The sequence below is a fragment of the Poromitra crassiceps genome, assembly GCF_964638095.1.
Source record: "Poromitra crassiceps genome assembly, chromosome: 15".
NCBI lineage: Eukaryota > Metazoa > Chordata > Actinopteri > Beryciformes > Melamphaidae > Poromitra > Poromitra crassiceps.
The window spans coordinates 30,871,776-30,943,864 of NC_139634.1; the positions used below are offsets into that span (position 1 = coordinate 30,871,776).

At 44.2% G+C, this 72,089-nt stretch overlaps 2 protein-coding genes across 2 annotated transcripts in view; one reads left to right on the forward strand and one right to left on the reverse strand.

Moving 5' to 3' along the window:
- Positions 1-1,987, reverse strand: part of tex11 (testis expressed 11) — a gene marked incomplete at both ends in the record, with an annotated part of 21,811 nt that extends 19,824 nt beyond the window's left edge. Inside the window, 3 exons of the mRNA XM_083651850.1 lie at positions 1,681-1,743; positions 1,892-1,894; positions 1,982-1,987. Of these exons, the coding sequence (XP_083507976.1) occupies positions 1,681-1,743; positions 1,892-1,894; positions 1,982-1,987 (72 nt within the window). The remainder of the gene's footprint in view (positions 1-1,680; positions 1,744-1,891; positions 1,895-1,981) is intronic.
- Positions 1,988-5,660: 3,673 nt separating this feature from the next.
- kdrl (kinase insert domain receptor like) lies at positions 5,661-52,737 on the forward strand (the record flags this gene model as incomplete). The annotated part of the gene is made up of 30 exons (XM_083651851.1): positions 5,661-5,676; positions 6,672-6,768; positions 9,521-9,735; positions 12,173-12,255; positions 13,034-13,196; positions 13,291-13,427; positions 13,570-13,747; positions 14,091-14,217; positions 15,987-16,153; positions 17,641-17,797; positions 20,239-20,341; positions 25,093-25,201; positions 26,388-26,690; positions 26,912-27,058; positions 27,393-27,521; positions 29,421-29,527; positions 30,024-30,150; positions 30,629-30,733; positions 33,057-33,170; positions 33,845-33,933; positions 34,113-34,266; positions 35,029-35,126; positions 35,629-35,751; positions 36,203-36,314; positions 41,056-41,155; positions 45,127-45,232; positions 47,439-47,563; positions 48,990-49,068; positions 49,428-49,531; positions 52,554-52,737. 30 exons carry the CDS (start codon positions 5,661-5,663, stop codon positions 52,735-52,737), a joined length of 3,858 nt encoding a protein of 1,285 aa, XP_083507977.1.
- Positions 52,738-72,089: the final 19,352 nt, after the last annotated feature.

The window sequence follows — 72,089 nt, forward strand, 5'->3', positions numbered from 1 at the left end:
CTGCATGAGATTTCAATTTCAAGGAGCTTCTGTCTGCCTATTGGCTTAATCACACATGTTATGGAGCAAGAATCTTCTGGGTTTATGCAGTAGACCACCACTTGGGAATCTGATGCAGGAGATTCCTATTGTTGGCTCTATTCAACTCTATATAACCTGAAATGACCACCCATCATGGCCAGATGTTCCTGTATTTTGCTTTTTTAAGGGGAGTCCAGGGCATTTTGTCTCCGAATCTCCAAAGGCTAATATACGGCTAGTAAAAAAGGCACACTCCCCAACTGTTGTCTTAACCTTGCAGTTGGCAAAATGGAGGAGTTTCAGTAGGACCCCATGTGAGAGAATCTCCCAGGACATGGAGGCCGTATAGCACAGCTAGAGCAGTAGTAGCAAGTTCTAGCAACTTCTTATTTTGGCAGGTGGTCCCAACTCTTGTCAAGGGTTTCAACTCTGTGCTGTAAATCTGCCACCAGGGTGTAGAGCCTCCTGTGAATGTGTCTCACTGTTTGTCTGCCGTGACAGTCTCAGTCCTGAAGGCAACGTACCATGAAATGCCAGCAGCACCTTTGCTGCATTGTCATTCCAAAATGGTGAGAGATCAACGTATAATGGAATATTGCATTAGTTCTTTTTGCTCCCTCAACTCGGAGATAGGGGGCTTCAAAGATGATACAGTTCGCTTTTTGCATTTAACGTTACTATTTCAGTCCTACTGCTTCTGTTGTTTCATTAACAGATAGTGGAGTAGACTCTCCTGAAACCGCTTGTGTCATTTGTGATAATCGTATCCCTGTTTTATTTCTTTTTATATTTTATTTTGCAATTTTCAAAACGTAAAACAGAAACAACAACAAAAGGCTCAGACAGAGAAAGAAAAAACAAACAAACATAATTCACATTCCAATACTACAGCTTGGCACTACCAGCCACGTAATGTCCCCATGTGCCTGCAAGGGATGTGCGTGGGATCCCACGCAAGGGTCCATGAGAAGTCAGTTATGCGAGTCACGTATCGCTATTAACCTCATCCAAATAGGCCAGAAACGGGTCCCAGATAACCAAGAACTTCCCAAGAGAATTTGTCCTCAAAAATCGGAGCCTCTCCATACGTATAACCGAGATCATGTCCGTCAGCCAGAGCTGAAAAGAAGGTGTAGAGGGAGACTTCCACTCCCTCAGAATGAGTCTCTTGGCGACAGTCGTTCCCTGCGTCAGAGACAGTTGAACAGCCGTAGGGAGGAGCAGAGAGGATTCCGAGCAGCCAAAGATGGCGAGTTCCGCCTCCGGCTGAAGGGTTGTTCTATAGGCCTTAGAGTACCAGTCAAATATTTTGGCCCAAAAACCAGATAATGAAGCACAAAACCAAAAAGCATGGGACAATGTACCCTCTAACACCTGACACCTATCACATAGTGGTGAGACAGAAGGGTAGATCTTGTGCAATCTAGACTTGGAATAATGGAGACGGTGCATCCCTGTTTTAAATGATTAGTTTGGACTTTTGAAATCAATTATAGAGCATTGTCTTGTTTCACATTGTCAGGATGTTATCAGGCTAAACTGAATGTGTGCTTTGCTCCTGGGCCGCGGACAGGAAAGTCCTTGTGGTGGCCACAGACTGGCTACCAGCTACTGTTGTGCTCCTGTAGCCATGGACACATTCTAGCCAAGATGACTCACCATCCTCTGACCCCCGCTGTCTTTTACGAAGCGGGTAGCCGCCTCCCTGTCCCCTTTCTCTATCTTTTGTTGTCGCAGTTAGAACGACAAAGACTCAAGTGGCAAGGTTAAACCAGGCAGTCATCGTGCCGTATTGTTTGCTTTTGCCTTGAAACGCCAAAAAAAGACCCTGTCCCGTTGCTCCCAAGACAGTCTCCTTGTTGAAGTGTACCCTCTGCAAAAGAGAAGGGAATTCCGCACATTATTCGCCGCACTTCAAGGGTTGTGACTGGGGCTTTCCTGTTCAAGTCAGCGATAGTACAGTCATTGCGTACACAGTAATAGTGGCTAATATTAGATAATAATATCACCCATGCCCTACTGGCAACATGCTGCAACAACAAGGCTGCTAACATTTTGCCTACAGCCTATGCCAATTCTCTCACAGTCTCTCCCTGCTGCTTTTTATCTGTTTGTTTGTTTTATTTTCATTGCACACTCGAAATCTGTTGGATCATCAAGCTTGTTTGTGTGTGTGTGTGTGTGCGCGTGTGCGTGCGTGCGTGCGTGCGTATGTGTGTGTGTTTTAGTTTGTGTGTGTGTGTGTGTGTGTTTTTGTTTAGTGTTTTATGATATACCATACTAAAAGCCTAACTCCATGCGAAAGCTGTGGGCTACAAAACAGCCGGACATAAGTCATTCATACATTTAATACTCTGTGTACAATTAGAAGTCTAAAATGACTGTATCTAATATGAGTGTATCTCATTTAAGGAGTCGTTCTTCTCAATCCCTCCCCACCACATCTTATTATAGTTATAATAGCGTCTCACATTAAAAAGCCATGCTGTTTTTCTTTTAATGAATTCAAATGGTTTTGATTTCTCCATAGCCTCTCACATTGAAAAACAACCTTTGATTACTTATAAATTGTTGTATTTTGTCGTTGTTCTTGGATGCTAAATATTTGAATTGCATTTTCTGGACCGCAAACATTTCAGAGTAGTACAGAGTACATATTGAAATCCGAAACTGTGAAGCAAAAATGTAAGTCTTAATCTCCTGGCTAGTAGTGAACCTACCACAAATGTTTTCAATGTCCTGTGCCACTGGCCTTCCTCTATATGCCATGTGAGGACAAGGACATGTGGATGGGATCTAATCTTAGTCAAGTTGGCCATGTGTCAATTATCTGTTTGATGCACTGTAACTGGTCCAAGACCCCACCGTCAGTTGACTGAGCCATAGAAACTCAGTCAGAAGTCAGTCTCTCTCTCCCCCTCTCCCCTCTCTGTCTCCCTCACTTTCTCTCCCCCCATCTTTCTTTCTCTCTCCCTCTCCCTCTCTCTCTGTCTCCCTCTCTATCTGTCTCCCCTCTCTCTGTCCCTCTCCCTCTCTCTGTCTCCCTCACTCTCCCCCCTCTCTCTCCCCCTCTCTCTGTCTCCCTCACTCCCCCCCCCCCCTCTCTGTCTCCCTCTCTGTCTCCCCTCTCTCTGTCTCTCTCCCTCTCTCTGTCTCCCTCACTCTCCCCCCTTTCTCTCCCCCCTTTCTCTCCCCCTCTCTCTGTCTCCCTCTCTGTCTCCCCTCTCTCTGTCTCTCTCCCTCTCTCTGTCTCCCTCACTCTCCCCCCCTCTCTCTGTCTCCCTCACTCTCCCCCCTTTCTCTCCCCCTCTCTCTGTCTCCCTCTCTGTCTCCCCTCTCTCTGTCTCTCTCCCTCTCTCTGTCTCCCTCACTCTCCCCCCCTCTCTCTCCCCCTCTCTCTGTCTCCCTCACTCTCCCCCCTTTCTCTCCCCCTCTTTCTGTCTCCCTCTCTCTGTCTCCCTCACTCTCCCCCCTTTCTCTCCCCCTCTCTATGTCTCCCTCTCTGTCTCCCCTCTCTCTGTCTCTCTCCCTCTCTCTGTCTCCCTCACTCTCCCCCCTCTCTCTCCCCCTCTCTCTGTCTCCCTCACTCTCCCCCCTCTCTCTCCCCCTCTCTCTGTCTCCCTCACTCTCCCCCCTCTCTCTCCCCCTCTCTCTCCCCCCTCTCTCTCCCCCTCTCTCTGTCTCCCTCTCTCTCTGTCTCTCTCCCCTCTTTTTGCTCTCTGTTTGTTCCATGCCTGTCCTCTTCTTAATGGCTCCTAATGAGAACCAGCTTCAGGGTCCTTTGAACCGCCACAATAAGCACCATTTCTGGCATTTTTTCGCTGATCTGCTGGAGGAATGCAGCACACAGCTGTCTTTCGGGGGCGGTGGTGGTGGGGGTGTTCGGACGCTTGCTGAGGTCAGCGTTGGGCAGGCACTGGGGCAGGTGGGGGTTTGGGTTAGGGTGTGGGTGTAAAGGGCCAGCGAAGGGATATGGGGGTCCTTTTAAGTGAGCTGCTGGGGGCCCCTGCTGATTCATCCATCTGTAGTGTGTTACTGAGGAGAAGACAGGCTGGTTTTAAGAGATGAGCTGCCTGCTAGTGCACCACAAGGTCAGTTGATGTTGAAAATGCACCCCTCACTAGCGCCTCCTCTGGTCGGTCGGGGCGCCTGGTCGGGGTGGAAGGAAACTGGTGGGAATAGCGTGATCCTCCCACGTGCTACGTCCTGCCGGTGAAGCTCCCCACTGTCAGGTGAAAAGAAGCGGCTGGCAACTGCACATCTGTCAGAGGAAGCGTGGTGCTAGTCTCGGCTCTCCCCAGATCGGCAGAGGGTGGAGCAGCGACCGGGGGAGCAGGGGGGGATAATTGGCCAAGTACAATTGGGGAGAAAATGGGGGGAAAAGCAGGGGGGGGGGATGCACCCCTAACCCTGCAGACAGTATATGACGGTACTTTTTCATTCTTGGGATTCAACAAATCTCAGGGGTCAAATTCAATTTGATATATTGTTGTAAAGTTTTCATTTACAGCAATTCAATATCAACTTGAGGTCAACTTGAGGTCAACTTGAGGTTGCCGATCTTTCGGAAAAGACTAAAGACACACCTTTTCAGGCTCCATCTGGGCCCTTCTTGATCTAACTTCGTCTCTCTCTTTCCTTATTAAAAAAAAAAAAAAAAAACCTAACCAACCTTGTACCACTAACCTAAACTTGTACCACTGTTCCTTCAGAAGTTGTAGTTGTCATAGACTGTGCTCCATAGTTGATTGTTCTATTGCTGACAAAAAATGTGTTATTGTAAGTCGCTTTGGATAAAAGCGTCTGCCAAATGACGTAATGTAATGTAATGTAACTTGCTGCCAATTTCCAGATATGAAGCAAGGCAAATGCATATTTATGAAAACATTCTCCCGGAAACATGTTTTGACAAATGAGAGGAAATCGAGAATAGATAGCTAACTTATTTCTCTAATCATGCATTTGGATGGAGAAGCTTTATTTTGATTAATCCAACATCCAGCTGAGAGCAGAATGTGGCGTCCTAATGGGATTTGAGGAACATGAAAGAGCCTGAGCCACATCCCTTCCCCTCCGTATAACCTTGGACAATAAAACAATGATGTTATAATGTTTTGGGAGGAAGTCGATATTGAGTGCCACTGCCAACACTGGCACCGTCAGCTCATTCTTTTGGCAACAGCTGTTCAGAATATGAGACAAATACTAGGCTATAGTGTGTGTGTGCATGTGTGCGCATGTACTGTATATGAGTAGTGTGTGTGTGTGTGTGTGTGTGTGTGTGTGTGTGTGTGTGTGTGTGTCTGTGTGAGCACGCGCACACAGGTGCCAGCCAGTGTCAGCAGGTCCGCCAGAGAGTATGCTGTTGTGTAACTCCATTGTTTTTCTGGATTCTATGATACAAATAAAAGGTTCCCTGAAGGCATCATACACGGAGGGTCGACTTAATAAACAATTGCGACCACTGTGACGAGCTGTCTGGGGATCTGAGTGAAAAGGAGGAGGTCACACATGGGACTGTGACACCTCCTGGACAGCGGAGAGAATCACAGTGGTTCTGGTTCCTATGTTGAGCCGGGCCTATCAGCAGATCCAGCTGTCTGTAAACCAGATAGTGGCCACTTCTGAATATATCTAGCATGAGCAAGGTCAGTGGTAAATGAAAGAATGAACTGGCCCAAACACAGAGGGTTTGTGCATGTTTGTGGTAGACAATGGAGGAATAGCAGAAGGGAGCACCCACCCACAAAAGCAGCTTGACTGGTTGAATTTGGGAGATATTTTGGCAGATAGTCATCTGGGTCTTCCCCGGTTCTGACTGGCTTGACCTCTGTGGCTAAGGGGCACAGCTGCTCCCCCATGTCCTCCCCCTTTCCTCCCTCTTCTCTCTCTCACTCAGACACACACACACACACACACACACACACACACACACACACACACACACACACACACACACACACACACACCACACACACACAGCTCATCACTACCAGACCACTATCTATTCAACAACCTGTCCTCCCTGGTGTGTACCGGAAACACCCCCAGTCCTCCTCGCACAGTGGTAGAGTCTCACTTGCATAAGAGGCAGGAGCAGCTCAGCGCTAAGTGAACACATATGCACAGTGTCGTTGAGTCAAGGGAAGGCTCCATCTGGGCCCTTCTTGATCTAACTTCTTTCTCTCTCTTTCTAAAAAAAACAAAAAAACAAAAAACTACTAACCTAAACTAAACTGACTAGACTGTGCTAGACTGACTAGACTGTGCTCCATAGTTGATTGCTCTATTGCTGACAAAAATGTGTTATTGTAAGTCGATTTGGATAAAAGCGTCTGCCAAATGACGTCATGTAATGTAATGTAATGTCCAAAAGTCTTTTTCAAACCATTGTTTAATGTAATGTAATAGTGGTCGAAGAATTCCATGAAAGTGATGCTGCCGATGTGTGTTGTGGTGATTTTACTTAAGTACTGTGTTTGTGCATGTGTCTGTGTGTGTGTGTGTGTGTGTGTGTGTGTGTGTGTGTGTGTGTGTGTGTGTGTGTGTGTGTGTGTGTGTGTGTGTGTGTGTGTGTGTGTGTGTGTGTGTGCGCGTGCGTGCGTGCGTGTGTGTGCTTATGCATGTGTGCATTTGTGTGTATTCTGCAGGACATTTGGAGAGAGTGAACTTGCCATCACCTTTGATTCTGCCCTCTGGGAATCCCCTGGTCCATGACAGTGGGGGTTCGCTCACCCTCATGTGCAGGTATGTGACACACCTTCCTCGCTGTCATGTGCAGGTACTGTATGTGACACACTCCCACTAGAGTCCACAAGTCAAGTATAAGCTAGATAAATTGCAACATCTTGGGAGATGAGGTAAAGATGGAGGATTTGTTATTTAGGGTATCAAATTTTATTTGGAAAGCGTGGGAGATTGAGAAGGGATAAGCGGAATGTTTGAATCTGTGACTTCAATTTGTTTTCACTATAATTCCAACCACCAAGTAATGCTCACAATGACAGAATGTAGGCTATGACTATTTTGGTCATGGGTTTTACTTTCTCTAATAAAACATCTAAAAGCAAACATCTTATCAGATGTGGGACCCTGGGACGAAATCCTATCAACGGGGGTCCATGGTCTAATTTGTGTCAGTTTAGGGGTCCTCGATATGAAAAGGTTTCAGAACCATTGGCATAAATAACATACAAATCAAATCATAGGCAGTATTGAATAATTTAACTCAATTAATGCGACAAAGGTAAGTAACCGTCATTGGGTGGGCGTCCGGGTAGTGTAGCGGGAGATTCCCTGCCTACCAAGTTGCAGGTTCGCGCCCCCATGTTACCTCAGGCTCGGTCGGGTGTCCATACAGGCACGATTGGCTGTGTCTGCGGGTGGGAAGCCGGAATGAGGGTATGTGTCCCTCGCTGCACTAGCACCTCCTCTGGTTGGCCTGTTCGCCTGTTCTGGTGGATGTTGAAAAAATGGTGGATGTTGAAAATGCACCCCTCACTAGCGCCTCCTCTGGTCGGTCGGGGCGCCTGGTCGGGGTGGAAGGGAACTGGTGGGAATAGCGTGATCCTCCCACGTGCTACGTCCTGCCGGTGAAGCTCCCCGCTGTCAGGTGAAAAGAAGCGGCTGGCAACTGCGCATGTGTCAGAGGAAGCATGGTGCTAGTCTATGGCTCTCCCCAGATCGGCAGAGGGGGTGGAGCAGCGACCAGGGCAGCAGGGGGAAATTGGCCAAGTACAATTAGGGAGAAAGTGGGGGGAAATCAGAAAAAAAAAAAAAAAAAAAAATGGGGGTGCATGCGTGGTCTAATTTGTGTCAGTTTAGGGGTCCTTGATGTGAAAAAGTTTGAGAACCATTTGCATAAATGACATAAAAATCAAATCATGTAGGCAGTATTGAGTAATTTCACTCCTCAATTAATGCGACAAAGGTGAGTAACCGTCATCGCAATCCAACAGGTTAATGGCCTCTTGCCCTCTTCCTGGTCATATATCAGAGGAGAGGTCAGTCAGGAGGTCAGGAGGAGAGGAGCAGTCCAGCTCCAGGCCTTGCTCTGTTTCTGAACTCCGTCACAACAGTCATAAAGTTGAGACCCGGGTCTCATTACGTGACAGACAGGCCGGGTGGGGTTGCGGGGGTTGACATGACTGGGCCCCAGGACGCTCACAGGCCACAAGAAGTCTGGGACACTGCTAGACAGGAACCAGTGTGGTGGTGGTCCACATTCATCAATCTGTTGCAATTTCCTTGAGGGATGCTGGGACCCAAGAGTGCTTCATACACATTTGTTAAGCATTTAGAGGGGCCTTGCATCAGTTTGTAGACCCACCAGGGATGCCAAGCAACACATCATCTATCCAATGTCATGCTTCCCTATAAGGCCGTGCGCTAAGAAGCCCCGCCCACGCTGTCTGGGTTTCTGTCACTGGATGAGAGCTTGAGGTTGCTTGACCCACAGGGCTGCAGGCAAAGGCAATGGTATGTGAGACATGTTTGAAGTTCCTCTGGGATCTCTTTAATGAGAGCTTCAAAATGGACACTGTGTGGAAATATTTGTTAGTTGAGCACATCATTCCAGAGAAGCATGTTCCCACGTGAAAGTCAAAGTTCAAGATGATAGATAGCGGTCTAAAATTAGGTTAGAATAAAGTAAACTTCAGAATGATCATCAAGCAAGACGTCCTGAGGGGGTAGGAGAAGCCGCCGTCCTCAACTAACCAGATGGCCACTGGGCGGAATGGTGTGACACTGGGAAAAATAAATTCCTCAAATAGACACAAGCTATTTAACACGTTTCTTCATAAAATGTCTATTGGTGTGCAATTTTGATCTGTCAAATCCAAAATAACACACTGAATAGCAATTATGGTTTACAGCCACATACATCAAGCCTTAAACTGACTGGAGTGATTACTTTCAGTGTTGTTGACTCTAGTGGTTTGTGCTTGTGTGTGTCCTAGGTAATAATGCAAGAAACCCCTATTCAATTTCTGTGAACAAAACATTATAACAGCATTTTCTGTGGCTGCTTTTTGTGTGTTCTGAGATATGCATATGTATGTAAATGTATGTAATGGTAGTCAGCGAGTAGTGCTGTGCAGTCAGTGGGTAAACCTCACTTCCCAAGACCTCAAGAGACGCTCTAGCGATACACGCTAGAGCCGCTAGAGTGTCCGTCTCCCATGCTGGAGGTTCCTGGTTCGATCCCCAGCTGCAGGGGGACTACACAACACGGGTTACATGTATACATGGTGTAAATAATTTGTTGTGACCTTTTCACAGTTGTCAAACTACAGCAAATGATGATGATGATGATGATGATGATGATGATGATGATGATGATGATGATGAAGATGATTATGCAGTTGTTTGACGGCCGTGAAAAGGTTATGGACATTGAGCGGGACGTATCTCTGGTACAGTACCTCACTTTGTGGCTGCACGATTATTATCGATGCGCAGTGGACCATCTCACCCTTGCCCTGTTTGTGTCTCTCAGGGGCTCTGCCCAGCTGCACTGGAGCCTCCCCTGGAGATCTGTGTCGTCAGAGGTGGTGCAGGTGGAGGAGTGTGAGCCCACCAGAGTCCACTCGCACTGCAGCAGGCTGACAGTCAAACACCTGAGTGCCAACGACACAGGCACCTACAGCTGCAGATACTCCCACGACCACACAGACCACATCAGAGCTGCCTCTGTCTATGTCTATGTCAAAGGTGAGACCCTAGCTAACTGCTCCTCACATGGGATATAATGCGTTGCTGGTAAAGGTCCTTTCACTAAATGCAGTCAATTAACCAATCAGGTGAACATCATGAGAGCATAGAAGCCAATACCATCTTATCTTAGATTTATAGCAGTGATATTTTCCCCTCCAGTTCATTGAGTGTAAAAAAAAAAGAAAGAAAAAAGGCCAGCGTGAGACAAATTGAACGTGAGGAATAACCGCTGGTTCTCTAAACTGTGACGCCGATAAGGACTCTTTCTTTTTGGAGTTGTCTTTTATCCACATATTTAGTTGTTCTGTTCTTGTTTGTTTACATGAAAGTGTCATAAGGTCACTGCAGTCTCCTGATCAAAGGGAGGTTTCCACAGCGTGACGGTAACGGGCCGACACCAACAGTGAGGTCTGGTGCTGAACTGAGCCAACAAATGGAACGGCAGTTAGTGTCTCCTATAACGGCCCAGGCCCAGAAACGCTCAATGAGCCGCCTGACATTTTCCTGCACGATCCAAGAACTGGAAGGCATCCAGTCCTGCAGTGGGTTAGTCAGCGAGAGAATGAAAGAAATAGCAAAAGAAAGAGAGTGCGAAAAACAAAGGGAAGAATTTTGAAATTTGGCAATTGAAACGCGTGTGATGACAGTTATAAGTTACACACAGGATGTTGAGTTTAACGTGCAGGCTTTCAAACTAGCTCAGCTCTCCTTCTGAGAGAGAGAGAGAGAGAGAGAGAGAGAGAGAGAGATAGGAAGGGGTTCCTCTGGTGCTATGGCTTCTCCTGGAGGTGGAAGGGACAGGAGAGCTTGATTGCACGGGAAGCCCTGGTCATTGACTATGATTTCCTGCTCCGGCTACTGTTTTTACAAGTCTGCCCTGAAGCATCACACTTACAGTTAGGTTATTATTATGACTCTGGCTCCACTTGAGATTGTGCAAAGGCGACGACGTGAGAACAAATTTGACCTAGATGTTTTTGGCGTGTAAATGACTTGACAGAATTGTTACGGTTTCAATATAAACAAATTGGATATAGGTAAACCTTGTGCAATATCAGTTGAAGGGATTTGGAATAGTTGTAGACATTGCACTCCAAACTAAACATTTGATGCACTCCTTTCTCCCGTGGCTTTGTGAGTATGGCTCCCAAGTCGCCTGCTTCCCCTGGCTATCTAGCAGCCTGCTGCCCCTGTGTTTAGTCTAACTCGCTCTCTGGAAAAGCCCTTCAACTGTTTATTAGATCATTTTCCATGTTTGTTTTTCAAATAACAGCCCCTTTATCGCACCAATACTGCCTGACCTCACACAAATCACTCACTATTTGTCTAGCTGTGAAGTTCCCACAGCAGCCATGTGATGCCTGGCTGCCCAGTAGGAGCAGACCACGAGTCTGACTGCTCTATCTGCTCTCTGTTGCTCTGCTCAGTTAGAATGATCTGCTCTGCGAGATTGTATTTGATCCCAGTGTGGGATGGCCTGACGCTGCCTTGATTCAATTGCACCGAAATCAGCTTTGGTGTAAACAAAACAAACAAAACCAAACCAAAAATCACCCGCTTACTTTTGAGTAACTGCTGTAAATTCACTACAAAACCTGGTTATAAAATATCTGGAAAAGAATATCTGGGGGCACATCTGACTGACCTAATTTGTATCTTATTTATCTGTTTACTTGTTTATTTTTTCAATTTAAAATGTGTTCCTCAGATGCCCTGCACCCATTTGTGGAGCTCCGTCATCCTACACCCTACATCCTGGGTATATACAGGCATGAGACCACCCTTGTCATACCCTGCAGGACTACCTCTCCTGACACTGTCGTAACACTGAAAGCGGTAAGCCATTAGCATATAATATGAACGTCAATCATGATACATTAACCTACCGTATACCTGTAAGCTTGTTACTGTATAATATGCTTTCCGGTCGTTTTGATATATGTGTATTAACGGGATCATGTCTATGTTCCCCGGGTTCTATGTTCCCCGGGTTCTATACTCCCCGTTTTTCACTAACCCTAAACCTAACCTCCCCCAGACCGTAACCCAAAACCTAACCTCTCCCACCCCCCACGCCTAAACCTAACCTCCCCCAGACCCTAACCCAAAACCTAACCTCTCCCAGGGAACATAGGACCCTATTTGGGAAAAGCGGGGAACATAGGACCCGGGGAACATAGGACCCGGGGAACATAGGGATGACCCCGTATTAACAAGCCGATTAACTTGTTGGATGGAATTTGAGTAAATCACATTGGAGAATGTTCTTGCCGCCACAGTCTGTGGGAGCGATCGCCCATTGATCAGTCACAGTGGTGTCAAGGCAACTTGTGACGTTTGTAAAGGAAGACAAGAAAATCATAATAAACACAGGGACTCTGTACGTAAGGCAGCTCATTGGTTCTCACACCCTCTGTGTGTTAAATGACCCAAGCGTACGGAAACAGACAGGGGACAGTGGCTGCTCAGGGGGCAGCGAACGGAGTCATCCTGTCTGCTTCCTGTGACGGCAGGAAGGTGCTCCAAGAGTGTTTTCTCAGAATAGATTGTCACTCTATATTTAGTTCCCTTTCTTTAATTTAACAAACATCATACTCAGGAAATGCACCAAAAAAAATAGTACCCAATCAGAGGAAACAATAGGTCAATGACGCTCCTGAGGATAATAACGTTTGATTCTAGATATCAGTAGAAGATATGAGTGGAGAACCACGCCCTCCACCACAATGTTGTTTGCATCTTTCACTCTTGGTCCTTTACCAGCTTGAAGTTGACAAAGTTTTCATTCCAACAACAAAGGTGTGTGCTCCTTTCTAGTCCTATTCATGGTGTTGATGTATGACCATGTGTCACAACGCCTATTAGGGACAAACATGTCCGATTCAGATGGCACAGATAGTGTGACCTTCCAGCCATTGGGAAAGCTATGGCATTCCTCCTTCCTGCTTCCTTCCCGTGCCTCCTCTCTCTTCCCACCTCAATGTTTGGCACGAGAACAAACAGCGGCGGTAGAACTTACGCCGTACACGTACATCCCTTTCCGAGTCAACGGTGCTCCACGCTTTATTTGAATGGATGATTGCTGAGGTTACACTCCACAAAACTGTCAAAACCAATTAGACCTCCACTCTAGTTAGACGGTTGTCCCCAGCTGAGCCCAGCAGAGCATACGAAGCTGGCTGCGTTATACTTCAATCTGTCTGGCTCAGTGGTCTTCATCATCATCATCATCATAAGCATCATAAGCATCAGCAAATATGCATGGGTACTGACAGACACCTTTCTCCACTTGCAGTTCCCCCCATTACCAAAGACCATTATTGAGAACAAGAAATGGGATCCTACGGTGGGTTTTAGGATTCCCTATGGCCCCTACACCATGTACAGTCTCCTCACCTGTGTCACCACCAAGGGCAACGGCGATGAGGTTGAGTCCATATACATCCCTCAGAGACACAGTGAGTCTGCTGTCTTCCTGAAGTAAAGAGATCCCTCTCGTTGTCTCGATGTTTCACAGAGTCGCCTTATATTTCTCTTGTGTCCATTTCACAGCTAGTACTCTTAAGAATGTAAGGATCACCCCGCCACGTGTCCAAGTGCTGGTGGGAGATACCCTCTTCCTCAACTGTACTGGAGATACCACCTATAATGGAAGGATCAACTTTACCTGGGAGTTTCCGAAGAGGACTGTAAGTTCGGGATCCCTCCCAATGGCAACGAAAGACTGTCACACAGTTCTGCATGTTGTTCTCCTGTACATGTCAAAGTCTCTCATGAGGGGAAGATGTGCGTAGAGATGAGTGCTCAGGCAGTCCCATTCTGTGTCTCCAGGAGAATCGCATTCATACCGAGGGAAATAAGACCCGCAGCCGCGCAGATAAGGTTATGGTGATGAGCAAATCTTTAGTGGTGCCAAACATCACTACAGAGGACACGGGGGTCTACCACTGCATCGCTGAGATCGAACCCCTGAAACAGAAGAATGCCTCGGTCAGAGTCACTGTCTTTGGTGAGTGTGTTTTGGTTGAATTAAAGTTCAGGCAGTATTTTTAAAATAACCACCCCAAAAATATTTTAAGTTCAAGAATTGCATCACAAATATCCTAACTAGCTTCCCCTCCCTTGTCATTTTATGATCTCTAATGTTTTATTGTTTTATGATTATCGTTATGCACTTTTTCAACGTGCTTCCTACTCCCTCACTGTGCCTATCCATACCGGTAGTTAAAATAAAAGAAGAAGCTGAATGACTGTATGAACTTTAATATTCTCAATGCATAATTTCGGTATTATTGAAAGCTACCTTAACCATACTAATGTTCTTTTCTTATTGATCTGCTGTGTTGTTTCAGAACATCCATTCCTCAATATTTCCTATAAGAATGAGCGCTCTCATAGGGTGGCTGTCAACGTGGGTAAGAAGAGGCTAAAGTTTGAACCCCAGGTCGCTGCTCTGCCACCACCAGATGCAATAACATGGTATGGGACCCTTTACAATAACAAGTACAGTATGTTGTCCGAGCATCTCCCCCCTCTCAATAAGCAAAGAAGACTGTGGGCGTTGTGTGAAAATCCTGAGGTGTGGGTTATTGCCACACTAGAGTTGCTGGGCTTATTCTCTGTATACTCAGCAGAAGTCCGCTATGGCTGTTATAGGACTAGACATGGAAATTAGGTTCTTGCTAAATCTGGTGCACCTATCTCTTTGTTTCCTGCAAATGTGTGTGCACTAGGCCTGCACGATATGAGGAAAATCTGTGATGTGCGATAACATTGTTCATGATATGACTTGCGATAAATAAACAAATATTAAAGTATGCATATTATCTATATCTATCTATCTATCTATCTATCTATCTATCTATCTATCTATCTATCTATCTATCTATCTATCTATCTATATGTTATCATTTCTCCCCACCTCCTCCCTCTCCCTGCCTTCTCCTCCCCCACATCCCCCCGCTCTCCCTCCCTCCTCCCCTCTCCTGCTCTCTCCTCTTCCCCCCTTCCCCCACTACTCTAAAGCATAGTACCCATTCTACTCCAAAGCATGGCACCCATTCTATCCCCTCCCACTATTCCACCACTATTTAAAGCATGGCACCCATTCTACCCTAAAGCGAGGCACCCATAAGCTCTATATGTGAACATGTGTTTATTTGGCAAAGGGACTCACTACTAAAGGCTTGCAGCCAATTAAATTAAGCATAGTTTGGTTGCTAAGAAATCGACATATGTCCGTTTGCAAAATGTGTGTCTATATTTCTGTATCATATAACTGTTCGATGTGTTATTATTACTACTGTATTTTGTTACTGTTGGGTCAGCTAGCCCTCCCTTCCCTGTTCTCTCCATATAGTCTCCCATACTCTCTCTATACTCCCATACTCTTCCATACGCTCTCTCCTCTCCCACATTTACCATTCTCTCCCCACCTCCAACCTCCCCCACATCCCCCCGCCCCCCCCTTCCCCTCTCCTGCTCTCTCCTCTTGCTTCTTCCCCACCTCCTATACTCTCCAACATTTCCCATTCCCTCCCCACCCCATCACTCTCTCACATTCCCCCTGCTCTCCTCCCTTCTCCTGCTCTCTCCTCTGCTCTCTCCTATATTTCTATATTTTCTATATCAATTGTTCAAAGTGTTATCTTTATTCTGTAATTTGCTACTGTTGTGTCAGCTAGAATTAGCTAGACATATTCTCTGTGAAGCCCTCTGAGACGTGCTTGTGAATTAGGGCTATATAAATAAACTTGACTTGACTTGACTTGACTTGACTATACAGTTCCTATGTTTTTCTGCTTTAATAATGCTAACATAGACCCCAAACATAGCCTATGCCCACTGAATAAAGAAATTAAATGCACACTGACTCTAGCTGAAAATACACACAGCGTGTTTGGGCTTTGGCAGAGGGGCCCGAGCGCACTGTTGCAAGGGAAAGGTGTATGCTGGATTTACAACACAAGACAAAATGATCAGATGCTGAGTGGGAATGCATGATGCATGTAAATAAAACCACTTTTGTTATTCATTGCGTTTCAGGCAGTTTTTGCGATGTGTTTATTGCGCATGTTCATATTGCGATGACGATGAAAATACGATTAATTGTGCAGCCCCACTGTGCACACTGTCCTTTATAAACGAAATAAACTATAAACTAAACATAAACTAAACATAACATTTCTTTTCATTGGTTATCATTGTTTACGTGTGATAAATTTGTCTGCTATCTCTTAAATTGTCAGGTATAAGGATGGAGTACGTATCACGAAGAATTCCACCTGTTACCTGACGCCTGATTTCAAACTGATCATCAACCATGTGCAGCAGAAGGACGCGGGGGTCTTCACCGTAAACCTGCGCAACCACAAGGGCCTGTCCAGCAATCTGAGCTACACTCTGGTAGTCCGCGGTAAGCCCTTGCCATAGTCCCGGTAATGACTGCTGATCCTAAGGAAATTAAGCAATGCCCAGGGCTTTTTTACACTGAGGCTGCCCCAAGTCAACGCTGTAGCCTCCAGCCGCTTCAGTCCAGCGCGCTGGACGGCAGGTAGCAGCTCCAGTATGAGAGGAATTTGGGGGCTTGTTGATTCCAGAGCTGCATTGACGTAGCAGGGGCAGCTGTTGTTGATTATTGGGGCTCTTTTGAAGGGGCTTGGCGCAGTGTGTAAACGGCCCGGCCTCTCCGTTCTGCACGCAGACTCCAGCCGCTCGAGACCCCCCCCTAGTCCCCAGCATTTATTTGCATCCTCACCATGTGTATATACAGTACAGCTCATATAAACAACGTGTCCTGTACATTATGTATTACAGCTTGAGGAAAACAAGGAGTGTGCAGATAATGCATTGTAATGCATTGTTATGATGGCTATGTCAAGAATACTGATAACTGTTAACACTGGGGGTCCTAAATCTGGTGGGCTTTGATAGTGTTTCAGTGCGCTGGGTGGAAACCTTGTCGCAGTCTGCTGGCTGTTAGAACTCAGCAGAGTAACACATATGTCAGTTACTTCAAGCTACGCTATGGGGGAGCAAAAGCTATTTTCACGGCATTCTTTTCACATTATCTAGGAATCCCAATAGCGTGCCAGAAGTGTAAAAATCTGCCCCCTCCTGGCTTATATAAGATTTATTTATGGTCCTTGACTGTCCCACTTCACAAAACATTTATATATTGGATTGACAAAAAAAAAAGAAAAAAAGCACAGACACAAACAAACAAGCCGAAGAGATTCCTGGTATCAATTAGGGAACTATTTTAAACATGTTCATCAGTTGTTTGAAGTTGGCACAGTGCTCCAGTTGATGTTCTGCGTGATGGATGTGTGTGTGTGCGTGCATGCGTGTGCGTGTGTGTGTGTGTGTGTGTGTGTGTGTGTGTGGGGGCGGGGGGGTGATCAGTCGAGCCATATCAATCAAGCCATATCAGTGTGTAGCTTCGACTACTGCGACCACTCAGACCGGAGATAATTTTTTAGGAAATGTGGAACACCTCCTGCTGCTGAGGTGGCAAAAGGGGTCTTGGTCTGTTGTTGATTACAGCGCTGCTCCGCTCTCGTACCCGGGCTGATCCACTGACCCGGGCATGGGCCACATCTGGGCCCGAGGCAGGGTCACTGTTTGACCCACAGCCCCCGGCTAGCCAATGCTCTCCAACATGGTGTCTAAAGGACAACTGGTGTCAATGGCAAATGGCACCTTTTTCATGGTTATCCATCATGACTGTCATCCCTCATTATAAAGACATTATCAGATTCCACAGTGAGGTGGGCTGGAATGGACGATGGTTGATCTAACAGCTCTCTCTCTCTCTCTCTGTCTGTCTTTCTCCTCTGTGTGTGTCTATGTCTGTCCGTGTTTACTTGTGTCTACCCCCCCCCCCCCTCTTTCCCCCCACAGTGAAGCCAACTATTTCAGAGTGGCAGCTTGCCACTGTGGACGTGCAGCCCTACATGTATGGCAAGAAGCACAAGCTAACCTGCACTGCCTTCGGAGTGCCCATGCCTCACTTCACCTGGCTCTGGCAGCCCTGTCATCCAAACCTCACACTTACTGAGTGAGTCACCGTCCGCCTCAATTCAAAACAAGATTTTCTGCATTTTGCTAAACGGGCTATTGTGTGTTGTGTAACCTGAGTCTAGTCCCTCTTTTCAAGATCTAAAATCTAAAATTCAATTGGACCACTTTAGTTCCTTATTGCCTCGCATAATATGCTGCAAAATGACTCATATAGCACCGGCTTCCACGTAGTGAAACTCCACTGAACAGAGTTTCTCCTTAGTCATCTACTCACTGCATATGGCAGTAATTCAGTTTCAGCTGTTGTCCAAAACTGGAAGTTACATCAGGAAGAGAGAAAAAGCTGATCATGGTTATTCTTTAATTTCCAAAGTCGTTTTTTCCCGTAAAGGAAACTGTTGATACTGTGTTTTCTTGTCTGTCTGGCTGAACAAAATACTAAATCAGGCAAACTGTGTCTCTACCACTGTACATTTTATGTCATGTCTTTGATCAGTGTGTGGCTATTTCACTAAACACTGAAATACTGCTAAAATACTGGAGTCGCAGAGACAGACACACGCACGCGCACACGCACGCACGCACACACACACACACACACACACACACACACACACACACACACACACACATGCACACACACACACAAATACACACAATATTAATTGTATATATCCGGTACTGTGAACAGACCCACACTCACACCCACACTCATGTAATCTGTCAGACGTATGTGGGATCCGGCAAATATAGAACGGGTACATAATTTTTCCGTACCACATGTATCGCCCATCTATTAACATGGGCGAGAGTTGATCCGGCAGTTTTACCGGATCCGCAACGCAGCCGTAAACAGGTGTACATTGCCTACATAAGTGTAGGGTCCAGAGTCACCAGTCCGGCCCAGGGAGCCCAATGCTCAAACAGACCTACACCCAAAAGATTGACTGGGGCCCAGAATATGGCATATTAATCACAGAAGCACAGCCCCAGAGAGCTGCCCTCTCAGTCGTGGTCAGTGGCTCTTCAGGCTGAAGTGGAGACAGGGGGGAGATATATTAATCTCACACTCCCTAAGCTGTTATAGGGCCCTGCAGTGCAGAACTGAGTGACTGTGCATGAATACCGGCCTGTTAGTGAACCCGCAAACAAGATGGACACTCGCCGAGATCCTGGCTCGTCCAGTGACAGCAGGAGACCTGCGAGTCGTAAGATCAGGAAAACAATGGGCCATTACCCTTGGGTTATCAGGACCCGACACCGCTCGCAAAAACAACACGGCCGACCACAGCACAATGAACGGACTAAGAGTACGTTGCGTGTTAGATGGTGCGGCTCGACAAGTGCCTCTGTTCATTATTCATAAGAGTGGCGTTTAAAAAAGCACTTGTAAGCGCCAAATCTGTGGTAGGAATAATAGCGGGGAGGGGGCGGGGGGTTAGTCGGGTCAACGTGACTCTTTCTGCGGGCCTAAAGATAATCAGGCCTGGCACTCGGAACAGTGGCCCGTAAACGCTCGGGCTGGGGCGGACTGTTTTTTCACCAGCTAATGAGACAGAGCAGCAGTCGCAGCCTGGTGGGAGGCCAATTGTGCAAAATGTTTGTTTTATCCAGCGCCGACCCCTTAAAGTACCTGTCAGTGTAAATCCAACATGTCGCCCTTCAAGATCACATCTCGTCTAAATCTTAGTGACTTGGGAGGGGAGGGGAAACACTGAAGGTTTAGAGGTGAGGGATACTAGTGATGGGGGAGGTGACAGAAGGGGTGGGGGGCCTAAATCAGGGGGTCCGTCTTTATCAGCAGGTTGAGAAGTTATCAGCTGTCCCTTGTCGACCTGCCAAGGTTTAGGGATCGGGCTTATCTCCTCTGGCCAGAGCGCGGGGGGGGGGGGGGTTTCCTGTACGAGGTGACGCACAGCACAGCCCTTTCCTGTCACGCCGCCGTTTCCTCCGCTGCCTCTCCTCTCATCAGGCTGATTGTTCGGCCGCCACAGGCAGCAAACGCAGGGTCAAAGCAAGGCTTTCTCTATGGCTTTTACAACTCAGACAGCCTGGCCCAGACCTGGACTCCACCCAGGAGAGCCTGGCCCAGACCTGGACTCTACCCAGGAGAGCCTGGCCCAGACCTGGACTCTACCCAGGAGAGCCTGGCCCAGACCTGGACTCTACCCAGGACTGTCGTAATGGGCACTTAAACCCGTCACAGCCTCTCAAGATCAGGGCTACTATTACAAAAAGGTCTTGAGTTGGTATATCGTAGTCATGCTATCTGACCACAATACATTGTTGTGGTTACAGAGTTCCACCCATTGCAAAGCTTACCAAATAAAACAACCTGTCTGTTTTCTTCTGGCGTGCTTTATCGTTTATGGTCCAACACATACACACACACACTTTCTCAGTTTACAGTAAATTACTCATGTACTGTCTGTAAATGACTTTGATTGCTCAATTTTGCTGTATTTCTCTGTCCTGCAGTTGTAAATTAGACACTCCACCAATCCCAGTTCAGATTGATGACTCCCACAACGGGATTAAGAGCATACACGACAAGACTGAACTTGTCAAAGGAAAGAACAAGGTATGTGTGGTCTAACTGTAACTGTTTGCTTTTGGCTTTTTAAACAGGCCACTTGTAGCTTTTCTTGTTCATTGTGAAATGTGTGTTCCAAATAGCATTGTCCAACTTCACAGTAAGATTTATATGAGAAGTGAATCAAGAAAATATCTCAAGAGATAGAGAGAAGCCAATTAGATAGTTCAAACTGGAGCAGAACTCGTCCATGACCAGCCTCTGAAAGTCAGATTCAACATCTGAAACCCATAAACCCACTCCACTTTCCTCCTATTGGCAGTGATCGTTACTACACTGCATTTAAAATGATTCATTTTGTCTGCATCAATTTAGACTTATGTAACTGTGACCAAAACCCATGAAAAGGCCCTTGGGATTCGCTTTTGAAGAAATTACTTTTGCTCTTCATTTCTATATCCAAAACAAGTAACTGCCTAAATATGGGGAAATCATTTTGTTTCATGTCTATGATGTGCTAATCTGGAAAGGAATTACAGTATACTGATAGATATATCATTTTTTTTTTTAAGAAATTCCCATTTTTTGTTTATACAGGGAGAATAATGACTAGCAGACATCAACTGCACAACATAGCCTATAGAACTAACGCACCATTATATCTGAACAATTTATTTTTTGGTACAACGGTGCCCCTATAGAGAGCAAAACCTCTGCCAAGAAGAGTGTTTCGACGGCCCCGTAACTGACAGACACAGTTGATTTCCCCTGCTGGAGAGGAGGCCTGTAAATGAAGCAGCTGCAGCGTCAGTGTGGCCTTGCCATAGAAACAGCTTTTATTTTGCGTGACATCAGTGAATCTTTTCCACTGTTGGTACTCCTAACCTTCATAAACAGCACAATAGCTATACGAGGGATCAGCCGATCAGCATTTTGGTAAACAAACCAAACCATGTCACTGGGTGGAAACGGGTAACTTTATAATGGGACCCTATGGAGCCAGTAACAGAGGTAGGCAACAGCACTCGAATTAGAGTAAATCTTGAGTTCTTTTTATTAAGGGCTAAACAGACGCGTTTCAGCCTTAGGCCATCATCAGTGTACATCAGAACAGATGACAATGGGTAATATATATAGGTGTGGTCAAACAAATCACCTTGAAAAAACATTACAGCAGATGGAGTGCATCTGTGGAAGCTGCAATGCAGCCAATCACAGAGAAGGAGGTGAGGCCACAGCTCAAACAGGCAATCAACATCATTTCCAAGGACTATCATAGTAGTGACAGCCCTTGTTAAATACATAGAATTACGAATTATAAACAATACAAAATACAAAATAGAAAGTTAAATAGAAAGTTAAAAAGAGGGTTTTTACCAATCAATGGGACAAATTTCTCAGGGAGTTGAGACGTAACATTACAAGAAGCAACCTAATAGCAATTCTTCATTAAGGCCTCTAGGGCTCTCAGTTTGTAATGTGTGGATGTAATAAGCTTCCCTTTGGAGTAAGAGTTTATCTCTGTCTCCACCTCTTCTGAGAGGCTGAATCATTTCTATACCTTGAAATTTAAGAGAGCTGACATCGTGTCCTACAGAGTTAAAGTGACGAGCGACTGGGGATTTCTCGTCCCTGTTCCTTATGCTGGACTTGTGTTCAGATATCCTGATTTTTAACTCTCTTTTAGTTTTCCCAATGTATATGAGCCCACAGACACATCTTAAAAGGTAGACAACAAATTTAGTTCTACATGAAATTCTATTCTTGATGTAGAATTGTTTTCCAGTATGAGGATGTGAAAAAGTGTCTCCTTTGATCATTGCGTTACATTGGGCACAGTTTAAACATGGAAAATTACCTGCTGGGAGGTTACAATTAGAAAGAAAATGCTGTGGAGGAACATACATACCCATACAACCCTATGGAGCCAGCCTTGAGTGTCTCACTCTAGCCGGCTGTGCTGTTTGCAAAATTCACTTCATTTTAAAAACTGCGACAGTTCACAAAACTTTAACACGACATGCATATATTATACATCAGACTCTTGAGCTACTTTAACATTTATTAACGTTGGTTTGACACAACTCATACAGTACTCGTTAACTGCTGCGGGGTTTCGCATTTCTGGGTGGTTGTGATGTCACGCTGATCCCTCGTATAGAATTTAAGCTACGCTCTTCCAGCTGAGAACAAACCTTTATAGATTCTCCCCCGGCGACATTGAGCTGTGAAGATGAGCCATTATATGAGCCATCATAATTTATACACATGGGAAAACAATTGTAATTGTGCTATATTATACTATATATGTTGATATAAGAACTATTTCACTATAACTGTAATTACTGAAGCAAGGAGATGGAAGTTTCAGTCACGCCTGTGTATTGTTGCAGACTTTCTTATTAAGCTCGCACCTCAAACGGTTGCTTTCTGCTAAATCAACGCTAATATAAAGAAGCAAATTTGAAATTGAACAGTCAATCTCCTTGTCTTACGAAACATGCGTTACAATGAGGAGAAAGTGCAGGCATTACCAGCAAATGTCCTGTGGGAGCTTGTTACTAAAACCACTCACCCCAAACTCCAGCACAAGAGTTCGGCCTGCTCCTGATTAAGTCTATCTATAGTAATAAGTAAGAAAGTCATGTGTACCATGTGCTATGGTGCACTGTGCTATTCTAATAAATCTTACTGTCTGCTGCATCACTATAAAGGTGATTTATTATGATTCCTTCAGTACAGTTGATGGAATCCAGAATCGTTTGTATGCACACCTATGTAATTGTAACTCTGGCCATATTCACAAGGCATCAGCTCTAATATGTGACTGACATAAATCCTTATTTACAAGCACTTGTGGCCAAGAAACTGGTGCTTTATGAGGGTGAGGAGTAAGGGTCAATGATAACAAGCAACAGTTTGAAAGAAGAGGGACTTGTTGGGGGTGAATTCCTCTCTGTCACCCCGCATAAATCGCTGCGACCCATGAAGAAGAAAGTGGTCGGGGCCGCGCCTCCGAGGGGCTCCCCAGAAGGCCCGGTAGAGAGGGGAACTGGCCCGGGTCAGAAGGCCCGGTAGAGAGGGGGACTGGCCCGGGTCATAGTAAAAAGCCAAATTCAGGGAAGGGGGGTGGGGGGGGGGGTGGGGGTGGAGGCATGGGCACAGAGGTCACAGTGTGTCTGGTCAGGTCACCACTAAGGGACTGCGCGCACTTGTTGAAATGACTGTTTTCAAGCTCAGGTTACATCGTGGTGAGTAATAGCCGTAACGTGACACTCTTGCGGCCACGCCATCAGCGTTTTGACAAATGTCATAACAGCCTGAAGTGGACATTGTGATGTAAGGTTTAACACCTGCGTGAAACGCGTTTGCACGGTGGACATTGTGAATACAGGGACACTGAAAATGTGACAGTTTCATGGCCGAAGCTGAGTCTCAAAGAGTTAGCACAATAGCCCCCAGAAGCCCAGGAAGTTTAGACCAGCGTATACAGTACACCCAGCAGCCAATACACCCACATCATACACTCCTTTTGATGTCGCTGACCGATGACCGCCCCAAAAAACAGAACCCTCTGGACACAAACCAGAACCCCATGCAATCTGGCCCTCATCCAAGTTTCTCTTATTATTATGTCGATTTAAGCCATTAAAATGTGTTCTACTGGTGCAATGACCAAATCAAGTGTGGCATTGAAAGTGCTCTCCAGGAAATGACTTGGAAACCTGCCTCTGGGTCTGAAGGAGACACAGTGGGCTTTAAAACTCCAGATGTCTCCTTCCATGAATGTGAAGCACTGGAGAGTGTAAAGCAGGCCAGTCCCCTCACCCACCTGTTAACATCAACCAACCCCTCTGATCTTGATAGAAATCCTCAGAGACATCAGCATCGAGTTGATTTAAATACCCGCTCACTCCAAAGAGAGTTTTTACATATTTACTCTCCAGACTCTCACACCTAGAGGTCTGAACCAAGAGTATGTGATCAAACATTTTCTCTAAAACAAAAGATAAAAATTGTGTTAACTCTCCCTATTTTATAGGGTTTATTTTTTCTTCTTCTAGACCCTGGATATGTTTAATTATAGCCTACAGCAGATGTGCCGTTTTGCTTATTGTCTCTTTTTTCTCTCCTTGTGATGTGATCTGGTTTCTTTTTAAAAAGGTCTAACACCCAATTTCATCCATTTTATATGCTCTATCTTTACATAATACACATTTTGAAACAGAGTTGATGTAGATTTCAATTGGTTGTTGTATCTGATATTAGGTTTGCTTACTAGATATAGGCTACATGTATGCTGGATATTTTTAAGTATGACTTTTGTATTACCATACTCTTTTTCTCTATGTCGGCCTACCCACTTCTATGTACTTCGGGCTATTGATTTTCTAATTAGGTTCTCATTATGTTTGGATTTCTATCACCCTGTGAGGTGTTGATGGTTAACTACACCTGCCAACATAGAGCCGGCCAGCCTATGAATGTGCTTGATGTTATAAATATGTGCGTGTTTTTCATCTTGCAAACACGAAGACCCAAGTAGGATACAAAACTAGTCTATTTAACCATTTGTATGGAGTAAGTGTGCAGGCGTTACCATTTCTATATTGACACAGTTTTTCTGATAGCCTTGCTACTATGTGATGTGCAGCTCAGATAGAGATCCTCCTGACGTATCACACAGAAAAACACTAAATCACAGTGGAAGCCTGAGTTGTGTGCATTTGTCGCGTGTCTTCACATCCGGTATTCTGCTTTGAACAATCACTAACACTTGCCATATTCATCCCTATTAGACTGTGAGCAACCTGGTGGTAGAGGCAGCAAACGTGACGGGGTTTTACTTCTGCGTGGCCCACAATGATATTGGCAACAGCACAATGAGGATCCCTTTCTACGTGGATGGTAAGTGGGTCAACATTATGCAACATGGAAAGACAGCTGAAATATCAACATTTAACACAAACGACGAGGAGAGAAATCCTCTCTGCTGGGATTTATTTGAAGAGCCAGGCGCACTGTACCGTGCGTTTAGATTGCGTCAAATGATCTACACATATGCACTGTAATGAATCGCGAGAGCAGAGAAAGAATGTGCAGATCGTATTGTGCAATAAAGAGCCCAGAGGGGGGCATTAATTGAAACCATCTTCCACTGTAGCAGAACGGCTTCAGGACGTTAAGAGAGGCAAACATGTCCTGAACCATATGGCAGAGTCTTAATGGCACACGTTTAAAAACAGCTACGGATAAACGCACTCCAACTCGGGTGCCAGCGGGTCGTTCCTCTCTCTGTATGAGCCTGCTGCTATCTGAATCACTTTTTATGTGCATCTGAGAATTTCCTAATTTCCCCCAAATGAATAGCCATCGAGGCAGTTGTGTAACGGTAGGGATGAGGTGTTAGTCACTGCACACAAGGGTTCACGTTGCAAACAAAATCACATCTCCTGAGTGGATGGAGGAGTGGGTGACGGCGTGACATGACTGAGGGCATGAGAGGATGCCATGCGACAAACATCTCTCTCACAGAACGGGAAGAATTCCCACGGAGAACGTGGCACCATTCCAGAGGCGGGGATGACTGAGAACGATGGAATGCTGCTAAAAAAGAGGACAGAATTGTAATAACAGCTGTCTTCTCTTACGGAACACAGAATGCTTTCCAGCGTTCTGAATAAACAAGCACAGTCTGCTTCCCCTGGGGCGCAGCCTCAGCTTGACTCCCATTGGACGACTGCAAGAGCGCCATTAGCGATGCCGTCCACCGGCAACGTGCTTCCAATTAACAGTGATGAAACAGGAAATAACTGCAAGTTTGACATTCTTGGCCTCCTCGCGACGTGCAGCTTTCTGTTCAGAACTAAACGTCCAACATAGGATCATGCTCGCGGCCAGCAGGATACGTGTCTGTCTCCACGAAAGCGTGTTCTCTTAGTAAAACAGATGAGCATAGACTCCTGCATGACCAAGTATATTCGTATTCAATAGCAACTCCCACATGTAGAGATAATCTTTGCATCTCCTGAACGGAAGACGTTTCCGCGTCTCTTTTTAGGAATCCTGATTTATCTCTTTCCTCTCACTGTAGATCAATCTGAGCAGATCGCCATCAAGCCTCAGAAGGCCATAGAGGGGGATGACGTCACTCTGACCTGCCGGGCGACTCGCTACCTCTACACGGACCTGCAGTGGTTCGATCTCCAGAACCACACCATCACCTCCAATGTCTCTAGCCTGCAGCTCAGCCGCTACTCCGTCTCTCTCTCTCTCACTCTGCGCAACGTGTCCAGAAACCGCACTACAGGCTACCAGTGCCGCGCAACACCCACCACCATGAACAACCACCTCAACAAGAAGGCTGTGCTCAAAACCTCTGCACTTACTGTGGATGGTAAGTAAAAGGAGGCCATGAGAAGCTAGTGGCGATGCTACTGTAGAGAATCAAGTTATGGACTTGTCAATGATTGCAACACCATTTCCAAGAATAGCCTACTCATGTGAAATGAAAATGAAATCGGACGAATTCTCCTTTACGAGTTGATCATCATTCAGAAGTTTAGTCATACGCCAATCGGGGAAACAGTCTTACGTGTCTCTCTCTGCTTGGTGCAGCGAGAAGACGGCCCTGGCTGAGTCAAAATCTGACCAATCAGGACGTGAACAGCAGCAGCACCCTGAAGCTGACCTGCTTCGCCCTGGGAGTTCCCCCTCCCTTCATCACCTGGTACAAGAACGACGTTGAAGTGGAGGAGGGCCCAGGTAACACTGACACTTCTTCATTAGTACTGCATGTGCCATGATGATCATGATCAGCATGACGACGAGGAGAAGGAAACAGATTGGGGATGATGTTTATATGCCATTTTGCAGGTTTTTATCCAAAGCATCTTTCATTACAATGCACATGAGTTGAATAATGAATATCGGACATAGTAATCTTTTAAGATACATTAGTGTAAATAAAGTATTTTGCAACCTGCGCCTAACCCTGGCGGTATTAGTGTCTGTGTCACACTGCTTTGAACTGCACATGCCACTATACTGATATGAATGATCTATCACATCAGTCACAATGGGAGCTTGTGTGTTGCAGGTATCACACTGAGAGGCGACGGGGTTCTGCTCATTGAGAGGGTGAAGAAAGATGACGAGGGTTTGTACGAGTGTAAGGCCAGCAATGCCGAAGGAACCGTGACAACCAGTGCTGTCGTCACCGTGGTCGGTAAGTCGCTCAGAACTCTTCACTGCAACTTAAGGTGTTACTTCTGTCAGGACCACTATAGTCAAAAATAAACTTTATTAGCTATCATATGCAATATTTATATTTGGTGGTATTATGGCTCTGTTCTGGGAGCTCCCTGCACTTACATGGAAAGCCTAAGGCAGGGAGAGCAGCAGCAGCTTCTGGGAGCTTCCTGCCCATTCCATGTGTTACATGGAATGGGCAGCAGCAAAGACCCCCAGGTACAGAACAGAGCAAGCAACAATGACAACAGAAATGCCATTGTTGTTTAAGTCAGACACGGCATGAGAGGAGGAGCTGGGGTGGAGGTGGGTTTGCAAACGGCTTGCAGGGAAAGCCGGGGGAAAAGAAGGCGAAAATGAAGCAGCTTGAAACAGGGCGTTCTGTATGAGATTTGCCGATTGAATGCCTAGAAGGAAATCAGCTGATGTGGGCGGGGTTTGTGCGCTGAGCTTGACTCCGTGGCCTGCCAGAACTAACACTAATGCTCAATATCTGCATGGCTACCAATGCAAAACATCAGCAAAATCCTTACCCCACTGATACCTCAGTGTATACACTGTATATACTGAGTTCAGTGTATACACTGTATATACTGAGTTCAGTGTATAGACTGTATATACTGAGTTCAGTGGTCAGTTTGAACTCTTAAAACAGGTCCTGGTGTGTACTACAGTCCATCTGACCACAGTTCATTGAGCACATCAAGCATCAGTCCAGGCAGCAGAGCCAGAGCATTTACTGCATGAGCGATCAAAAGCCCTCTGAGGCCCTCTTGGCCAGAATGCGCCATGTTTCCTCGTCACCACTACAAATAGCCCTGGCCTGACTTCAGTATGAAAAGTCTCCCCTGAGAGGGAAACTGCGGCTGTCAGGAATGCCAAGTGAATTCTTTCGTGGGGTTTTATGATGGAGGCTCTGGCTGAGGGTCTTTACGCAGAGGAGGCTCTGGCTGCTGAGGGTCTTTAGGCAGAGGACATGACCTCTGCAGAGTGTTAAGAGCTTCACTAATGACTGTAGTGGGGTGAGAGATCCACTGCCTTCACAGCCAAGGGACTGGAAACATGACAGTCTAGAAGAGAGTCTCTCTCTCTCCCTCCCTCCCTCCCTCCCTCCCTCTCTCCCTCCCTCCCTCTCTCTCTCTCCCTCTCTCTCTCTCCCTCTCCCCCCTCTCTCTCGCTCCCTTTCGGTGTCCTCCACCATTACACAAATATAATATTACAAAAACGAAGGTGTATGTTCATGGAACCATTTTCAACCAAGTCCTGGCACCTAAATAGATTCGGGTTATGCTGAAGTTCACATAACCTCAGTGTTCAAAACCTCAGAGTCAATATTATCCATTCCATCATTACAAAGACATTCAAGCAGTGGGAACTGTCTACGTTCTGGCATGGCTGTTTAGACAGGGGTCACATGAAACGAGAGACATGAGAAAATTAATATACAGTAGATTCAGGAGATATGAGCTTACAGTGAATGTCATCATGGATGGTTAGGAAAACAGCGTTTGGAAGAAAACACTGTAGGAAAAAGTGCGGCATGCATGTCCCAAACAAACCAGGGATAAACACTGAAGTGTGTTTCCGCTTGCAGCGTGTATACAGTCTGTCACAGACAATTTAGGAGGACACAAGTAAACCAAAGGAAGATGTGAAATCGGAACCTCAGCATCTTCAATCGACAGTCAAGGACCCTTTTGAACTACGTTTGCAAATATAGTGTAACTCGGGGACAGATTATTTGAGCTTGGCTGCTACACTGCTAAATAACTTCCTGGCAATATACAGTTATAAGGCACTTCCTGAAAGCATGAAAAGTATACAAAGATAGTCAACCGAAACGGTCTGGTGGTTGATGGCGGTTGTCTCTTTTCAGGGGACGAAGGGAAAGCCAACATTGAGGTGATCATCCCGCTGTGCACATTAGCTGCAGCCACCTTCCTCTGGCTCATGTTCATCGTCTTCATCCGCAAGCTGAGGAAGGTAAGACCTCTGCGTACTTCTTTTTTCTCAGTCACAGCATGGGATCAGTGTTTCTCGAGCCGGGAGAGGTTAACAGAAAGACTGACATGGCAAATGTGAGATTTTTGTGTGCAGCCTGTTTCAGGAACTCAACGCCACCTCATTAGGTTTTCATGATTCTACGGAACGCAGGGACTGAGTCACGCCTGCTTTGAAAATGCAGTTTAATGGGAGGGTACATTTAAGCCATGTTTATGATTTCCACATTTTCCTGACAACTGAGAAGGGCTGACCTCATGTTTGTGTGTATGTGCCTCCGAGGAGAACATAATGCACTCATGCAATAAACGCTGAAGAGAACATTTTAGCCTTCAACCCGTGCAAGTAAACAAATTCGAATTTGAACAGCCTTTGTAACGCTGTCAGTAGTTACTGATCAGTTAAAGCCAAATTTGCGTTAGATGATATTTTGTTGATCATAATCAAATTCATATTTTTCCTCCTCCCCCTGCAGCAGCCAGCACACTACAAGATGGGCCCATCCATCATCATTGACCCGGATGAGTGTCCCCTGGATGAGCAGAATGAACTTCTTCAGTATGATAGCAGCAAGTGGGAGTTTCCCCGTGACCGCCTGCGACTAGGTGAACACTGCACAACACTGTCCTGAAAAATCTGTTTTATATGAGCAGGGTCAGTATAGCACAAGCAATGATCAGGCACCAGCTTGCAGTCTACGCAGTTAGTCGCTCGCCTAATGTGTATACTACACATTATAGGTTAATTTGCTTTTAATGAGTTTGCCTTGTAATCCAGGCTCCTCTTTAAGCGTGGGACCTGGTCCATGGCAATAACATGCACAGCCGCATGATGGTGTCACCCCTCTCTGTAGCTGGTGTGTAGGGCCATTACTTATCAGCGACCTGCCGCTGTCATCCAGTCTTAACTGAACCATAAATTCCCGGGAGAAATGGCAGAGTGGTCAGAGCCCCAGCAGGTTGTTTTAATTACGCAGACTCGTAGCCTGACTGAGAGGGGGATCTAGTCTGATTTACTGCCCCCAGGGGCAGGGAGGGCACTCTCATGCCGGCCCACTTACCAAACGCCTGCTTCCTCCGCCAGGCAAAACTCTCGGCCACGGAGCCTTCGGGAAAGTGGTGGAGGCTTCCGCATTTGGGATTGACAAGCTCTCAACCTGCAAGACCGTCGCTGTCAAAATGCTGAAAGGTACTGTGTCCACATTGTTAACACCATCATGAGAGTTTCCACAAATTACTCCGATGAACAACATGTTGTTGGAGAATAATAGACAGGTTCTTTTTCACATAACCTCAGTTTGCCCCCATGATTTCTCTGATTCATCCTGGACAGAAGGGTCCACCTTTCCGAGACAGACCAGCATGAAAAACACAACATGGATGGTTATCTGGGTGTGATGAATAACAGCTATCTGTCATTTCAGCAGAGGATGGATTTCTTGCACAGTCATGAGCTCGAGCAGCACATGTGCCTGCAATTAATGTTTGTGAGAGAGTGTTGGTTCAAAGCAAGGCATGCAATGTCTGTTCCTTCCAAAGTACATTTAGAGGTAGAGGCTAAGACCTCGCTAACCCGCTCCCTGATGACCAGATTGAGTGTATGCAGATATGACAGCCTAGTCCTTCACACTGTCCAAGATCTGCAGGTGATGCCGGGTTCAAAAGTGCACAAAATGAGCGATAAGAAATATGTTCAAATTGTCCTTATTTTCCCCTGCATCCGGACTTGATTTTAGGAGGAATTATTTACAGCCCCATTCCAAAAATTCTCAAAATATTCCTAGCGAGGTGTCTGGTAGAGGTAAAAGCACTCGCCTATCACCCGCGGAGACCCGGGTTCAATATTTCCAGGCAGCTGTACTTACACCTTCGTCAAACGTTCCTACAGACACAATGGTCTGTGTGTGTGTGGGTGGGAAGCCCGTGGGGTCTGTGTCCTGGTCGCTGCACTAGCGCCTCCTCTGATTGGTCGGGGTGCCTGTTCGGGGGGGAGGGGAACTGGGGGGAATAGAGTGATCCTCCCACGCGCTACGTCCTGCCGGTGAAATTCCTCGCTGTCAGGTGAAAAGAAGCAGTTGGTGACTGCACATGTATCGGAGAAAGCATGTGCTAGTCTACAATTCTTCTCAGATCGGCTGAGAGGGTGGAGCAACAACCAGGACAGCAGGGGAATTGGCCAAGTACAATTGGGGAGAAAATTAGTGTGGAAGAAAGACTGATGAGTTACTAGAAAGACTAGTGACTCATCATTACTTTCACTTTCATTATGTTCATTGTGGTCAGACTAACTTAGCTTTCTGCACTGTCGGAGAAGCAAACTGTAGAGCTAATGACTTCTCAGTGGTTGGTTGTGTGGGGATGATGTATCTCAGTGTGGATGAGAAATAGATCTATTGGTCACTGTCATAGGAGTGATCATGCCTCAGCATGAATCACAGGCTGTCAGAGAGAGACAGGCTGATCTTGGTCTTAGGTCATACGTAATGGAAAGCAGCAGGCCTCCTCAAAATGACCGCGCTGTGGTTAGAGACTCCCTGCCTGCTTTTGATTTTGCCTTCTAAATAGTAGGATAGTCAAAACAACATCAAGCGCTAAATATTGATTTTCAACATGGGATTAAATGTGAGTAACACTATTTCCCACCCGGTTGTGTTGATATTTATCTTTGAGAATGCCCACCATGAAAAACGGACTATCCGTGTTGTATCATACTTGTTATATGTGTACATAAATAAATGTGTATTTTATGTGTTATATGTGTGGGGGGGGGAGGTTTAGTCGTATGACGTTTTGATAGTTGGAGTACTTAAAATGAAAGTAAACAAGTGAAATCAACACAAATACCCAGGGAACCAAAATGGGGGATTTACTTCACTGCACACAAACCCATGTGGGTTATGCATGGTGCAAAATGTTTCACTCAAGTTAAATATTGATTTAATTGCTTTAAACAGCAGCCACTGCAACGTGCAAAGAGAAGGAAAACAGGCATCTCTCTGATCTCATCATCTTGTGGTGTTCCAAAACCCCCATACAATTGAAAAGAAAACTCAATGTTCTGTTCTGGGGAAGGAAAATGCTCGCCACTATCGAAATATTAACTCCATGTGTGCAGATGTTCAATATATTGAATGTGTAATATGAAGCCTGTGTATGAAAATATCTTGGAATATGGGAACAGACCTGTGTTTCCGATGGTGACTTGATCGTTTTCATGGGATTATCTTTGTATGCAATCTTCACTGAATGTTCTTGTGAGATGTACTTCTTCGGTTAAATGGGAAAGTCTTGCTATCTTACATCTGTACTTTATGCAAGTGAAAATCTGTTTCTTATTATTCGTCTATGCAGCTTGGATTCCAAACTTACATGAACGTAAAGCTGCCAGAGTGATCGTTAAACAAGACTAAAGGGCTTAAATGAAAATCTAATTTGATCTAACCGATGCTGAACGCGTTTTGTGTATTTTTCCATCATCTTTATACGTATGGGGTGTATTTATGTTGTAACAGGAGGAGCTACGACAAATGAGCGGAAAGCTCTGATGTCGGAGCTGAAGATCCTGATCCACATTGGCCATCACCTGAACGTGGTCAACCTGCTCGGAGCTTGCACCAAGCCTGGAGGTAAGCCAAGAGGGAGCTTAACAATTCAGGAAGCTTTGATATTTAATTCACTGATATTGATATTCAGGTATGGTTAATTAATTTCAGTATAATCAAAGGATATCGCTCGTCAATTTTTTAACTCTATACTGGGCATCTCTCTTCACTGATCTAATAAAGCTCTCTCCTCCCCCACATCCCCCCCGTTCTCCCTCCCTTGCTCCCTCCCCACCTCCTCCCTTTCCCTGCTCTCCCCTCCCCCACATCCCCCCCGCTCTCCTTCCCCACCTCCTCCCTTTCCCTGTTCTCTCATCCCCCACATTCCCTCCCGCTTTCACTCTGTCTCTCTCTATGCTTGTTCAATCATGTTGTTATTATTACTACTGTAATAGACCCTTATCACGGGGGCCATTTTGTGTCGAAAAGGCAGGATAAACACAGGTGCAAGCAAAACACTAATGAGGGTTTCCAACTTCCAATCATGGATGTTGGAAACCCTCATTAGTGTTTTGCTTGCACCTGTGTTTATCCTGCCTTTTCGACACAAAATGGCCCCCGTGAGAAGGGTCTATTGTTACTGTTGTGTCAGCTAGACGTAGCTAGACATATTCTCTGTGAAGTCCTCTGAGACATGCTTGTGAATTAGGGCTATACAAATAAACTTGACTTGACTTGACTTGAGAAATCGTTCACAGGTCAATTGATGATGATAGTGGAGTTCTGCAAGTATGGCAACTTGTCCAACTACTTGAGAAGCAAGAGAGCTGATTTCCTTGTCTACAAGGTGAGTCACAGCTCACAAGCGCCATGCTTCTTGCTTTCTCATCAGATTAGTCATGCACTTGTCAGCAGTGTGAGTGGGGACAGAATATTTGGACAGCCATACAGTGAGAATCCCTCGCATGTCAGCAGTAGCATTTAAGGCCGTCTCATTGAACATGATGTCTGTGCGCCCCGGGTCAGAACCAGGACGGCAAGGCGGTGTCGTCGGGCTCGGGCTGCGAGCTGAGCGAGCTCATGAAGCGCCGCCTGGAGAGCGTGGCCAGCACCGGAAGCTCCGCCAGCTCCGGCTTCATCGAAGATAAGAGCTACTGCGACTCGGAGGAAGAGGAGGAAGGTGAGAGCCAAACAAGTCTTCCTTCCCTTCACCCCTCCCCCTCTCACCTCTGCTCCACCCGGGAACGAAGCCCCCCTCCTCCCCGGATTGTTTTCTTGCCTTAGTCTAATGGGACGTTTCCTCCTCCTGTTCGGCAGTACAATCACTGCAGCAGGAGCCACTGTCACCCCACTGAGTCTGGAGAGGTCTCTGTTTATTTCCTGTCCTGAGCTGGGTGTTTGTCCGCTCTTGGGCTCGAGCCCGGGCGCGGCGCGTTGTTCTCCATGTGTTATTTCTGGTTTGATTAGCTGTTTACTCAGGTGGGACCGGTGGAAGGACTCCTTTCGAGTTCCTCCTCTTGGACCCCCGACCGGCGCGCCCGGGCCCATAATCGCACGTCTCACGTCTCACATCTGAAAAATAGGAGTTATCGGAATTTGTTTCATCTCGCGTGTGTAAAGGATGTTTTTAAGACAGAGCGTGTGGGAGGAGGTGTGGGAGGAGGGACATACGTGACAGGACGGATTACTGTGATGGCGTATTGTACATTCAGGGCCTCTCAATTTCCAGTTTCCCCACAGGGATCATGAAGGTTTCATCTAATCTGATTTATCCGACAGGCCTACAGAGATGTTAGGAGCTGCTGCTCATACTGACGGCTCTGGCATTAACAAATGCATTAGGATGTGCAAGGATTATTGTCCTTACTTTAAATCCCATATAAGTCATGCATGAAAAATCTGTCTTACTGAGAAGAGTTCCTGTTTTCTTTTTGTTTCGCAGAGCCCGAGGATTTATACAAGAGAGTTCTGACATTGGAAGATTTAATTTGCTACAGTTTTCAAGTTGCAAAAGGCATGGAGTTCTTGGCTTCACGCAAGGTATGCTGTTCCCTAAGCAAACTACTATGAAAAAAAATCTATTTGTTTATAAAAACCAAACAATAAATTTTGTATGGATTTATTGTGTTTTGATTTATATTTGGATGTTATTTTGAGTTAAACTCAAACTCGTTTTATTCAGTTATGCATTTGGTCGTTGTTTTTGTCCACGTCTACTTTGTAAAGACAACATTTAGCCATATCAGTTGTAGAGCTTATTCATTTTTCAGCTCATTCATAAAGTTTGGGGAAAGCGGATGGGGCTAATTAATGAATGAAGCCATTGTTGTAACAAGCCTGTTATAGACCATTTCTTAGCCTGGATAATGGAACACATCATCTTCTATTGTAATATCTCTGATGACTGTACCATGTGTTGCTCAGCAAGCTGCACACGGAAATACTATTGTGGAGTAAATTACATGCAGAGAACTTGAACTCGAACATATAAATGTCACATCTAATCACCACTAACATTTCCCCCCCTTGCTTTCTTCATTAGTGCATCCATCGTGATTTAGCTGCACGAAACATCCTGCTTTCTGAGAATAATGTTGTGAAGATATGTGATTTTGGACTTGCCAGAGACATCTACAAAGACCCAGACTATGTGCGCAAAGGAGATGTAAGTGTATTTATCAGGAAAGCCATGAAATGTGATATTATTACGTACGTTTTCAGATAACTGTCATGCACTGTCTTGCAGAGAAAAGAAAATAGATATTTTTATACAGCTACTCAAAAGCACTTACACTAAATAGACGAGATGTAAAATAGTCTGCTACCACTGACTTGGCAAAAACAATAGAAGTGCTGAATAAATTCAACAGTTCTTGGAAACGTCAAACAAAATAGTTGAGATCAATGTGTTTATCTGAATACTAGATTAAGGGCCCTGCATAGGAGATTAGATGTGTGTTTAGCTGAATCAGAAGTAGCAGCTACTCATACAGGTCAAGCCAAATGGCTCTCCACAGCAGTGACAGCATAGTGACTGATGGTGTTGGTGAGTGAAAAGCCCACATAGGTGAGATGGGACACACAGGTAAATTTCTTCTCTCAATGCCTGTTCACAGGCTAGACTGCCCCTCAAGTGGATGGCACCTGAGGCCATTTTTGACAAGATCTACACAACTCAGAGCGATGTGTGGTCCTTTGGAGTTCTGATGTGGGAGATCTTCTCTCTGGGTGAGTATCTTGGTTCAGCATTGACCACTGGTTTTATTTTTCAGATGCTCACTAGTGGAGTTAAATATTCACTCATTCAACAAATAGCAGCCCCGTACACAGCGCTGTCAGCCTTTACTTCCGGGTGCAGGTGATGCCAGGAAACATCAGATGAGTAGTTCAACAAGAAGAGAGTCGCCACACACAAGAAGGCTGAATTGCTTCATCATTTTAATTCATCTTCTTTAAAAAGTACAAAAAGTACCCATCAAAACTAAGCTCCGGACCTGGGGCGAGAGCCGCCCACACCCTGTGGAACGCCCTCCCCAGCCAGATCCGTCATGCAAACACTCTGTCCTCCTTCAAAAAAGCCCTCAAAACCCGCCTTTTTACCCTTGCTTTCAACCCATGAAGTTCTTTTCTCTCTTACCTTTTTATTTCTTATTTTTTTCTCTATTAAAGTTGTTTTATCTTGTAGTGTAAAGCGTCTTTGAGCACTAGGAAAAGCGCTATATAAATCTGATGTAGTATTATTATTATTATTACTAAGAAAAGGCGATTGCCTTTTCTTGTACTTTTTAAAGAAGATGACTTAAATGATGAAGCAATTCAGCCTTCTTGTGTGCAGTGACTCTTCTTGCTGAACTACTGATTAAATATTCACTCATTAACTTATTCAGTTGGTTGCCTCTAATTCAATGACCTATTTTAACCATCTATAATGCAGAGGTAGGGAAGAACCTAGCTTATGCAAAGATCAAACATTCAAACTGACCCGTTACTTATGAAAACATGAACATTTCAAATTATAAAGGCAACTGAATAGGTATAATGAACAAAATAAGCGGAAAGGCATAATTATGGTGTATTATTAAAACCTATTAAAATTGCAAGCATATTCTCAAATAACTTTGACCTACAATTTCACTGTACTATATATAGTAGCAGGTTATACTGCACTAGGCATCTGCACGGCCTCGCCCGTAGCTCACTTGCTCTTATGACATCACTGATGACCACTGCGCATCACGGCCTTGCCTGCTCTATGACATCGTAATTTGGGCAATCACCTAATTAAAAAATCCGGCTCTGTCAGGTCACCCGCACAGCCCAGGGGCGGAAGCCATTGTCTCCGTCTGGTTCCTCCAGATTCTACCTACTTATACTCCCATCACTTATATAGCCTCACACTCATGACATCACTGATGACATTATCACTGATGACATCATCACTGATTACATCATCACTGAACTATAGCCTCAGCCTTAGGGCAATCAGCCTTAGGGCAATTAATCTGCCCTAATTAAAACATCCGGCTCAGTCAGGTCAGGTGCCCACGTTTCAGCCCGATCGCACGTAAAACAGCATAGCTGTGGCCGGACACAGAACTTGAAACAGAGAACACATACTAAATTGGATAGATAGATAGGTAGATAGGTAGATAGATAGATAGATAGATAGATAGATAGATAGATAGATAGATAGATAGATAGATAGATAGATAGATAGATAGATAGATAGATAGATAGATAGATAGATAGATAGATAGATGTTATACTGTATGCTATGCAAAATTATTGGACACCCTCCAGCCAATCAGAACTGATTATTCTCGCTGGGCAGGGTATCTTTCTAAATAACCTTAATATGTGTCTAATTACAAGATGTCATTACTTCCTGATGACACTTAAATATTTGACATTCAGTTAAGATGTAGCTGTTTTCATTTTATTCTTCACATTCCCATGTATGCACAAAGAACACCATAAGCAGACCATTTCAGTTAAACTGAGAATTCTCTTATCAAAGATGTTCAGTGAGAACTATCCACTGGGCGCCTGGTGCCCCCCAGCTATGGAGCCTCACCAGATGCACCGGGTAATAACTGTCTTCTGCCGCTGCATAATTGTGCCTTTGGGACAAAGAGGGCTCACATTGTCAGCTAGAGAAAACTATTTTCATGCTGCTCGTGCAAAAACAGTGAAGTTAGACTGTGAATTTTAGCACAGGCAAGGGTCGTTAAAAAGAGAGAATACCTCCCATTTAAGCCATCCGTTTCTTTCCAGCTGGCAGTATAAACTGACTGTAACCAAGCAGCCCGTCAATGTCAATGTGTGCCCCTGCTGTGAAAGCGCTGCGATCTTTAAGGCCGCATTGTGTGTCGGTCCATGACTGTCTACGCACTGAGGCACAGAGCTCACCACACATTTCTATAGCAAGACGCAGCATGAAGTAGTGTATGTTCAAATCACCATAGGAAGCAAGGACAACATTAAGAGTAAATACAGGACAGGATGGATGTAGTGCTACACTGTACTGTTTATCATGCTGCTTTTGAATCTCCGCCATATAGTGTCATCACCCCGCTGCAGCCCACAGAAAAGTGTGTCAAATTGCGTATTCTTTCAAACGTAAAGCACACTGACGTCACTCTGACCCTTTCTTTACTTGTTTCTTTCAGTCTCTCTCTCTCTCTCTCCCTCTCTCTCTCTCTCTCTCTCTCTCTCTCCTCCACGCTCCAACACATCCACACTCTCATCAATACTCGCGGACATTTTCCGTTAAAGAAACACTTCCACATCTGGGTAGTATTAGCTGTGCCCCAGAAAGATAAATCAGGAAACAAGGAAACAAAATGACGAAGAAAAATGGCAAAGAGTGAGCTTTGCAACCTGATCATGTTCGGGGGTCAGAAGTTAACCCCGTTTCCAAATAGCTTTGTGAAAACACAAGTCTGGCATTTCTGTCTTGTGGGTTGAAGCATCCAAAGCATTTTAGTACAGAGTTTTGAACCATGTCTACATGGTGTTCGTCATACTTGATGTGAATGACACTAGTCGTGTTTCCATTACCCTCAGAAATGCGCAAAATCTAAATATCGCAATAGAAATTGGGTAATGGAAACACGTGAATTTCGAAAAACCTCCCAAATATCGCAAAAGGTTTTTGCGCTCTCATGAGGTGGTTTTTCAGACGTGTCGATATAGCAGTTTATCGCAAAAGTGTAATGGAAACACAGCTAGAGTCATCAGCACATTTTGTTTCCAGATGGGAGAAGGCCATCATGAAACGCAGAGGTAATATCTGTGAAACTCTCCGGAGCTTTAGATGGTTTAGCTTTAGATTTTTAACAGTGTGTCAGGAGTTTCACAAACACATGAAAATATTATTTCATGACTCAGGAAATTTGATGGATTACATAGCATGGGCGATATTTTCCAAAACCAACTAAATGCGATATTAGATACAAGTTGGCTCAGTGCACACTGGGAGTCAAACATGACTTGTCTCATGCTTAGAAATCAAATCTATGACCCACATTGCAGTTCAAGAGTAAATACGATTAGTGGTGGGTTCCTTTTGGTTTGTGTGTGTAACACATTTAACAAATTCATGACTCAACAATCCACATTTACCAACTTCTCTGCATCATGCAAGTCTAGACAGCGTGCAGGATTATATTTATTTTTCATTATGCTTTTATGTAACGGGTGTGTACCATAATTCTATGGAAGATTTCAAAACAAAAATCCCTCATACTAGGGAAATGTTCACTTTAATGTGCATACAGAATGAATCAGTAGGTTTTGCCATCGGCTGTTGATGGTGCATTGGAAAGCATGTATGTGTAGTATGTACAGTATACAGTATAGTTGTATGTAAGAAGACAGCTTGCAAACAAGCCTGTAAGATGTTTTTAATGACAATACTGGAGCTTCTATGAGCTGTAATGTTCCCAGCAGAACATGTGGGGCTCTTCTCTCTATCCTGTCACAACTGGGCGGCATGCTGGAGTAACAAACTCAAGTGCTTGTGTGATTTATGTTGTTTACACAGTGACATCTCCTCTGTAGGGAGAACTTGTGACAAACTACAATTTCCTCGGCGGGAACCCTCTTTGTAAACTGACGATGTTTTCCCACACATAGTGGCCAACGTTTCTCAGTCGCAACTTATCAATCATTCAGAATTTAACCTAAACTTATCAATCATTCAGAATTTAACCCAAATTCACTGTAGTGCAACACCCCCCCCCCCACAAACACACACACACACACACACACACACACACACACACACACACACACACACACACACACACACACACACTTGGGTGGTTTATCTATCTCTGAATGCTTTCTAGCCTATATCCTCACTTGAGCCCACTTAACAAAATACCCTCCATTAGTAAGAATTGGGTTGCCTAGTCAACTTAGCCCAGTTCTATCAGTTGCCTCATATTGTATTATTGCATCTTGGCAGCATTGAATCTTGATTGCTTGAAAAACTACATTGGCAAGAGCCACCAGCTTCATGCATCACACATCCGAAATGAATCCAAAACAAAAATGTACTTGCTGGGCTTTTAATTTACCTGGGCAAACTGCCAAAAATATTACAATTGTATGGGAATTTGGGAAACAACAAATAATTAGTTGTAGGCAAGGTCAGAGAGTACCAGAGTAGCAGAGAGTACCACTCATCAGCTTAATTTTCTCAAAAGTACTTGAATGATTTTACAATGTAAATGTAATGTAACTTCAAATAATCATGTGACCTCAGTCTGCATCATGGCATAATATTGCCCTTTCCTTAGCCTTAATACTATATCATCATACTCAAAGCTGAATACTGTGTCCAGTGGCTTTGTATGAATGAATTGTGTGTGTCCAGTGGCTTTGTATGAATGAAATGTGTGTGTCCAGTGGCTTTGTATGAATGAAATGTGTGATAAGCGCCTGCCTCTCTCTCCTCTCCCAGGTGCCTCGCCGTATCCTGGCCTCCAGATTGATGAGGAATTTTGCTGCAGGCTGAAAGAGGGGACCAGGATGAGAGCCCCGGAATACTCTTCCTCTGAAATGTGAGGATTCTGATCACCTTGACTTATTTTGTATTTTGAGAAAAGTGATAATATGCCATTGGGGCTTATATAGAACGCTGCCCCCAATCACACACAGGTGAAGTGGTTCACCAACAGGTGAGGTGATTATAATGTTTTAAAGAGCTATTCAACCTCAGCAGCCGCTAATCAGGATATATCTCAAACATATGGAATATGTTGGAGAGAGTCTCCACTCAGATAACCTGGCTTACAACGTAACCAACCGATTTTTGTCTCAGCTAGAGAAGCGCTGCGTATTCTTCTGCCAGCTCCATAGCCCATACTGTACCTTCTCCTGAGAGTAATTAACACTGACGCTTACGCGAGCGGTCCAAGAACAGCAACTAGTAAAAGCTTCCCATATCGATATACAGCTGAGACGAGGCATTGTATCTATTTCCTGTGTTATCGTTCTCTCAAAAGGCCAGGAGCGCCTGATAACAAGCCTGGGTAATTATACCCATGAATGTTGCAGGAGGAAACATTAGCTTCTGATCAGCTCTGCGGTGGCGGGCTTGAAGCTCAGGTCCATTTTCTGACTGACACAGACGCCGCCGTAACTGAGACTCACATTAAAGGCAAAGTCTGGGTGGGACAGAGTGCAAGTAGCCGGAGCGAGGAGAGACAGAGGATAGCCATCCCCCCCCCTTTGAGTAAGAGTTAGTGGATGCTGTTGAAAATAAATATCAGTGGGGGACTAGAAGGTCTTCTCCTTTGGTATCAGCGCTGTCAGTCAATGATGAAGCCAGACAGAAGGAGCTGTGGTTGGCAGCCGCTCAGGCCCGCCATGAATACTGTAGTGTCAGTTCTCAGCCTCCATCCGCTTTGCTCAGCTAGAGACTGAGAACTTTCTCCCAGCTTTCGTTGTTAAAACTGAGTGGAAACAATTTGAGAGTTTAAAAAGAAGCTGCATTGCACAACCAATCCAAAGTGTTTAGAGCGGCCCTTCATGCAGAAGGGGCGGTGACATGCAGAAGTCGCTTGTAAACGGATAAAATGGAATCAAATAATGTAACCTTTCTCAAGACATGCATTTTCAATGTTTTATAAAGTTGTCTCTGCGTTCCGGTAATTTGACAAAGGGGCGTAGGTTTGTTAGCGGCCGTTCTCGCTGCCATTCAAACTATTTTTGACAAGAGGTTCCCAGATGATTGGTAGGTGGAGATCTCCAATTGTCTGGAAGCCGAGACTATGAATACTGTGAATGTCCTGTCAGGTGCCTGTGTTTTGAAGATTTTAAAAGCCTACGACCAATCCATACCTAGCGATCACATCCTGAGCAGTACTGAGTACCTGAGTAGCTGTGTGTGTGTGTGTGTGTGTGTGTGTGTGTGTGTGTGTGTGTGTGTGTGTGTGTGTGTGTGTCTGCTGTCTGGTTTTCATTTAAAATGGCACATGTAGTCAAAATCCACGTCTTATTTGTTTTGAAAGGATAAATGCTGTACTTATGCTTGATAATGATGTAGTATCAAAAGGTCCAGAGTTTTAAATCATCTTGTGCCAGCTGGAGCCAACCTAATGGATTTAGCTACTTTGCAAAGGAGATTGGAGGCAGATTGGAGATGACCAGCAAAATCCAATCCAGACTCTAATTTTCAGAAGTCAAAATAGAAGATCTGTAGATCCAGACCCGCTGTTGCCAAGAATCTCTCTGACTCCTCTTACATTCTGTCTCGGTTCAAAGCGCCCCACTGATAGAGCAAAAATTTTAATACCAGATTCTATATTTTTGGCGTGCTTATGATGCACATGATGCACATGATTATGGCTTATGACTGTGAGGCGCGTCTTTGAGTTAAAGCCAAGATAAGACCTGTTGATAATATTTGAAATGGGATGCAGAGTGGTGTCATGCACTATAGTCAATGGGAGAATTCTCCTCTCCAGAGGACTGGCATCGATCACATGACGTCTGTAAGCTCAGGATCATCCTGTTGTGACACCTTGACCCTGACCTTGATCCCAAACCCCTAATATATGGATGATGAAAAGGACAGGAGATTGCAGGGAATCTTGAGCAATAAATTTGTGGCATTACCGCACTGATTCATCAGTCATGTGACCTGTTGCCGGTTTGCAACATCCCCAGAGGCTTAACAGCCATCTGGCCTGAAGAGTTCCAGAGGAATTTGGAGGATCCTAAACAGGAGTACAAATAAAATCAGATGCCTCACTTCCCAACAGAGCACACTTGCCCAACCGGACACAAAGTACTGCAGCACTAAAGAATCTTACACCCACAATGGTCCCATACAGCGTGCTGTCTGAAGGCTTGAAACATGGGGGAGGGCGATTTATTTCTCATTATAGAGCAGACAGGAAGTGCAGTTTAAATTGTGCAATCATACAATGTGTCTACATCCCCCCTCGATGATATGTGTGGTGGCTGTGATCATGCTCTCGACATCCTGTCACTGTTCAGAGAGCTGCCACCTGGCCCAAGTTTAGACTCATTAAGATGGGAATCACAGCCGCTCGGCGTCCACCAGCCGGACCAGACGAGAAGAGGAGAGAAGAGGAGAGACGAGAAGAGCCTCCTCAGCTGAGGTCTAGGTGCCCTGAACCCAAACACAGATGGAGAGACGTGGAAGTCCATACAGCAGCGACAGACCATCTGCTCTTCACGGCGAATTTCTCAAAACCTGAGATTGACTAAATCTGGTGCCAATAAGGGAAACACAATGGGGTTAATGGGCACCTGGCTTTATTTACATAAAACGTAGGATTTATGGGGGAGAAGGTGGGCCTGCGTGTGGTGGCAGAAACAGGATTGGGATCCATCACTGACGGGGGCGCGATCATTAACATGCTGAGAAGTTGATTTAAACAGCAGCCACAGTCCGTTTCTAAATTCCTCCACGGAATGAGACAGGCCATTGCGATGGAAACTCACATAAATGCTCTGAGTCTTCCCACATGGGCAGAGATGCTGACAGCCTGTCAGACTCCCCGAAGGGGGTTTGCATGCACTTCTAGTCTTCACACCGAGAACAGGAGGGAATCAGATACAGCCCCAGAGGCTCGGGATCAGTGGAAAATAGAGAACAGGATGTATAGGAGTACTCTGGATGGCAGTCGATTTAGAGGAGGACCACATACACCGTCGGTCACCTGGGTGCCAGTCTCCACATGTAGAGGTCTGCTTATTGAAACAGCCCACTGACCCAAGAAGTTACTGCGAGACGATGTACTCCGAACTCTAAGGATAGTTTTCCCTCTCAGTGGCAAGGTGCTGAATGAGTTTCCATCAGATCAGTTTCATTTTACTTTGTTGGCATATATAGCGCCTCATATATGGTTGTCCGGCACATTATCTGTGAACCGAGCTGTGTTGCGAAAAGTGGAAAAACCTGGAAATAATACTACATAAATGGGTGCTCATAGATTCTCATCGAAACCTCATAGTGATTCTCAACCCTTTTCCTATCATGGACCCCACATTTAGTCCACATTAGAGCCACACACCTCCATTTAATGAGATGTCATCCAAATCTGAGAATGTCTTTATTGATAGATGCGATTTTGTCCAGAATTCTATGACTGTCTGTATTGTAGGTAGACAGACAGCAGTGGATCTATGACCAAAACAGTCATTCTTCTACATTCTCTTTGTGTTGACTTATTTGTCAATTAAATGATGCTGAAGTTGAACAATTTATCAATTTGGTGGGGACCCCCTCAAGGACCCCTGGTGGTCACCAGACACTATGTTGAGAACCACTGGTTTAGATCATCGTAAACCAAATACATATATTTTGTTTTGTTTCCTTCTCAAAATGTTGTGCCATGTCAGCTTCTACATATTTACGTCAACGCACAGTAAAAAAAAATAATAATAATTGTGTAATGCTAATATCAGCATTAAGAGTACCCATCAATTATGCAGATGGCCGTGACCTGTGTGTGTCTATGGGGCGATGTCAGTTCAGCGTTGTGTTCTCTGCTCTTAGATATCAGACCATGTTGGACTGCTGGCAGGGGGAGCCACTGGAGCGGCCCACCTTCACTGAGCTGGTGGAGAGGCTGGGAGACTTGCTTCAGGCCAGCGTGCAACAGGTAGGACAGAAAGGTCTCTACTGGGCAGTAAAGAGAGTGAGTACTGTATATGCACTGTGTGTTACATAATCCAGCTGAGATCCTCTCCATGTGGTTATTGTCAAGTGGAAAATGATGTGATTGAATCAGTGTGGTGTTTAGCCTGGGCTTATTTCCACAAAAGCAAGAATGAGGGTTTAATATCAAAAGCAGTTGAGCTGTGGCACGAACTAAACCTTTAGATCCAAGGCTGGTAACATAACCAGATTTAACGGAAATATATTCTTCACAAGACACAACTATGGGTGTCGATTTGGCAAAAAAAATAAAAATAAGCCCCACATGCTTTTTTGGGGGGCCTTTTGTTTTCACATATATTGTACATAGTGAAGAGATAAAGGAAAGATGTGCTTTGGGGAGAGGGAAGGTTATATAAAGTGACAAAGGCCGGATTCGAACCCAGGACGTCCCGGTTAGATGGTATTGGACCACAGACTACTGACCAGAACGCCTCCAAAACCCTTTTATCAATATGAGTCACTGGTTCCGGCTGGTGACTCACACACATTGCGAACATTCAGGAAGCAGCATCTCTGAGTTGAGTCCTGCAGCCCGAATCAGAGTGGGCCCTGGGGGGAGCTTGTGCTTCGTGACCGGGAGGGGAAGTTACACAACCACTTGGCTCCCTTTGAAATCAGCCTCGTAAGAGGAACCACACTCAAAATTATTTGTGTGACGCAATATCACATTTTCTGCTAGAAAAACTGTAATTTTACAAATTGTTGTGCAAGTTTGTAGATTTTGTAAGGGTGTGAGAAAGTCCTGAGGTTCGTCAGCCATCGATTCTAATTAGTTCAACAAATATGCACTGCAGGAAAGATATTTCATTGTATTCTCCAGTTTACTAGTGGAATATCCGTGCAGTGTATCAGGCTGCGCAGCCATTGCGCAGGTATTATGCAGCATTTCAAGTTCGGCCATTAATCTGAGCAGCCATCGCAAATTCGACCATTAGGCCATTAATCGGCCCTAATTACCTAATTGGCTCCATTAGGTCACCTGCAGGGGTGCTCTTTACACTTCCCGAAAGATTCAGTGCGATCGCACGTAAAATGGCATAGCTGTGGCCTGACACAATTTCTGCTCACTCACTCACTCACTCACTCACTCACAGAGACTTTGCATTCTTATTATAGGATTATTATAGGATTATGCTAGTGAACTGAAATGAAATATGATCTTTTGTCTCCTGGCATGGTCTAATCCTCCATTCACATAAATATGAACAAGGTTTTTGAAGTGCTCATCATTACCTCCCTGAAGCACCAAAATAAAAGATGACCATATATCAATGAGGCAATGCGATTAAGGGGGAAAACATCGAAATACACCGGGGAGCTTTCCCCATATTTCAAATGAAGAGTCGGTTTGCTGTAAAAAAAAAAAAAAAAAAGTATGGAAGTTGAAAGAAGGGAGCTTAGCATCAACTATCTGTGATGATAGAAAATTGGCCATAACCCCAACAAGAACAGAGCATTTTCAGTCATGACGAGGTAAAGGATGCCTGTAGTCAGTCACGCTCCCCCTTCCAGCTCCTAAAGAGAAAAGGCTCTGGTCCAGATAGTACATTACTGCAGACAGACAGACAGACAGACGGACCGACAGGCACGCGGACAAAAGAATGACATTGTGCAGTGAAGTAATTGGAGATAAAGGCACTGCCAGACATGGCATCACATAAAAACTACAGCATGTAGCGTTACAAATGAGTCTGTGAAAGCTATCTCCATGGGAAACGATCCAGAGTGAGTAGAAAGAGCAGGGGAAGATTTTAACTCTACATTAATATAGCTCTGTGACAGTGCAGGGCGGCTGCTCTCAGGCTGTGTCAGCAGTGTTTTCTCCCTCAACTCTTTGCCCCGGCCGAGCCTGTGTTGGATTTATTAGGCATGAGTGTAGTTTCTTTGGCGGCTTGCCGCGGCCTGTGGGTGCTGAATGTTTGTGTAGTATACACACAGCCATGAGTCTCCCTAAGCAAGCTCAACTTATAATATCATAAAATTCGTAAAAAAAAAAGAAACACTCAACCAACGACGGCGCGCCGCTGGAACAAAAGAATAGGGGGACGAGCCCCCAAATAATGTGTTAACACTATCAAACAAAGAAATGAGCCGGGGTCATAACAATCAAGTCTGTACTCACGCTTTGTGTTTTCCGCTCGATGCAGGAGGGGAAGCATTACATACCCATCAACACAGTGCTGCTGGCTACGCTGGGAGACCCGTCCAGCACCGTGCTGTCAGAGGACACGCCCACGCGGCCCGTCTCCCACCGCGACTCAGGGAGCACCTGGTGAGAACCACACGCTGCTGCACTGAGTTTCATTTGCACCATACAAAAACAAACACGTGGAAAAGATACCTGCAACTCATACATAGTTGTACATGCTTTGCTATTTTATCTATTCCATCCACTATTCATTTCATTTTTTTCATTTATTTATTTGTGTAGGGACAGATACACGTACATATAACATTTACCAAAACATCTCATGTACTACAGCATTTACAGCCCAAGGTGAATTTGCAATGCCCGTCCCTCGATGTTATTAAAAGCACCTGTTAAAAGCAAAGTACAGTAAGATACAGTAAAAGAAATACAATAAACAAACATAACAATGATGTCATAGACTCTTAAAATTGGTTCATCGAACCGTTAAAAGCAGTTAAAAGCAAAGTACAGTAAGATACAGCTAAAATAAATGATGTCATAGACTCATAAAATTGGTTAATCAAACAGTCGGTCCATCATAAAGCAACATAACAGTCATACATGGGGTGCTTTAGAATGGTTTTGAAATGCTCCCAGCTACGTTCCTGTTTAATGTGGGTGGGGAGTGAGTTCCACAATTTCACCCCCCCAGGCTGTTTGTCCTAGGGCGTTTCTTCTGAGGGGCACTTTGCAGTTCCCTGCGACAGCCCCTCTGGTGGCTGTGCCCGAATCCCCCAGAGGGTTTAGCATATCGCAGAGGACCCACAGTGCCTGATCATAAATGCATTTATAGATGAGTTTGAGTTGAGTTTTATTTTTGTCATTGTCATAAATCTGTTGCGCTAGCCTATGAACTCGATACGAGATTAAAAGAAAAACTATCACATTAGCTTGAAGACATGTACATCTTTCGTCAAACCATTTAAGATCATGTCTAAGTTTTCCCACTTTACACTGAACAATATCCAAAACAATTCCCATAGCATGTAGTTCGTGTGGCGCCCAGACCAAACCCAACTAGGAGACCATGTGGGTCTGACTAGAGGACAATGAGAGGCCTGATTGGCCAGCGATAAGAAATAGACACATGGCAGCTCGGTGGCCAGAGAGCTCATAGCATTGTGGCCCCCGCAAGGAATTTCCCCCGAAAACCACTGAGCCTGCTTCAAGATTTATGTCCAGATTGTCCACTTAAAATAATATTTGTGGACCTCTTGGATTTTCACAGGTCCTACAAGAGTGTTTATTGAGAAGGTGCTGAAAAGCGGTAATGACAGTTATCCCTTAAGCGGTCTTTTTAGGCTTTCGGTGTTGAAAAGCAAAGTAAACAAGGTGTGTTTTCAAAGAACAATGTCATCGATGCTGTGCATTGTGGATCTAAATGATTAGGTTCCCGTGGTTCTGTTTTTGAACTTAGCCTCTTGGCACCAGTGGAATCGTAGGACTTTCTTTAGAGATCCTTTTGGCTGTTTTGGAGTAATATACCCCGGAAATATTTTCCTGCCAGGAACATCAAGATCCGTCCCGCTAGTGTGAAAACCTTTGACGAGGTTACCATGGAGAACGGGACAAATGAGAACCATGGGGTGAGTTATTCATCCTGATTCTTCGGTCACACTCAGAACATTAAACTAAAGGAGAAACAGACACTCAATCTACAACCTGACTTTCCTAAACAGACCAATTACTTTGGTGACAGACATTTTGACAGTTAAAAGGAAACTCCACCCACACTCCACACACCAGTAATCATGTTAGTCATAGTTGTTTTGTTCACAAATACACAAATATTGATTGAACATGATTCCGTGAATATTGATTCCGTTGTATTTTATAGTGTGCTATATAAATTAAATTCATTATTATTATACCCCCCCCCCTCTCTCTCTCTCTCTCTCACTCTCTCACTCACTCTCTCTCTCTCTCTCTCTCCCCCTCTGAACAGGGTGGTCAGTCAGACAGTGGGATGGGCCTTTCCTCTGACGACATGAAGACTCTGAAGCGCTTGGAGTCGTTGGCAGGACGACCCCTCAGCATCATGGCTCTGGCGTACGTACATTACACATCATGACATTCCTCCATAATCCCTGCAAGTGATGCATCAGCACACACACAGACACACACACACACACACACACACACACACACACACACACACACACACACACACATTTGAAATATTTATTTATGTCCACATAAATACAAGTATGCAAAGGACATAAACATTAATAGTGCAGTCAAATGCTGGGACTCAGTCAGTTACATGAGTGCCCAGACGGCAAACACAATAATGCATACACATAAGAAACACACAGCATGATAACATGGCAGGTTGATATATACAGTTATACTGTAATGCAAGATAGCGGTCAATATCCACTTCATGGGTATAAAAAGCAGCGCCTCCTCCATATTGTGCGGCTGCCGATAATAGTAGATATTTAACAATATCTCGCTAACTGCTAACACAGGACGAGACTGCAAAATGCCTGCCTGGAAACCCACCTACTGTGCTGGAATGTAGATGTTATAGCTGTCATACACTCACGCGCTCAAGCACACGCACAAAGTCCCTTTCACCTAAAACAACAACAACAAGAACAACATCAATGGCTAGTTTTCCCATTTGTCAGAAGAAACCATGCGAGAGACACAGTGGCACAAAGGGGAAGTGGGAGGGAGAAAGCCCCAAGGTGACAAGCCAAAGGGACGGAGCACAAAAGCAGAGTGGAAGCGTCACTGGAGGTTTTAAGAGCACACACTAATAAACACTCCTTTGTTTTGGACCAAAAAGGGGGTTTGTCCTGATTGAGAGGTTTGAGCTTATGAGTCGTGGCTGTGCCTAATCTATTACACTGTTGTCTGCCATAATCCAATGCTAGATCATGATTAGACAAGAACAGAGGGTGTGATGATAGGTCTTTGGCTCTAAAACAGTGTACATCTTAATAAGCCTGAAAGTTGGCATTGAAGAAAAAGGACAATACTGCCTTCTCTTGAAGCAAGCGTAAGTAAGTCCAAGGGTTATTTGAGCCCTGTAAAGGCCTCTAAGTCAAAGTCCCTTTTCTTAGGAAGCTCTCTGTAGGTGACTTAGGGCTTACATATTACGTTTACTGCAGCCAGTGGCAGGGTTAATTTGCAGGGGTCATACCCCCGGACTCAGTAATTACACTTTAAACCTCATGGCCCTATGCTGCTGTGTCCTGCACATAAGTGACTCTGACACTTATGTAAAGTATTAAGTTTCCACTTAAAAATAATAGCAAGAGAATAAACAGTCCCAGAGCAAATCTCCGTCTGTGCCCCAAACCGAGAAAGAGCAATCCTCTTGTTACAATGAATTGAACGAAAACAGAATGTGAATAACTGCTGGGGGTGTAACTTAGAAGACTGGCTAGAATGGTTACGATCGTTCTTTGGAGGACCCCAGTTGATAAGGTCACCCACCAAACCCAGTTCCCCATGTGCTTCATCCCAATCTCTCTACACTGGCCATTACCAATCTGTGGGCCAGGGCCTACTGGTGGGTCGTGAAGGTATTGCAAGTGGGCCGCCAAATCATTTGCAAAATATTACAATCTTTGTTTTTGTTTTTTTATTAATATTATTATTATGTGTGAGAGTGCATTTCCCCATTACTGAATCACATGTTTATTTAATTTGTAATCAATGATTTGTTAATTAGCCTATTGCAGACAGCCCCCCTCACTTTTAGTTGCAGATTTCTGCATGGTGCTGATGGACAGCTTCTTTTATCGTTGAAATTTTTAAAAAAGTGCTTACGGTCAGACGTGGGCCCCGCAAATATTTTCGAGATTTTCAAGTGGCCGTTGACCGCTGCGTTACACAATACAAATCTTTGGGCAGAGAAGAGTCCCGTGCTATCATCAGGGCCTCTGCCATGGGAAAAAGGATCAGCCCAGGCATGCAGAGAATGATCTATATATTGAGGGGAGGGCACCCTCGCTGGGCAACCGTTCAATCACTGCCACCTTTGAACTTACGAGGCTTTACAAGGGCCTCCCCAGTTAGCTTGAATGCTACCCTCTTTTTGTGTTGCACCTGGTGCTTCCACAGCTTGCACCGCTGTAGTCAGGACTTCTCTTTGCCAGCAACACACAAGGCAACTTTTTGGTCAGTGCTGAATGAACAATATTGCCCAGGGAGTTGCCTCAGCATTGTTGCTGTTGATCATATAGACTTGCTGTTTGGAAAACATTTGAATCGATGTTTTTGCCCTGGGTCTTATTTCCTTTCCTGTTGCTGAGAATGTTGTTTCCCTCATCAACAGCAACAAAAAGAGCTAGTATTTTCTTGGTGTTGACAAGGCATCACTATACTATTGTTAACGATTTTTGATGCCTAGTTTACCAGGTAGTTTATTCATCAAGATCGGCATTCCACCACAGCTCCGTCATTGACCCCCACTGGGCACTGACCCTTTGGCCTTGGGAGAGGAGCTGTGGAAACCCCTAGCAACCCTCCAAAGACAATAGGCGGCAATTACTCATATTCTGAGCAACAAGTGAAGCAGAAACGCTCGGGATGATTGATTGCATCATATATGAATAGGGGGTAACACTTTCTAATAACACACACTGCATTAGTTACTTATAAGTAAATACTTTTAAATAATTCGTCATTTATAAAGCAGTTACATTACTAAGCATGAGTAAGTAATTCATTTATACATTTATAACACTGTTATAAATGTTTTATTCCTGATTAATACGCTAATTTATCATGTATTTAACAATTGCATTTAATCTCACTTAGAAATGCTTTGTAAGGCATAGATAGTCCTTACTTTAGATGAGGTCACACAAAGCACTTAACTAACAACTACTAACTACCTTAATTAGTAGGTGGTGGGCAGGGGTGGCCCTGGCTGGCCACCCCAGGTCATTGTGCATTGGAGGACACAAATATTCTGTGTCCTGCCTTAGCTATGATCTAGAGCTTTTCTTGGTTAGGATGTGAACTGAACATTCATTCACAGTTTAGAATCGTGATTTTTCATTGATTGATTTACATGTTTTATGAAGCATGCATGTTGCCTCTGTGATTTCAGGATGAAGGCAGTGAGCAGGAGCAAGGAGTCTGTGCTGACCGAAGGAGAGAAGGAGAAGTACCCGGCGACTGTCCCGTCTCTGGACTTCAGCCTGGACGACTCGGCCCTGGACGCCGGTCTGGAGTGTCACAGCCCGCCGCCCGACTACAACTATGTGGTGCGCTACTCCACCCCGCCTGTGTAGCCCCCCAACCTCCTCCCCCCACCACCACCACCACACCACCCGACTACAACGATGTGGTGCGCTACTCCACCCCGCCTGTGTAGCCCCCCAACCTCCTCCCCCCACCACCACCACCACCACACCACCCGACTACAACGATGTGGTGCACTACTCCACCCCGCCTGTGTAGCCCCCCAACCTCCTCCCCCCACCACCACCACCACCACACCACCCGACTACAACTATGTGGTGCACTACTCCACCCCGCCTGTGTAGCCCCCCCAACCTCCTCCCCACCACCACCACACCGCCCGACTACACCTATGTGGTGCGCTACTCCACCCCGCCTGTGTAGCTCCCCACCACCACGCCGCCCAACTACAACTATGTGGTGGTGCCCTACTCCACCCCGCCCGTGTAGCCCCGCACCCCCCACCCTACCATGCCGCCCGACTACAACTATGTGGTGCACTACTCCACCCTGCCTGTGTAGCCCCCCTACCACCACCACCACCTCAGGCCCCGGAGAATCTGACTGATAGCCTCAAGGCCTCCGCTTTGTTCTCCACTCTTTTGACTCTATCTCTGAACTTCACAGTAAACCATAAAAAGCCCTGCCTTCCTCCTCTTTAACATAGCTTTGTACTTTGCCAAGGTTTGAGAGACAACCGTGTGAGATGCTCTGTTCAATGGTGGCTTTGTGTTGAAAGGATGCGGAAGATGCCCCTCTCTGCATCTGCTCCTCTCTTAACTTGCATCTGCCAACTTCCCATAAGTCTCCTGTGCAGAAAAACGGCCGTCCGTTTGCCGGTTTTCAGACTCGGACCCCCACATTGATGCTGCTTGCCCTTTCCACATCCACTGTGATATCTCAAACAGCTGAAGACAGGCTCAGGTATTTATTTGATCTACTGTGAAACCAAATGAAGCACAATGTTTCCAACTACAGCACAGATTTGACACCGAATACAAGACTTATAAAGGACGTAGAGTGGGAAGTGGGAAGTGGGAGCATAAATGAAGTATGTGTCACCATGAGGACCATCCAGGGAAGACAGGAGACAAGATAAGTGAGGCTTTTCTTTGTTTATATTGAGACTATTTTATATCTGTATTATTATTTTAAAAAGTTGAAAACTGGAAAGTAATTTGTTATTTTATCCTTTTTTAATTATTCGTATTAATTACCTAGTATATATAAGGCTAAAGAGATGTTGTTTTTATAATGTGGATACAATGCCATCCGCATGAATGTCAGCTAACATTCCGTTTTTTAAAGCACCAGGCAGGAAGATAATAATATGATGGTGGCTATTAATTAAGGATGTGCATTGGAAAACGGTTTCTTATTTGAGAAGTTATTCCTCCTGTATTCCCCATGAACATGAAATATTAGCTACACTAACTCAGGTTGATCTAGAGTGACAGAGGAGAGAGATATCTGTTATCTGTTATCTAGCGTTGGATTGGTCTTTTCTAAACCCCCCAGGTTAGAGTTGGTCTAGATTAGGAATCCCAAGTTAATGGAGGGAATGGGGCGGAGCTTTGGTTTCAAAACTACATCTTGACAGCGAATTGCATTTTAAATGAGCGAGTTATATTTAGACTCCTCCTCCTGCCCTGATCTCCTCCTGTTATTGAAGAAACCCAAATGCTGCCAGAGAGCCGCATGGCTTTGTTTATTTTCTTGTGTACAAAGTTAATTTGAAACATGAAGATTAGAATACAAGGAATACATACATAGGAACTGTAAGCACTAGTCAAATAAAAACGTTGTGTATTTATTTAGATTGTAAACATTGTCACTTAATAATCCGGTTCTGCTGATTCATACTGAGATGTTAACCAAAGGATTTACCAGATATCAACATGTAATATTCCAGCATTTCATTCCAGATTGATGCTGTTTACTCTGCTGTATACACTATAATGACAGTCAAGATGATGAATTGTGCATATGGAAATACTCCGTCCTTTGTCTTGTGCTGATTGTTACTAGAGCTTGCAGGGCAGGCGACAGAAACTCTACACATGTGTATGAAGTTAGCACCAGGCTGGTCACTATATACTGGTCACTGTAAGTTATATTGTCTGTGTTAACATATGTACAATCTGTCATTATTTTTTAAAAGGTGAGTATTTTGATTTGCAAAACAGAATCTATTGGATGTTACTGTGGAGCAAACTTCCAGTCCAGCTTGTGTTGTCAGACACATACAGTACCCTGTGAGAGTGTGGCTAGTTCATGCTTTTTGACCACTAAATGAAACACGTTTTGTCAGTCAGCTAAATTTACGAAGTGGCTAAACCCCTAAATGTTGCCAAATGATGTTTTGTTGTGTGGACCAATTGTTTGTTTATTTTTTGTGGAGGGGAAATGATGATGCACTGATACTTTATATCAAATATAATGTTTGTATTCTAAATGTATATTATTAACCAGCAGTGTTGGGGGTCACACATTACAACGTACTCAGATTTTATTTTATGACTAATTTAACACTAGTCTTTGGATTCATGTAATTCAATAGCTTACATACTTTTTCAAATAAGTCAGTTGTTACTTTTAGAGTATTGTTGTATTGTTTCTTGACAGCCTATCATCAGTTTCATGCTTTATTATGTTCACTAATTCTTAACTTTCCTGCATTTTCTTCATTGAATGGTTTGTTCTACCATGTAGGCTACTGCTATCAAAACATGCAAAGGCCTCAATTTTAATGCAAAGAGAAATACATTTGCATTGTATTGTATTTATACATAACAGTAGCTAATAACACCTGCAAGAGTCCAAGCCATCTTTCTAGATTTGTTTTGTTTGTAACAAGTTACTTTTACTGAAAGTAATGTTCCCCGACACTGTTAACCGAGCATATGAAGTAAATGAATAAATAAAGATCTATATATTTATACGTTACTTGCAGTCTAGAGTCATAATTGTTCAATCATCTTGAAGTATGTATTTGCCTAGTCAAGTGCATTAGCAAGCACCAGAGCTAAAACAACAACAACATAAGCCCCAATGTCAGGACCATAAGTGACTGAATCACTGGAAAATTTGAGTTCTTTGCTTTCATTTGAGCCCAGTTACATCTCTATCCAGGTCAATAGGTTTCTGCAGCTCAAAGTATGTGAGATGAAACCATGTTGTTGGAATTTAGGTAGGTTTAAATACTTACAGGTTGAAGTACATACTTTGAGGTATGAGGAAAGAGTTTGTTGAACATAATTTAAGGTCAACTCCACAGTCTCACAGATCTTTGAACATGTTTGTGTGCATTGGATATACATTTCTTGGTCATCTTTAAATCAGGAAAACAAAATGTGTAAGCCAACGACATGGCTTTCTCACGCTACAACAAAACCTTTCCTGCTGTACATGTATTGACCAAGTCTGGAGAGAGGTGAGTCATGGGCTTACAAGAATCCTGTGTATTAATTTTTCTTTTTTTATGCATACAATCTGAATGGTGGTCATCTATGTAATAGTATGTTGCTAATGGTGAAAAAATCACGACTGAAAACATGATCAGTCAGGGCATAAATAAACATTAAAATGATCAAATCTTGAAAGGTAACAGTATCTTCAGACTGGAATGTGGCCCTGTCCTCAGCGTTTGGCCCTTCTGCTGCTCCTTGGACTGTGAGGGACGCCCTTCCCGGTCGGGGACGAGGTGCCGGCAGCCTGTCTGGTCACGGGGACAATGCCCCTCGGAGCGGGAAGAAGGAAGGAACTCTTAATCATCCTGGTCACGACCGGAGGACGCCACACACACACACAGGGCTTCCTATGCAACCTTGCTGCCCCTGGTTACTGGCACAGGGCATGTCCAGGGGGAACACACGCCACAGGACAGGTTGGGCCCCCGGACTGTCTCCGCTCATCACCCGCAGGATTCGCCCTGTTTACGGTAAGGTGAGCCGCACGGTGCCCAAATATTCGGCATCTCAACAAAGGACACCTCCAATACTATTTCCAGAATATGAGATGCAAACAAACAAGGGAAGGATGTTGGAAGGGGGGGGGGGCATCGTGACTGTCTTTTTTCTTTTTCTTTTTTGTAACAAACACAACAAGCTTGTGTATGTACACCTACACAGTACTTTTCCATACAGACAGCAGCATGAAGACCGCCCTGCTCCTTTCCTGAGAGGCTGGACAGATGACAGCCGTGGAGCAGCCGTATCACTGGATAAAGAGTCAGTCTGCTGAGAGTCTAATTCAATCATGTGCAAGACATAATAAGGTACAGATTGATTTCAGGTCAAATCAAAAACACTGCACTTCTGAGTTTACTCGAAACAATCAATCCAGTTCGTTTCACCTTTAAATCAAGTGACAAGCAGTGCAGAGAAGAACCTACATTAGTGACTTATTTGTCAATGTTCTTAGTGGCCAGCAACCACGGGGGAATTTTCCACAGGGGACAGGGGGGACATGTCCCCCCCACTTTTCAAAACCTTGATTCTGTCCCCCCCCACTTTTTAAACTGAAAAAATCGTGGGTAAACTGAAAGAATCATGCTTAATATGCTACTGTTTGACCAGCCATCATATTATGGCTGAGAATGTTAATTGAGTTGCTAATTATAAGCTATAGGCTACTCCAAAAGATTGCCACGGATTTTCTCGTCTGTAAAAAGTGCCCTCTCCAGACCCTGCATTTCTAATGGCGCTCTGTATGGAAAATCCCCTTTCCAAGCCGTCCCTGAAGGCAGCACTCACAGAGTTTGGCTTTTCTTAAGACTGAATAATGATATCACAACAGTATTGTAACAGCAAATTTAACTTTTGTACTAATATTATTCAGTTTGTGGAGTTATTTTTCTGTGACAAGTAACATCCAAATGTTAATTTAAATTGAGATATTCCTCTAAATCTGGCTAAAAACGTTAAAACTTTTTTGCCAGCCCCTGCCCCTCTAACATTATCTGCACGTCCCTGCTGCTGTATAAAGGGTTAGTTAGTTAGTTAGTTAGTTAGTTAGTTAGTTTATTTCGATCAGAAAGAAAAGAATATTCACAGAATAGAAAAAAACACAGAAAAAAACAAAAAGATACATAAGGCTGACCGAAAGGGTTTTAGGGCTGAAGCTAGCTAGCTTATTAAATGCCCTTACCCTTATTCCTTTACGTTATATGTAAACATATGCAGTACATATGCATACACATGGATACAGGAAAAGTCAAAAAGTGGCGACAAGATAGCTCAGCAGGCCAATATAAATAGTAAATAGAAAAAAGGGAGCTTCTTGATGCTTATAAAGAATTTAATTAATAAAGAAGTAATGTACAGGTATACTCAATGGTTAATACACAATACATCTTCAAAGGACAAGGGCACAAGAGACGCAACGCGTTTCAACCTCTGGTCTTCGTCAGGCTGTAGGCCTGACGAAGACCAGAGGTTGAAACGCGCTGTAGGCCTGACGAAGACCAGAGGTTGAAACGCGTTGCGTCTCTTGTGCCCTTGTCCTTTGAAGATGTATTGTGTATTAACCATTGAGTATACCTGTACATTACTTCTTTATTAATTAAATTCTTTATAAGCATCAAGAAGCTCCCTTTTTTCTATTTACTACACATGGATACATACATGCATTGATTTACACACACAAATAGCACATGCTCCTAATTTTTTTTTTATACATGCCCATACACACATAGGCCCCTATCGTTGCATCGGCGCAGTTTCTAGGCCGAGCGGCAGGCGCAGATCAAAGCAGTGGGCGTGGAAAGGCGCACTTGATATCGTCGTGCTGGCGCTAGATGCAGCCCAAAGCATTACAACCACGCCTTTTAGGCGTAAAATTATGCACCATCATGCTCATTGGATAAGTGCAATAAACGAATCGCACGCTTGCCTTTTTAGCTCCAATAGACTACTTGCACCACTCCACTGCTTCCTGAAATGAGTAGGGCATCTTGGTTTCCTGTCCTACACTATTGGATGAACTGATTAATGTCAGGTGTGCCTGATCACTGTTGTTGTGACTGCAGCAGTCAGGCACACCTGACATTAATCAGTTCATCCAATAGTGTAGGACAGGAAACCAAGATGCCCTACTCATTTCAGGAAGTAGTGGAGTTGTGCAAGTAGTCTATTCCAGTGATCCCGCAAAACCAGATGAAAGCCAAACGCTCTGCCCCCCCCCCCCCCCTCCCTTCATCCAGCCTGTCTGTCTGCATTATAGGCTATTATTCCATATTATTATGCTTCTCAAACCAATCTAACTGCAGTTTCAATACTGCAAGCATGTAAATACGCTACACTATAGCAAGATCAAAGTGAAAATAATGTTCTATGCATCAGCTAGAAAAATATAGCCTATTAGATTGGTGAAAGTTTGTCCAGAAAGATATCATTTTCTCTCGCCTGCTGCAGGAAGGATGATGCACATAAATATACCCTACATTATGTCAAGTCATTGCATAAATGTGTTTTTATTGTAAAACTAAATGTGAAATAGGGCCAACTTATTGGAGGAACATCACAGTATAGCAGATGCCATTAGAAGCGTTCCGCTGTTACTTCTCTAAATCACGTTAACTCGACAAGGGGTATATATATGCCCAGGAGGACATATATGTTTCACATAGGGTGGTGTTTTCATTTCGAGGTTTTATTTGGTCCAATATTGAAATGTTGACAATGGCAGGCTGTGTTACCATTACACATTAATTTAGAACTACCTTTTATATCTATTTTGGCTCATTTGGTGGCTATTTAGTAGCGAAATGAAGAAACACAATGCATGCTGGGAACTCAGAGAGAGAGAGAGAGAAGGGTGACAGAGAAGAAGCAGTGAAGGCAAAGAATAGGCCTGCTTTTCAAAAGCGCAAAGCGCTAAATGTAGGCCAGCTCCCAAGATATAACTAGGCTGGTATTTAGCGCCGACACGCCCACTTTGGGACTGCGCCACGCCCATTCGGCCTAAAGCGCATTTGGCAGCCTAAAGCCTATTGCTATCTTGCCGAAACAGGCGCAAGGCACGTTTTTTTGCGGTTAAGGCCCGTAATAGCGCCGATGGCCTGTGGGAGAATAGAGCCCATAGGCTACCTACCACATATACGGTTAGGTGATGAGAGGAAGTGAACATGGTAAGCAGTGAACATGGTTGAATTTAAAATAAAGCACACTAATAATAATAATAATGATAATAATAATACAACCAACGTGATTTCAATATGGCTCTGGCTTTCACATCAGTATTGTTCTATGCCTTGTTCATGTCACCTGCTTTCATATCAGAGCTCTGATGAGTTGGAGGAGGTGGTGTCTAAAAGGCATGTATTGAGTGATGTGTGTAGTTCTTCATAGATCTAGCCTGTTAATCTTCCCCTCAGAGTGCACCAAATTGATGCATTTTACTTTAAAATGTAAAAACAAATCTTCCGGGGGGGCATGCCCCCGGACCCCCCTAGAGGGTCGGCGCACCACATTTTATTATGTCCCCCCCACTTGTGAAACCAGGTATTCGCCCTTGCCAGCAACAGTAAAATACATTTTTGACTGTCATAATGGCAATAATTTACTCTCAATATACTCTTATAATGGGCGTCCGGGTAGTGCAGCGGTAGATTCCCTGCCTACCAACATGAGGGTCGCAGGTTCGAGCCCCCCGTGTTACCTCTGCCTTGGTCGGGTGTCCATACAGGCACAATTGGCTGTGTCTGTGGTTGGGAAGCCGAATCAAAGGTATGTGTCCTGGTCGCTGCAGTAGTGCCTCCTCTGGTCGGTCGGGCGCCTGTTTGGGGCAACTGGGGGGAATAGCGTGATGCTCCCATTAGTCCAGTTCACTATGTCAAAAAAAATAGGTTCGTTCAAATTTTCGGGGGATTAGGAAAACTATATATTTTTGGAAACTTCAGAAAATAACAAATCAGAAAATCCATGATTCCATTTGCACAGAAGCCAATATGGCGTCCATCCTCCATTTTGAAAAATGGCGACCTTTGAATACTCGTTTTTCAATATCTCGACTTGTAGATTACATAGGATCATGATTCCAGTGGCTAAATCTACATTTTTAGGGTCAAGAAAACTAATGGTACTAATTATAAATCAGTACAAATGATCAATGGCACAGATTTGGGTCATCATCCTTGATTTCAGGAAAAAATAAACATTTTCATATTTGATTTTCCACTATTTTGACTTCTATATTACATAGGATCATGATTCCAGAGGCTAAATCTACATTTTTAGGGTCAGGCAATCCAATGGTGCTAATTAGAAATCAGGGTGCTTATTAGAAATCAGTACAACTGATCAATACCACAGATTTAGGGCACTTTTTAATATGAAAAACTGAGACAGAGACAGATGATTCCTCTCATTGACAAAAGATTGGGTCATTTATTTGATAGCTGTAGACCAGTGTACACATCTCCATATATTTGAAAGTATAAGATATATTCCATTCTATTGAAGAACATCCAAATTGGTAGCTACAAATACAACATTAAAATGAATCTGAATCTGAATATTCAAACTACCAAGTAAAACTGGTTATCATTGCTGTCGATGGAAACCTTAAAACATTTATTTTTCAGAAAATGGAACAAAAAAAATTATCTGGTCAAATGGATCCAATTACCGGTATGTAATTATTTAGGCATAAGCTCTTGTTAATACTTTGTGGGTTCACTATTTATAAAACCCACAGACAGACCTTACCACTTTCACTGATTTGACTCCAGTCTATACATCTCCATCATCCTCACTATCGTCATCGCTGTCACTAGCAAATGTAATATCTTGACAGTCTTCGTCATTCTGGCAGTCAGCACTATACTGACAAAGCTCCGTGCAGGGTAGCTCTACTGATCTGCATGAACACCTATGTGAAGAGCAGTCTGCTTTACAATGACATCTGACCATCTCAATGATTGCCTCTGGTGCTGGGAGGGACTCAGTTGTAACTGGCTTAAGCTGGCCATCCTCATCCTTGTAGTAGCCATTGTTTAGTGGGTCAAGGAACTCCTGCTGAGCAATGTGTGCCTGACTCCACACTCTGGCCTGGATATGGGCTCTTAGGACATGCTGCTTGAGAGCACCAAGTGTGGGTGGAAGTTTGTCCCCTTCTGCCATGTGTTTGCAGAAAAGATGCCATCTCAGCTCAGGGATGTTTTCAATTTTGATCCCCTTCGGTAAGTATACCGTGCATACAAACCTAGCTAATGTAGAGAGCAGATCCTCTGTCACTTCACTGGTTTGAGAAAGCATCTTCAGAGCATCGAGGACATCATCACCAGCTTTGAGGTAGCTGTTCCACCAGGTAGATTTGCCTATCCTCGAAAATCGTCCAGTGTTGTCTGCTCCTGTAAAGGCATGAAATGCCGGCACTAGTGCAATTTTGCGTCTAGGATTATCATCTTGATTGGAGCCCAGAGTTTCGGAGTCAGTTGGAGCTTCAGCTGTAGCTTGTGATTCATCCTGATCTGCTGTTTCTTTTTTTGACATCCAAGGTGGATCAACTTTGCCTTGTCAATGCATGGCAGTATATAGTGGATGGCATGGTTCTTGTCCAGAAGTTGACAAAGAAACCAGCAACAGTAGTGACAGTAAGACACCTAAGTGAATGGTTCTACGGCAGACTGATGTAAATGGTAAATGGCCTGCATTTATATAGCGCTTTTATCCAAAGCGCTTTACAATCAGTAGATAGTGTACATTCACCCATTCATACACCAATGGCGGCAGGCTACCACGCAGGGTGCCTACACACCATCGGGAGCAAGGAGGGTTAAGTGTCTTGCCCAGGGACACAGCGACAGCAGCTGGGGGGGAGCGGGGATCGAGCCGCCAACCCTTGCGTCATTGGCCGACCCGCTCTACCTCCTGAGCTAAAGCCGCCCCTCCTGATGTCTCTAACCAGAAATTATGATGAGGTGATTCTGGTATTTGATACCTACAAGGCAGATTCTTTGAAGCACATCACAAGGGAGAAGAGAAGACAAGGAAAGGATCCAATCCAATACCAAATCAGAGATGGCACAAACATCAAGAACGTTCCAATGAGTCGATTACTTTCTCATGAACAAACAAAGGCTGGTCTGACAGAGTATCTGGCATCAAAGACCATTGAGTACAGCAAAGACTCCCCCATGCTTGTCATTGCTTCTGCTGCAGGACACACAAAGAGTAACAGTCAATTGCACTTTGAAAGCAATAACCATGAAGAAGCAGACACTTTGTTGATCCATCATGCAGTTCTGGCTTCACGTCGCAACCCCTCTGATACACAGCTCATGCTCTTCTCTCCAGACACAGATGTGCTCCTGCTGGTTGTTGCAAACTATGAAATCCTGCTGAAAAACACTTGTGTTTCAATGGCATCTGGGATTTTGGAAGTGGCACCAATATTGGAAAAATTACTTCCACCGTTTGTAAAGTAGCTTTGCAGTGTTATGAGAAGCTAGCAACAGCAATATCTAGGCTAGAAACCCAATCGGAACATTTTAAGTTACCAACTCCTTTCTAACTAGACATTTTACTGTAGACACATTTTTTATTATATAAAATATATTGCTGTTGCTAGCTTCTCATAACACTGCAAAGCTACTTTACAAACGGTGGAAGTCTGATGTGTGGCCCACCTGGTCTGAAATACTTTACAGTTTTACAGTTTTGGTGTCTGGCAAAATTATTTAAAGAGCTGGAATGTCTGGAAAGTGTGTCTATCTGGTTTTTCATCTGTCTTCTGTGTGAGAGTGAATCGTTTACAGTAGTTGGTATGAATGACTTCTGCCTGTTATCTCGTAATCTTACCAACAATACCAATTATTTGTAAATCTACCAGCCCAAAATGTAATCTCACCACGTTACTAATGACTAAGATGGCTATTCTGACTTTCTGTCATGTCATTAGGTTAGGCTTGTTCGCAAATAAAAAATAATAATTTAGAAAGCAACTGGAGGCAAGATTGTGCAATCAATTCTTAAGGTCAATATAAGTCTTTTTGTGGCAAGTGACCCAGGTAAGTGTGGCAAGTGACTTCAAATTTATCTTGTTTATGCATAGGTTAACTTACTGAATAGACATGAATGTGTTAGTTATTTGGCCCCTGTTTTACTTGTGACTTTATGGCTTATTGGACAAGTCAATTAGGCCTAGTGTTGAGCTCATTTGCATATTTAAAATAGATTTTTCCAAGAAACTTTTAAAACAAAAAAGTTCCTTTTCATGTATACTTTCACTGTGTGAGGTTTGATTGTGATAGGCTTCATTTTTTCCTTTACTCCTCTGCGGGTATATTTTGGGTAGCCTATATTCGATTAGTGTATAGCTCATTTGCATATTCAAATTCATTTTCAAAGAAACTTGTAATACAAAAAAATTTACTTTTCATGGATACTTTCATTGTATAAAGTTTTATTTTGATAGGAGTAAAGGAAAAAAATAGCCCCATTGGGGTGTATTGTTGTCTGGCCTTACTGGCACACATCTTGGATTGATGAGAATTAAACATATTTCCTCAAATAGGATTTCTTAGGACTTTTAGTATGTTGTTCTGGACACCTCATAGAAATGATCTAAGCTGCAAAAAATTATTTTACAATTAGTCTGTCGTAAAACGCTACTTTGCCTGGACTATCTGTCTCTGTCTCAGTTTTTCATATTAAAAAGTGACCTAAATCTGTGGTATTGATCAGTTGTACTGATTTCTAATAAGCACCCTGATTTCTAATTAGCACCATTGGATTGCCTGACCCTAAAAATGTAGATTTAGCCTCTGGAATCATGATCCTATGTAATATAGAAGTCAAAATAGCGGAAAATCAAATATGAAAATGTTTATTTTTTCCTGAAATCAAGGATGATGACCCAAATCTGTGCCATTGATCATTTGTACTGATTTATAATTAGTACCATTGGTTTTCTTGACCCTAAAAATGTAGATTTAGCCACTGGAATCATGATCCTATGTAATCTACAAGTCGAGATATTGAAAAACGAGTATTCAAAGGTCGCCATTTTTCAAAATGGAGGATGGACGCCATATTGGCTTCTGTGCAAATGGAATCATGGATTTTCTGATTTGTTATTTTCTGAAGTTTCCAAAAATGTATAGTTTTCCTAATCCCCCGAAAATTTGAACGAAATTACACAAGGAACTGGACTACATGTGCGAAGTCCTGCCGATGAAACTCCTCCCTGCCAGGTGAAAAGAAGTGGCTGGCGACTGCACATGTAGCGGAGGAAGCATGTGCGAGTCTACAACTCAACCCAGATCGGCAGAGGGGGAATTGGCAAGTACAATTGGGGAGAAAACTGGGGGGAATCTGGGGGAGGGGGACTCTTATAATACTGTTATTATACTCTGGTATCATTTATTCGTTGGCTCGTGGAGAAGGAAAACTACTTTTATTTTCAAAGACTGTACTTTTAAAAGAAGATGATAAAAAAAACTGTTTCTTTTGGCACTTAATGATAAATAGCAAGTCACCAAGTCTGTAAAGTACGATGGCATGACCTATAAGTCCTCATTATTGTTCTGTGATCAGAAGTATGACTAGTATAACCGAGCATAAATCTTTCATCAGAAGGACCAAGAGGAGGATATGAGTCAAGATGGAATGGATAAAACATTGTAAAGTGCTTTTGCTCTAACGAGAACCGTATAGGACTTTCCCAAAAGAGTCGTGTGCGTTAGTAAGGGCTCATAGTTGCCTGCAGCACCAAAAGATTTAGGGTTGGAGAAGCAAGAATATTCAAAGACATCCAGTTTGCATTGAGTTCTTTCTCTCATTTAACAATTGTATTTATGAAAATGGACCCCCCTCCCCTGCTCGACCACTTCCACATCCCCCGTCCCAAAGAAAACACGGGCCGGTGCAGCAAAACACTCCGTTAATCATTCCAACAGAGACATTAACACATTCAGGACCTTCTGAAACGGAGCCAGAACACATCCTTAATCCAACGGAACGCTACGCAGCTTGAAAACCTATCATGTGCTGATTTGGGGCCATGGACCGTACAGTACAATGATGCCCGTAAAAAGGTTCCCTATATAATGACAATGTTATTCCCAGACCCCCTGCCCAAGAAGGTGGATGGTGGGTAGGCCACATCCGCACCTCTCACCTAAATGCAGAACAATGAGCCGGATACTGTCCCCTTAGAAGAGTTCACTTCACTGACTCCACCTTTAACAAGCAAGGAAGTAGAATAGACTGAGCCAACAACACGTCCAGCTAAATAAAGAGCCCTCCGTAGTGGGCTTCACAGCTCTCTGTAGCGCACAGGGTGGTGTGAGAAAACAATCAAGCACCAGTATGTATAAACAGGTTGCTGTACTGTCCTGCAGAGTTGTGTGAATGTCTGCGATGATGAAGTAAATCAATCTAAATGTGCTGCATCAGGAAAAGGCACGATTTCCAAAACATTTCAATGGAACTTTTCATGCTTTACTATAAGTGTAACAGTAGCCAGTGGGTGGTGCTGCGCAGTGAGTAACCCTCACTCCCCGAGACCCCTAGAGCAGAGGTTCTCAAATGTTTTTCAGCCAAGGACCCCTTACAAGATAGAAAATATACCGGGGACCCCTTCATTCTGATTTGTGATTTTGGGCTAAGCTTAATTGTTTCCACGGTATGCTTGACTTTTAAATTGATAGGTGTGTTAGATTAGAAAGTAATCCATGAACCATTTTAGATTTAAAGCAATAACATATTTTCGTTGAACTAGGAAGCTTTTACACACACACAAAAGTTTAGATTTTTATTTTCCTGAAAACTTTTTGCGGACCCCCTGGCAAAGTGCCACGGACCCCTGGGGGTCCCCGGAACCCCATTTGAGAACCACTGCCCTACAGATGCTCTAGCAACAGACACTAGAGCCCATGGTTTTTTTTAGCCTCCTTGCTGCCTAGCCGCCTCCTATGCCGGAGGTTCCGAGTTCAATTCCCAGCCAAGGGGGGACTACACAACGCCAGTTACACAAGTCATCATCTGAAATCTACTACATTGTGACGACGCAGTGGGGGGGAAATGTCTGCAAATTAATTTAAAAAATCTGGGATTTCATATTCATTCATGAATGATGGATGGTAACCGAAGTCACACAAGGCCACTGCAAATGTTGGCAATGCAGCACAAGGGAGTCAGACGAGACCAGATCTGACGAGGCCAGAGTGCCAGTCTACCACCGCACATTTGCAAACTGCTTGTGGCAGCAAACAACAGAAAGTTCTGATGTCCCACATGTTGGGCTCATAGAGAGGATCAGAGTCGAGTCCACTAAAAGGGGGTCGACCAGAGCTACAAGCACGGTGCAGCCATAGAACAGCCAAGGGGTGCTCAACAGAAGCCACCCTGCACCATTTTTTTCTGATTTTCCCCCATTTTCTCCCTAATTGTACTTTTTTTCCCCCCTGCTGCCCCGGTCGCTGCTCCACCCTCTGCCAATCTGGGGAGAGCCGTAGACTAGCACCATGCTTCCTCTGACACATGCGCAGTTGCCATCCGCTTCTTTTCACCTGACAGTGGAGGAGCTTCTCCGGCAGGACATAGCAGGTGGGAGGGTCACGCTATTCCCACCAGTTCCCTTCCGCCCCAAACGGACGCCCCGACCGACCAGAGGAGGAGTTAGTGTAGCGACCAGGACACACACCCTTAATCCGGCTTCCCACCCGCAGACACAGCCAATCGCGCCTGTGTGGACGCCCGACCAAGCCGGAGGTAACACGGGGGCGCGAACCTGCGACCCTTGTGTTGGTAGGCAGGGAATCTACCGCTACACTACCCGGACACCCACCCTGCACATCTAGCCAGGGATTAGGGCCACAGCCTGTCACAAACACATATTTGTGCTCATAAACAATCCCAGCATCTTCACATTAATTATGCCAATGTGGTCCCTGCATATTTCCCATGCCCTGCTGGTGTATGAGCACACACACACACGCGCACGCACACACACACACACGCGCACGCACGCACACACACACACACACACACACACACACACACACACACACACACACACACACACACACACACACACACACACACACACACACACACACACACACACACACACACACACACACACACACACACACACACACACACACACACACCCCCTCCCCGACACAGACATAAACAATAGGGGGCAAATGGGTGAGCTTGCTTCACTGCACTGCTTTCCTTTGAATGGGCATTGATGAAGCATGCTGCAGTCACAGTTCTCGGGAGATTATGTAAAGTCTGAGAATTCATCAGTTGTAAATTATATGAAGTTCACAATAGCGGTGAAATATGGGCATGAGGGAGCAGGAGATGATCAGAACAATCGGTTTTGTCTGATATAATAAGCCTGTGTTCAGTTTGCCCATCGGTAAACAAATAGGGGATGACAGGAGGGAAACACATGCTATGAATAAAGTAAACATTGTGCAATATCGCTTTGAGTTGAGTCGTGTTTTCCCCACTGGCATGCCAGCTTGTCAAATGCAAATTAAGACTGACACACAGGCTTTCTATTGTTTTGGTGGAATGGGGTTTTCAGAAATCCACCCAAAAATGACATTTGAACTCTGTTCATCTCGTCTCACGTAATGCACAACACATGCATGGCACAACCAAAATAAATTGCAACCTTTTTATAGTTCTTATTTTCAATAATAGTGCTGAAGCTAGTTCCAAATTCTTGAAGCATCAGCAACAGCACGCATCTTCAGCATGCTGTGGTTCATCACTTCCAGCCAAATTCAGTCTGTTCTGATTTATCGTGAATCAGCTTTTCTCCGGTGCATATGCTGGATTTAAACTTGTCCAGACTGAGGTCAGATGTGTGCGGTGAAACGTCCAATTTTAACTTAATGTGTAAATGGGGCCTTTTTCTTTCACTTTTCCCATGTTTCAGTGATGGATGAATAGCCTATCTCTTGAATTCTAAAGTCTCCTTCACACGTTGCTTTTCAATCAATCAATCAATCAAAATCAATCAATCAATTTTATATTTACTATCGGGCTCGCCCGTCCTGCAGCTGGCCCCCGCGCATACCCAGCTCGGCCTCGGCCTCGTCTGCCATATTGGCACACGCGGGCGGGTGTGTGTGTGTGTGTGTGTGTGTGTGTGTGTAGGTGTGTGTGTGTGTGTGTGTGTGTGTGTGTGTGTGTGACATCACTGTCAGGCTTGTCACAATGACTCCTTGTGTGCGCGCGTGCGTGTGCACACGTGTGTGCGCCCTTATGACATCACTTTTGACATCATCACTGATGACATCACATCATTAGCTAATTAGCCAAATTTAAAACCCCGCACAGGTGCCCTTTACACACCCTGAAGGTTTCAGCCCGATCGCACGTAAAATGGCATAGCTATGGCCGAACACAGAACTTGAAATAAACAAAGTCCACATACTCAATTGTATATAGATAGATATAGCACCAAATCATAACAAGAGTTATCCGAAGGCGCTTTACAAAATAGAGCAGGTAGAAGACCAGGCTCTTTATTTTAGACACAATTTTTAGACACAATTCTCACATACATTGTCAATTTTACATGTGGCAATTGAAACAATTACCCAACAAGAGCAGCACTTGGCGACGGTGGCAAGGAAAAGATCCCTTTAATGGGGAAGAAAACCTTGAGCAGACCTGGCACAACTCCTTTAGTACCGTAAACAATGTTAACTCTCAGGCATTGTCAAAACATTAGTATCGTGCTCTGTGATATGGAATGTTTTTGTGTTTTTGTTTTTCAATCTTGCCAACATCTCTCTGTTATCTCCTGAATGAAAAAAAATCGAAATACTTGAACTTGAAATACTTGGAATCGTGTTTGCAACATCCTGTTTCAAATTTAAGATGCATGTGTTTTGCATTATAGATGACAAATAAGGACCAGTGCCTGTGTATCAGCCATGCAGGCAATTTTTCTAAAAATAGTAGCGGAAGGTCGTGTTGTACCTCCTTTCCCGCAGCGAAGCTCTGTGTCCACTTCAACAACAGCTATGGAGTTGCGTAAGAAACTACATTCTTGGGCTGCTTCAGGCTGTTTGCATTGCTAACTGACACACATCTGACTGCACCATGTTTGCTTAAGTCAAGGCAAGAACTGAGTTTTGTTTTGTTGACTTAAATGAGAAAAACACAAATTTTTGTAATCCGGTCATCATTCTTCCTCAGGAAGTCCATTTCTGTGTCAAGACACTTGCCACAAATGAGCACTTTAAGTCACTTCACCATATAGTCTGAAACTGCCATCCCAGGAGTCATTTTTACTCAAACTGAGCAAATCACTCACACATAATTGAACGCTGACTGGGCCTTCCCAAATCAATCAGGGTTTTTGGACAAAAGGTCCTGCTCTCTCCGTGGGGATCCGCCAACTTCCAACAGAAAAGCAAGAGCAGACTCAGTCAATTGTCTAGGAAGCTGAAAGAAGTGAGTGTACCAAGGTGGACAAGGCCAACGATATAGTGATTCATGGGGCAGGATCCTGCAGAAGCCAGAGGACCAGGAGTGTGATATGAGTCTCAGGTGCAATCTGGACTGAGGCTGCTCTCTGCTAACAATGAATGGCAGATTTTTTCTTTCTGAACTTAACTGCCAAATGGGTATTGTATTATATAAGCACGCTCAGTCCTGAACCTGACCTGGATGCTATCACAGTCACCTTGTCAATCTTTTGCAAAGTATTGTATATCGAGCTGTACATCTGTAGTAAATTGTAGTGAGAGTGTAGTGAGACTGGAGTGAATCAACATAGAAATGGCAGCATTTTTCCTATCTGCCTGTCTGTCTGTCTGTCTGTCTGTCTGTCTGTCTGTCTGTCTGTCTGTCTGTCTATCTATCTTTATATACTGTATACATACATATCAAACTTTCCCAGGTCACAGGTAAAACATATTTAGTTAGATTAACTTGTGTTTAACTTGTACTGTACAGCAGAAGGCATGTATAGAGGCCAATAATATCATAAAACTAAATGTAATTAAGCCAATAATGAAGTAAAAAGCAGATGTAATACAGCCTTGAACCAACGTGTGTGTGTGTGTGTGTGTGTGTGTGTGTGTACGTGTGTGTGTGTGTGTGTGTGTGTGTGTGTAATATAAAAAAAATACTATACAATACTATACACTAATGTAATTACTCATTACATAAGTAATTAGTAATTACTTATTACATGAATGTAATTACTTCATCACATTATTGACTTGTTAATTATTTTGTTTCTGAATAATGTAGCTAATACACAAATAATGTGTTAACAGACTGAAATCAGAAAAAATGTGTCGTTTGCCTCACTGAATCTCTGGCTGAAAATACACATAACTGACTCAAGAGCGGCATCTAGTGGACATATGCGGCTTGTTCATTGAGAGAATTGTCTCAACAGTGTTTCCCCCGATTGAATTTCCTATCTGTCAGGCAATCAAATAATCTGTAAACGAAAACTACATGTCCTTACAAAAAAGAACTAGCATAGTGTAAAATTTAATATAGTTTAACACAGTAAAAATATGAGTAGAACATTTTAATTTGTATCACAGGAGATGATGAATACCATAACATACATAACTATAAAAAACTATAACTTCATTCATATTAATTCAGGTTGGCAGGTAGTAGGCTATAATGACTCAGGCACACTGTACGGCCCTATAATAAGGACTATAGAGTGACTTTTCATGCAGGTGTAATGTAGGCTATGAAATAATTTACATTATAATACACTGACTGTGGTATATAATGTGATAGACCGAGTTTTAATACTTACCAAACCATCCACAGCTACAGTAGTGAAGCTCACTGTGTTGTGTTGCGTTAGTTGGTGGGTGGCGCCATCTGCAGGTCAACGAGCAGCAGCAGTTTCATCATACACTCAGTAAATGGAGTTGTGTAGCTTTCCACAAGAGGGCAGCAGCGAGCCTGACTCGTCAGTCAACCTCCTATATGTGACACAGCAGAGCAGACAGCACAAACCTCTCCTCAGTGCAAAGCATTGACAGCCTCCAGCCAAGAGGATGACAGCAGCTAAATTAGAAAGAACCGGTTAAACTAGGCTACTGAACGTTATTTTGAACCATTGAACTAGTGGACAGTTGGAGAGCAAATATATATACTGTCTGCTGACATGGATGGTTTAACTTGTGCATAATGTCTGTGTGCTGGTTGGTTGTGTGTTCTCAATAATCTACCTGGTAAAATAAAGGAAATGATGGTGTGTGTGTGTGTGTGTGTGTGTGTGTGTGTGTGTGTGTGTGTGTGTGTGTGTGTGTGTGTGTGTGACATGCATGCGCACGCAACACACACACACAACACACAACACACACACACACACACACACACACACACACACACACACACACACACACACACACACACACACACACACACGCACGCACACACAC